At 41.4% G+C, this 72,089-nt stretch overlaps 1 protein-coding gene across 1 annotated transcript; it reads right to left on the bottom strand.

The window, feature by feature from the left end:
* Window positions 1-30,639: 30,639 nt before the first annotated feature.
* On the bottom strand, window positions 30,640-63,937 carry LOC309549470 (large ribosomal subunit protein uL5-like; the record flags this gene model as incomplete). Its single annotated transcript, XM_082249772.1, has 2 exons — window positions 30,640-31,035; window positions 63,755-63,937. 2 exons carry the CDS (start codon window positions 63,935-63,937, stop codon window positions 30,640-30,642), a joined length of 579 nt encoding a protein of 192 aa, XP_082105898.1.
* Between the last annotated feature and the right edge of the window lie 8,152 nt (window positions 63,938-72,089).

Raw genomic sequence — 72,089 nt, 5'->3', positions numbered from 1 at the left:
TTGATCTTGGTCTCATCTGTCCATAGGATGTTGTTCCAGAACTGTGAAGGCTTTTTTAGATGTTGCTTGGCAAACTCTAATCTGGCCTTCCTGTTTTTGAGGCTCACCAATGGTTTACATCTTGTGGTGAACCCACTGTATTCACTCTGGTGAAGTATTCTCTTGATTGTTGACTTTGACACACATATACCTACCTCCTGGAGAGTGTTCTTGATCTGGCCAACTGTTGTGAAGGGTGTTTTCTTCACCAGGGAAATAATTCTTCGGTCATCCACCACAGTGGTTTTACGAGGTCTTCCGGGTCTTTTGGTGTTGCTAAGCTCACCGTGCGTTCTTTCTTTTTAAGGATGTTCCAAACAGTTGATTTGGCCACACCTAATGTTTTTGCTATCTCTCTGATGGGTTTGTTTTGTTTTTTTCAGCCTAATGATGGCTTGCTTCACTGATAGTAACAGCTCTTTGGATCTCATATTGAGAGTTGACAGCTACAGATTCCAAATGCAAATAGCACACTTGAAATGAACTCTGGACCTTTTATCTGCTCCTTGTAAATGGGATAATGAGGGAATAACACACACCTGGCCATGGAACAGCCGAGCAGCCAATTGTCCCATTACCTTTGGTCCCTTAAAAAGTAGGAGGCACATATACAAACTGTTGTAATTCCTACACCTTTCACCTGATTTGGATGTAACCCTCAAATTTAAGCTGAAAGACTGCAGTTAAAGCACATCTTTGTTTGTTTCATTTCAAATGCACTGTGGTGGTGTATAGAGCCAAAAACATTAGAATTGTGTCGATGTCCCAATATTTATGGACCTGACTGTATGTGTGTATGTATATATATATATATATATATATAAATATATGAGTGTGTGTGTGTGTATATATACATATATATATATATATATATATATATATATATATATATATATACCCCTAACCCAGAATCTGCATAGTGGGGGTCACCCTGACATGGCAGAGTTCGGTCACCCTGACATGGCAGAGTCAGTTCACCCTAAACTACACTACGGTCACCCTGACATGGCAGAGTCAGGTCACCCTAAACTACACTACGGTCACCCTGACGCTTAAAGCTATCCCTACAAAAACTAGATTTTTGAATCTAACTATAGTGTTATATAGTACCCTAACTACACTATATCCCTTTCCTCACACTAATAATTGCAAAATGACACTGGAGCTTTACAAGCAGCAGGAGAAACACAAATTCTTCTACTCTCTTCCACAGCCTCTGTATTACAGTGCTAGAGGTTTGGCTGGGCTATGTTATATACTGGGGGGTGTATGGGGGGCGTATTCACTCCTGATTGGCCTGTGGATCCCATAGTCACTCCAATCACATTCCTAGCAGACTCCTGCACCCTCAATTGGCTTTTACTGATGTTTCTGGGCCAATCACGGGCTTTTAAAGCCCAATTCCTGTCCCATTGCATTTTGGGCGGTTCTGGTGGCCGAATTCCGAACTTTTACCGCAAAAAGTTTGGAATTCGGCCAAATTTCGAACACCCAATGTTCGGGTCAAAACGATGGTTGACCCGAACCGTTTGATCATCCCTAATCATTGCAGCTTAGTAGTTAGCGCTCTTGCCATACAGCACTAGAGTCCTTGGTTCAAATCCAACCAGGATACCCACATGTAGTTTGCACATTTTGCATGCATGGGTTTCTTCCCACACTCCAAAGACATGCTGGTAGGTTAATCAACTGCAACCTCAATGGGTTCTAGTATATGTATGTATGTGTGGTAGAAATCCGTATTATCTTATAGCACTGTGTACATTTTCTGGTATATTTTTGGTATATACAGTAAATACCTATTATAATAATTGCAGCTCCTTTACAAATCAATGCTTCTACATTTGTGCTCCCTACAGGCCACATCTGGTATTTATCTTAGAGGGAACCATTGCAAAAGATCAAAGATAAAAAGAGGAAAGGGGATGAACAGACCATTTAGTAAGATAATGTAAAATAAATAGGACAAGCCATTTAACTACTAGCACTTGGCCTAAAGGATATGTTTTATTTGCTGGTAGTGGTATGAGTAGTTACGAGTAGACACCTAGGTAAGAAAAATACAGAATATCGTCTGGAGGGCTCAGAGGGCCACTCAATAAATATTCCAGGGCTCTACAAGCACCAGCTATTTTCAAATCTCCAATATAAGATTGCAGTATTATGTTTCAGTTTTTGTAGTCCTGTATACTCAATTTTAAGGAAGGGAAGCATTTTAATAAACTAAATAAGGTTTTGTGTTTTTTCCTTTAAAAAAAAAAAAAAAATATATATATATATATACTGGAAAAAACTTCACTGTGATTACTGTTTACTGGCAGCTTTTATTATTTAAAGATAAAAAATGTTGAATCGTGTTTTGGAACCAAGTTTGACCAACTCAGAACCATGTGGGCCTTGGCTTTGTCATGAGAAACCTCACTTGCTGACATGATAGAAACAGCATGACATTTGTCTAAGACAGAATAAAAACAATGCTGTAAAGGTCATCTAATCTTGGCAACAATTGCTGGTCCTTGATATTCTCATATTTCCGTATGCTAAACATGACAGGCAGATTTCTTTAGTCACTCTTCTGATATATGATAGCTGGCAATGAGTTTACCATGATGTAGACAACTGCTTCTTGTCATTAAGGGTTTCCATTTCTAGGATACTTTTATGGAACACGTTTTCTCAGTGTGATATTATTAAAGCTTTGGCTGAGGTTTCACGAGTATGTGGCCTAACATAGCTGATAACTGCAGTAATTGGATGAGGTTATGTTGCTAAGCCCCAGAAATGAGCTTAAAACCATGTATCTAAGAGACCTTTCTAAAATATTCTGTCCTGTCCTAAAATATTAATAACTTCTGCTTGCTGAGTAATATAAGAGCACGGGTTTTGGATCTTTCAGGTGGAAATTTTCAGACTTAAAGTAAACCTACTGTATTTTCTGGCGTATAAGACTACTTTTGAACCTCAAACAAATCCCCCAATAATGGGGGGTCGTCTTATACGCCGAGTATAATATCTCCAAGGTAACCTAAGTATAAGTATTACCGGTAGATGTAATGTCTCAAGACGCTGGCTGTGTGGGAATCCTGTACCAGTATACCGTATGTACCGTAGCTTCGGCTACATACAGTGTACCACTCTGAGCCAAACACAGTGAGCGATGTATTCTATTATTGAATGCAAAGCCTGCTCGGATTAGCGGAATAACATTAGTCCGCGTCTCTTACTCTGCCAATCCGAGCAGGCTTTGCATTCAATAATAGAATACATCGCTTACTGTGATTGGCTCAGCGCGGTACACTGTATGTAGCCGAAGCTACGGTACATACGGTATACCGGTACAGGATTCCAACACAGCCAGCGTCTTGAGAGATTACATCTACTGGTAATACTTAGGTTACCTTGGAGATATTATGAGAGATTACATGTATTACAGTACTTGGGGTACCTTGGAGATCTATGAGAAATTTGATGTTTTTCAATGGGGTGCCTTGCTTCGGGAGGGGGGTAGTCTTATATGGCGAGTATAGTCCAAAACTTATGTTTTAACTTGAAGATTAGGGGGCCATCTTATACACAGGAAAATAAGGGGGTCGTCTTATACGCAGGAAAATACGGTACTACAAACTTGGACAATCCAAACTGAGCATATAATAAAATGATGCATAAACAAAGTTACTTTTAGTAAAAAAACGAATGTATCTAATATGTAAAGGCATCTAAAATCTCATTATATCTCAACTTTATTTAAAGAAATCAAAATGACACTCCTCTGCCATTCCAGTAGCCCACTTTTCCTGTCTCTTATTCATTCCAGCACTGCAGCCCCCACCAGTCTCTTTGGCATTCAACAAGTGTTGTATGCCTGTGCCCCCTCTGAGTACCGGGGTTCCATCCTCCAGTCCCATGTCACGTATGAAACCTATAGTGAATTTATAATTTGTGTTTATTTATTAAAAGACCCGTCAGGCTCTCTTGAATGGTTGAACATAGGTCTGCCTCCTACTGCTTCAGTCTTTTTTGGCCTCCAGAATATCAATCTCATTAATCAATATGTTGGCTTAAGATACAAAAACAGTAATAAGTCAAATCTTTTTTTTTTTTTTTGGTGGCGTAGGGAAAGGTTAGATCTTCTTTGAAATATTTATTTATGTCTGTATTCTTGTTGAGTAGATTTTTTCCTAATTCCTGTCTGTCAGTGAGACTGGAAGTAAGAAGAACTCTCCACAGTGGACAATATTTTTGACAGAGGTTTAAATTTTCCCCCACCCTTCCAATACTAACAAAAGTTTTGGATAGAGTTACCAGGAGTCTTCAAACTACGGCCCTCCAGTTGTTCAGGAACTACAATTCCCATCATGCCTAGTTATGTCTGTGAATGTCAAAGTTTTACAATGCCTCAAAGGACGTGTAGTTTCGCAACAGCTGGAGGGCCGTAGTTTGAGGATCCCTGAGTTAAGCCCCGTACACACGCGTCGAAAATTGGCAGGGAATTTTCGTCCAACGACCGATCTGCCGATTTTCGGCTTGTAAGTATGATGCTTCCGACAACCGACTTTTCGGCCGAAAAAAATCTGGTGTGCAGACTATATCATTTTTGTGTGCCGTCAAAATACGGCCGATTTTTGTGCAGTCAGTACAGATTTCGACAGGGAAAATCTAATGAGCAAGTCTGGGCATGCTCAGTGAAGAAAGAACACAAAGAAAGCAAACCAACACATGACATCACTTCTGAAGTAGATTTTTGTTGGGCGAGAAAATTCGTGTGCAGTCTAGGCACATTCCAACCAACAAAACACCACTCTGGACAAAAGTCGGACGATCGGTCGGCCGATAATCGTTGCGTGTGTACGGGCCTTTAGACTTTACCACTATAATGTGGACAAACTAATGAAAGTTGACTCACGATTGGTTGCATATATATTAGACTGTACACTCTTTCTCATTTCATTATAAAGGCATGGGGGAGCTCAGCTATGAGGAAAGATTAGAGGAACTGAATTTATTCTCTCTTGAGAAGAGGAAACTTATGATCAACATGTATAAACACATAAGTGGTCCATAAAGTGAACTTAGTAGTGAGTTATTCACTTTGAGTCATTACAGAGGACAAGGGGGCGCTCTTTAAATCTGGAGGAAAAGAGATTTAATCTCCAAATACGGAAAGGTTTCTTAACAGTAAGAGCTGTGAAAATGTGAAATAGACTCCTTCAAGAGCTGGTTCTGGCCAGCTCAGTAGATTGCTTTAAATAAGGTCTTGATTCTTTCCTAAATGTACATAATATAAGTGGGTACTTATATTTAGAGGTGAAGTTGATCCAGGGAATATCCAATTGCTTCTCAGGGGATCAGGAAGGAATTTATTCTCCTGCTGGAGCAAATTGGATAATGCCTTTCTGGGGTTTTTTGCCTTCCTCTCGATCAACTGCGGGCACAGGGTTGTGTATACGGGATTGTATGATTTTCTTTCCCTTTTATTGGTTGAACTGGATAGATTTGTGTTTTTTTTCAACCTGACTAACTATGTAACTATGTTACACCATATAATTCAATATGTTGTTTAGTGCAAATAGAGGGTGTATGTTGTATTCTCCTTCTACTAAAAGTGCCAAAATCCAAGTTCAAATTACCTTCCAGCATTTGAGAAGGGAAGCCAAGGACACATAAAATAAGTGTGAACATTCAGTCCTTTCGGGGATATTATTTCCAGTCTGCAGTCTCCGGAAAGCTGCACCTACAGCTATGGGACAAGAGCTCTACAGCAGACCCAGTGACCCCAGAATTCTATTTCAGATCTAACTTGGCAGGCTTCATCCTTGGATCATACACGGTAATGCTTGGTATCTCATCTGTTCTATTAGGAGATAAATACCACCAACATGGTCTAACACAAGTAACATTTGCAATTAAAGCATCAAATATTTCACTGCTATAAAATTTCTCAGATGACAGGACAAGCCATACACATATACTTCAGCTGCAGGAACGGGTATATAGTAATAATATTTACCTAAATATCGATGCACACATCCGTTATTGAAGTGGTATTAAACCCCAAACTAAAAATGTTACATATTGCATTTTACCAATCATTAGATGTGGTGGCTGCATCTGCTTTCTGGTTTTAGACTTTTTCCTTTTGTTTTCAACTAATAATCTGGCCAGTAACACATCTCCTGTATTAGAGTGCTGCCACTCCGGATGAAGGAGCATCAGAGACACCTTTGGACTCAAGCTTTGTCAGTCTGGGGGAGGGGTGTGATAGATGCTCTAGCAGATTTAGAAACACTAAGAAACTGAAGCAAAACTCCTGCTGACACTTTAACCACTTTACCACTAGAGCATTTTGCTGTCTTACGTCTGGGCCACTTTTTGCGATTCGGCGCTGTGCGACTTTAACTGACAATTGCGTGGTTGTGCAACGCCGTACCCAAACGAAATTGACGTCCTTTTTTTCCCCACAAACAGAGCTTTCTTTTGGTGGTATTTGATCACCTGTGCGATTTTTACTTTTTGCGCTATAAACAAAAAAATAGCGTTTATTTTGAAAAAATAACAATATTTTTCACATTTTTTTATATGAAATTCCCCCCAAAAAAGATTTTTGGCCAATTTGTTTTATGCTACCTATGTTTGGTAAAAAAAATCGCAATAAGCGTATTTTGATTGGTTTGCACAAAAGTTATTGCGTTTACTAACAAAGGGAAAGATTTCTGTCATTTTTGGTGTTTTTTTTTTTTAACGAGTAATGGCGGCGATCTGCGATTTTTTTTGCGGGACTGCGACATTGCGGCGGACAGATCGGACGCTTGACTGACATTTTTGACACTTTTGGGGGTACCAGTGACATTACTGCAGTAATCAGTGCTATATATATGCACTGTTACTGTAAAAATGACACTGGGAGGGAAGGGGTTAACTTTATTGGAGAGGGAGGGGTTAATGTATGCCTGGTGCTTACTGACGTGTGTGGGGGGAGGTGACTGTGTGAGACAGGGACAGATCCAGGGTTCAGCTATGCTGAACACTCCAATCTGTCACTCCCTGTCACTGAGGAGATCTGCCCGCTTGTGTTTACACAGGCGGGCGGATCTCCACACTAGATCCCCGACGATCGGGGCAGAGCAGCATGTGAATGAAAACAGCGGGAGCGCGCCTCCGGCGGCGCGCGAGCGCCGCCTACAGGGGAGGAGTCTGGCGACGTAGGTCTACATCGTCAGACGGGAACGAGCCACTTTGCCGCAGTACTATTCCAGTACTCAGCGGTAAAGTGGTTAAAAACAGTTATAGCAACAGTTTTTTCCTTTAGGAATAAAGGTTTTAAGATAAATAAATAAAAGCTGATCATTGTAAGCACCCCTGTCAGTGGCAAATGGATTGTCACAGTCCTCTAACTGCTACATCTGCAGGACAGCTTGTTCTGTTGAAAAAAAAACATAATTATTGGCTGGATGACCAGATGAAAATAAAGGAAAGAAAGCCTAAAAAATAAAACAAATGCAGCCATCACATTTAAAGCGTTTGTTACCCTAACACTTTATATTCCTGATATGTGCCTGCTGTACCGTGTACTTGTATGAGAAAGTTTCCTGTTCTCTTTGTATTTCTTCCTTTGTGTGAAATCCCCGGTGTTCCGGTTACTCCTTTTGCGTTCCTATTAAAAACTGACCACACTAAGCAGGAGAACACAGCATGGTCAGTTCTCTAGCTATGCTGAGAACTCAGTGTACTCTCCTTCAAAGATAAGACTTGTCCTGACACGCCCCCGCTTCCCAGCCATTCACTGGAAAGATCAGTGTGCTGCTGCTTCTCCTCCCCCAACTCTTATGCTGCTGAGAACAGTGGGAATGGGATCACTTATAAAAAAGGGAGAAATATATATTTATGTTTTTGTTATATCTATCCAAAAATGTGTTGCCTTTATTTTCTATTTTAAACTGAATGGGTTGTTTTCCAAGGTGATTGTTGCAATCACTTTAAGTATGGGCAAGCTGCAACATAATACATGTTTGCTTTTGGGTTAAATACTGCTTTAAGTTCACAGAAGGAATATTTTGGTTATGTATAGATACTGGTGAGTTTAGTCAACCACTAGCATTCAAGATCATTCAGAGACTCCAGGTGTCTTTTTACCCTTATGAGAGAGCAAGCTTCTCTTGTAATTGTAAAGGCATGTGGGTGGAGCCAGAAAGGTAGGTGCAGATGGTTCTTTACCAGCATCTGTGCATTCAGGGTTCTATCTATGGATATTTTTTATTAGTTTACTATTTTTTTATATTGGTTGGATTTGATGGACAATGTCTGTTCACCCAGGCTAACTATGTAGCAACTTGTTTCTGGCTATTTCAACCCAATTCCAAAACATTGAAAAAATGTCCAGTCATTCAAGGAATCTATAACCAACCATCTGTCTGCATATGCAAAGCAAAGATTTACTTTAGCTGCAAGTGTACAGATACTGTATATACCCTATATACTATAGGGCAAAAAGACTAAATGAATAAAGTGCATACACACACATATCCTAAGTTTGCCTGGAATGGGAACAAGTTGTAACGGTATTAGTTATAGAGCCAGACCGCAAATATTCATAAACAGCTGATATAAGCCCTGGAGAACTAGGAAGGTAATTGGTCCTTTAGTTCACAGGTGTCAAACACAAGGCCCAGGGGCCGAATGCAACCCCCCCAGGCCATTTCATGTGGCCCTCACACCTCTTCTGCAGCTAAAACACCCCCCTTGTCTCTGTCCCCACCTTGTCTCTGCAGTTGGCAGTAGAGAAGACAGAACTCCTTTGCCAGATCCTGCACTCCACTGTGCAGCTGCAGAAAGGCTTGTCTTTGCCCACCTCCCCCCCTTCTCAGTAGTCGGCAGCAGAGAGGAGGGCAGAACTCCTCCTACAGATCCTGCACCTCTCTGTGCAGCCGCAACACCACCTTGCCTCCCCCTCCCCTGGTCTCAGCATTCAGCAGACTCTGGAAGCTGACTGCAGCCCTCCTCTGGTTCTCCTCTAGATCCCGCACTTCTTCCCAGATCCACCCGCATCTTCTTCCTGGCAGCAGCACAAGATAAGTGGGTGCATTGTGATGTAAGGATGGGTGGGTGACTCTTGACTTCTGATGGTGGGGGGGCTCTTGACATCTTATGTAAGGGTGTAAGGGGGCATGGGGTGCTCTGGACATCTAATCCTACAGATATAACCGGCCCTTTGAGGGCAACCATAATGCTGATGCGGCCCGCAATGAAATGGAGTTTGACACCCCTGCTTTAGTTAAAACGGAAGGTATACATATGTGACCAAATACCAAAATGTCGGTACCACTCAGGTAGGAGGTAGAGTCCAAGCTAAACTGCTGTGAATGCTAGCTGGAAAAGAACTGGTCCAGGCTCCAAGCTGCAGCAATATCAATAAGGAAGATCCATTAGGCCGCACGTCAGATGGCAGACCCGTGTGGAGGGGTGAATGGAAGCCTCAGCCTGGGCTCTGACAGGCCACGCTCCCAATGCACTTTGTTTCCCCCCTCAGAGCTTAATTATGAGGAACCCCTATGATCCCCATGATTAATCCCCGATGGGCAGAGCGAAACACGTTGAGTGGGTGGCCTTGTCAGAGTCTAGGCTAAGGCTGCCATTCACCTCTTCGCATAGGTCTGCCATCTAATGTAAGGCTTAATGGATCTTCCTTCTTCATATTGCTAAGGGTATACATATGTTTACATGTTTTAAATACTGATTTATTATGGTCAGACTAAAAAAATGTTTTACAAATCGTTTTACAGTAGGTCGAGATTTATGTACCTTTACACCATTACTTGATTTTCCTATATCTCCTTAGGCTGTTGCATACACAGCTCAGTAGCTCAAGATGAAATGTATGCACACATGAATGAGTCACAGCAGCGGCTTGTTCCTTACTGGGAATTAGCAATTGTAGTTTTAGTCAGACAATTGAAACCAAAAAGCAGGCAGCTGATACCTGTCCTCTTAGTATAAAAATCAATGCCTGCAAGAAATAAATTAAAATTGTAATAATACATCATTTGACTGATATTTGCTGCTGTGGAAAAACAACATTTATAAACAATATTTGGTTATCTACACAAAGAAAATGAAAAAGGTAACTTCTTAATTATGTAACTCAAATTTAAAATATGACAAACTATAGATATATTCTTTTTATGTTTGCCCTAATCTTAACAAATTAAAAAGTATGTAATTAACTATATTCTGAAAAAAATATTTACAAATCAATAGAAGCAAACTAGTTATAATTTAACCGCTTGCCGACCGCCGCACGACTATTTACTGCGGCGGTCAGCCCCTCACAGGCTCTAGGGAGCGAGCGCGCGCCGCAGGAGGCCCCCCTGCGCTGTCCGCTGGGCACTCGCGATCGTCCGTTACACCGGAAGAAAGGCAGGCGGCTAATGTAAACAAAGCCGCCTGTCATTCTTCCCTGTGTAAGAAAGGAGATCGCACGGTTCTACTATGTTCTTACACTAGTAGCCACAGCCGATCACAGTTAGAATCACGCCCCTAGGGACACACTTAACCCCTCCCTCTCCAATAAAGTTAACTCCTTCACTGCCAGTGTCATTTTACAGTAACAGTGCATATGTATAGCACTGATTACTGTAGAAATGTCACTGGTAACCCCAAAAGTGTCAAAAATGTCAGTCAAGGGTCCGATCTGTCCGCCCCAATGTCGCAGTCCCGCAAAAAAAATCGTAGATCGCCGTCATTACTCTTTAAAAAAAAAAAACAACAAAAATTACAAAAATCTTTCCCTTTGTTACTAAACGCAATAACTTTTGCGCAAACCAATCAAAATGCGCTTTTTGCAATTTTTTTTCCCAAACATTGGTAGCATAAAACAAATTGGCCTAAAATGTTAAAAAATTTTGATTTTTAAATTTTTTTTGGGGAATTTCATATAAAAAAATTTGAAAAATATTGTTATTTTTGCAAAATTGACACTCTTTTTTTATTTATAGTGCATGATCAAAAAATCGCACAGGTGATCAAATACCACCAAAAGAAAGCTCTGTTTGTGGGAAAAAAAGGACGTCAAATTTGTTTAGGTACAGCATTGCACGACCGCGCAATTGTCCGTTAAAGTCACGCAGTGCCGAATCGCAAAATAGGCCCTGGTCAGGAAGGGGGTAAAATCTTAAGTGGTTAACACTGGTAGCACAACAAAAAAAAAAAACACACCCACTTGCTCCTAAAGACAGTAACACTGGTAGTGCAGCTCACAGGAAGAGACAAGGACACTGCATTTTTTGCAAGATCAATTAATATTTTCTGGCCTCTTCTGTACTTGATTAAACTGTTTTTAGCCTGAAAAAACAAAACTAATGTAGCTACCACATCCAATGGCTGGTTAGCTACAATAAATGACATTTTTGTTTTTAGGTTTAGTTACCCTTTATTATTTTTCCCAATTTCATTGCATAACCAACAGCATTGTCACCCTGGTAAACATATTTGAAAAATAATAGATCTACACCAGATCAACAGTCTTAACAACTATGTTACAATGGGAAGAAAAAAACTGCTGTATAAATAATTTTTGTAGCAGAATGCATCATATTTACCATATTTTCCACCTTTAGCTCTAGCTAAGAGAAAAGATGACGTGGAAGCTGCAAAAAAAGAGGACCTTTTTGGTACAACCTGTGTCAATAAAAAAATGTGATAAGGCAGTCAACAAGTGATAAGGAAGTCAATCATGTAATTTTTCACAATTGTGAAAATGAAAAAAAAAAAAAAAATGTTTCACCTTTCTGGGAATAAGACTTGAAGCCTGGCTCACGCTATTGCACCCACTGGTCACACCAGGCTGTCAATAGCCCGCTGCTGAAAGAACACTAACCCCCCTTCATTTTGCAGAGGGATTCAAGAAGAATTTTTAATCCTTTTAAAAAATAATTTTATAAAAATCATAAAATGAAATACAGATGTAGCCCCATCACATACAAAAAAATCACAAATTTCACATTAAAATACAATCCCATATAAAAACAATCACACACCAAAACAGAACACTCCATACAATCTAATTTAAGCTTAGAAACAAAAAAGCTGTTTTGCACTTGTGGTGTGGGAGGAAATGTTCCTAAACTGCCTACCAGAAGATAGTATTACAAACAATGCATTTTCTGAGTGAAAATCATCCTACTCTCCCCAAATTATTTAATACTGGGTAAACTCCTAACTCCTAAAACAGGCCCTCCACAGCTTCTGATGAGCCCAGGGATATGTGCCCTGTCCACAACAAATCCTCCATACGTGTTGTCCCCAAGAAACAAAACTCTTTCAACCTCCATCCCACCAATCACAACTGGCTCATAACTGGTTCCCCAACTTCTCCTAAGATCTATAATTAGTTCCATCGTCTTGTCTACCATTAACTCTAAATTATTCTTACTGAACCATCCCACTAGGCTCTCTGTTTCCTGCCAATATACAACCATGTCACAGTACCTTATTATCCCAACAATCATAGTGTTATATGCACATTTTAACAGAGTCTACCGAAAAATAAGAGACACAATCATAAGTACACTGGTAAAAAAAAAAAAATTAAAGGAACACTTTGAAAACACATAAGATCTCAATGGGGAAAAATATCATGCTGGATATCGATCCTGAAATGGACTGGGTAATGTGTTAGGAATAAAAGGATGCCACATTGTTTGATGGAAATTAAAATGATCAACCTACAGAGGGCTGAAAATATCTAAATTAAAAAATAATGCAGCAGGCTAGTCCATTTTGCTGAATTTTAATTTCAGTAACTTAAAATGGTACTCAGTACTTTGTATGCCCCCCACGTGCTTGTATGCATGCCTGACAATGTTGGGGCATACTCCTAATGAGACGACGGATGTGTCCTGGGGTATTTCCTACCAGATCTGGACCAGGGCATCATTGAGCTCCTGGACAGACTGTGGTGCAACCTGGCTGCGCCGGATGGACCAAAATATAATGTCCCAGAAGTGTTCTATTGGATTTAGGTCAGGCGAGAATGGGGGCCATTAAATGGTATCAATTTCTGCTTCCTCCAGGAACTGGCTGCATACTCTCGCTACATGAGACCAGGCATTATAGTGCACCAGGAGAAACCCAGGAGCCACTGCACCATCATATGGTCTGACAATGGGTCCAAGGATTTTCTCCCGATACCTAATGGCAGTCAGGGTGCCATTGTCTAGCATGTAGAGGTCTGTGCCTCCCTCCATGGATATGCTTCCCCAGACCATCACTGACTCACCACCAAACTGGTCATGCTGAACAATGTTACAGGCAGCATAACATTTTCCACGGCTTCTCCAGACTCTTTCATGTCTGTCACATGTGCTCTGGGTGAACCTGCGTTCATCTGTGAAAAGCAGAGGGTGCCAGTAGCAGACCTGCCAATTTTAGAGTTCAATGGCAAATACATGGTGCCAAGCAGTAAGCACAGATCCCACTAGAGTACATCAGGCCCTCAGGCCACCCTCATGAAGTCTGTTTCTGATTGTTTGGTCAGAGATATTTACGCCAGTGGCCTGCTGGAGGTAATTTTGTAGGGCTCTGGTAATGCACATCCCGTTCCTCCTTGCATAAAGGAGCAGATACTGGTCCTGCTGATGGGCTAAGGACCTTCTATGGCCCTTTCCAGCTCTCCTAGAGTAACTTCTAGTCTTCTGGCATCTCCTCCATGCTCTTGAGACTGGGCTGGGAGACACAGCAAACCTTCTGCCTGTGCAACCTCTATAGGGTCCAGGTATCCCCTCATGCTACCAGTAGTGACACTGACCCTAGCCAAATACTAAACTAGTGAAAAACAGAAAAGATGAGTAGGGAAAAAAATGCCAGAGGCCTCCATCTGTAAAAGCATTCCTGTTTTGGAGGTTGTCTCATTGTTGCCCATCTAGTGCTCCTTTTGTTATTTTATTAAACACCAAAGCAGCTGAAACTAATTAACAACCCCATATGCTACATAACTGACTAAATCAATATCCCAGGAATTGAATAGACTTGATTCTATACTCTGCTTAAAAAGGGCTTTTCTTAAAATTTTTTGAGCAGTGTATATGAAGTAAACAGGAAAGAGCTTAGTACACGTCCTGGCTGCACCGTTGTATTAAGGGACAGTGTCAACGAGTAGTAATTACTATTTTTTTTACCCTCTGCTGACTTTGAGTAAGGAAATCAAGCACCCAATTACAATGGGTTGGGCTTAGTCCCAGTGAATTTAATTTAGCAATAAGTTTCATGGGTAGAATTGGACTAAAATCAATAAAAGGCATTCGGCCGTAACTGTTTTTGTCCTCTAAATGGGTCAACCCAGAATGTAAGCATAATACAATAGCATCCTCCGTAGATCTATTTGCCCTGAAGGCAAGTTGGTAACTATCCAGCCCTAGCGGAATACACATTTTAATCTAAGTATTAGCTCCTCAAAGCATTTCATTATACTGGAGGTAAGAGCCACGGGAAAATAGTTCTTTAGACTAGATTTCTTTGGAATTGGGACAATTGGGACAATTACATATTAATGATTTCAGACAAGAACCTTGTTCTACCTCCTGTTATAAGGAAACATTAAGAATATCCAAGTCATTTGATATTTTTTGAATTCTACGCATTTTACTATACTGTATCTTTGTTAAAACTCAGTAAACGAATATTCAGCCTAAAAAAAATCCATGAAGAAATAGGTAATATGTATACTTCTATAAAATAGTATCAGGCCCTGCAAATTTTCTCTCATTAACCCCTAACAGACCTAATCTCATATCCTGAGCAGAGACCCTGAAAGGCATATCCCCAGGAGGTATGGGCAGCTTAGTGATTACACCATTATGTAAATGCTCAAAACAGGCATTGAACCTATTCAATTCTTTAGGAAAAAGGCCTCACATTCCCCCATACCAGCCTGGCCCTCCTCTCTCCTCCTATTGGCATGCTCCTTGTACTGCAGTGCAAGTGATTGGCTCATGTATTGCTTCTACCCTTCCTCAGTCTGAGCACAGCTGTACAGTGAGCCGCAAAAGACTGATACCAAGTCAAACTCAGATACTTGCATTAACCACTTGCCGACCGCCCCATGCAGATTTAATGCGGCATGGCGGCTCAGCTGCGCATGATCATGTAGATCTAAGTTAATATGTGCATGCAGTGTGATTAGGCACAGCGGGAGGCAGACCGAGGGAGGAGTGGGCACGATCGCCTCCGGCCTCCCGCAATCGTTGGCAAAACTGACAGGAAAGCGTCTGGTATGTAAACAATGTAAGCCGGCTCTCCTGTCAGAGAGGCAGGGAAAGATTGTGTGATTCAGCCAAGCTGAATCACCGATCTCTCTCTGCCTCTGTTCAATCCATCCCCCACACAGTTATTAAGCACATCTAGGGAACACATTTAACCCGTTGATCACCCCCCAGTGTTAACCCCTTCCTTGCCAGTGTCATTTATACAGGAACAGTGCATATTATTTAGCACTGGTCACTGTATTAATGTCACTGGTCCCCCAAAAAGTGTCACTTAGGGGTTTATTTATTAAAGCTGGAGAGTGCAAAATCAGGCTCACTTCTCCATAGAAACCAATCATCTTCTACCCTCAGCTTGTTCAGTTAAGCTTTGGCAATAAAACGTGGAAGCTGATTGGTTTCTATGCAGAAGTGAACCTGATTTTGCACTCTCCAGCTTTGGTAAATAAACCCCTTAGTGTCAGATTTGTCCCTCGCAATGTCGCAGTCCTAATAAAAATTGCTGATCACCACCATTACTAATACAAAAAAATAAAAAGTCCATAAATCTATCCCGTACTTTGTAAACGCTATAACTTTTGGGCAAACCAATTATTATACGAAAAGGAGTAATGACCTAGAAATCAGTTTGTGTTTATTTTTTCTTTTCCTCTCCAACAATTTGGTGATGGAAAAGTGGTAGCCAGCAACAGGATCACTTACTGTATGTGACATGGACCTTGGGTTAACTCATAGAATAATGATCAACCCAAGGCTGATCCCCCTTGCTTGACAGTAACTGAAATACTCAGGCTGGATCTTTGAATTGGCACATGGATGCCATATGTATCTGAGTAAGAATACAATTGCGGGGAGATAAAGGCACCTATTTTATCTTTTATAAGCAGTTGATCTGAAACCAGCTTTTTATTGTAAAGTACAGTTATCCTATAAATGAATGTTCCAGAAAATACGGACTAGACATTAAATATTATTCCAAAAGACCGAACATCCATAGTACAGCAGGTATATACAGTATCAAATAAAGGTCTTTCCAGACAGGGAAAAAGGTAATGATCTTTACAGTGTATGTAAAGGCAAAAAGTCAGCTATAAACAGTACTGTTTATTATATACTATGGATTTCAATATACAGTACCTTAAGGGTAAAAGCAGAGAACCTTCATTTTGCCAAGATTTTATTGATTCTAGCTGACTTGATACTATGTGATTTGTAATATTCCTGGAGATAAATAATATCTATGCATCTAGCAATATTAGACAGGGATCTGTGGGTTTTCTCAGTGATTTATCTCTCCTACTAAAAAATAACATGACATTTTTATCGACATACAGGCAATTGTCACATTATTAAGTGCTTGTTTAAGAAACAGATCTATTAAGTGTGGCTTTACACTGCTGCCATTATGTTTCAATGTTTAATGTGGTGAATCATCACTAATGTTTTATACAGGTAGTAGTTATACCAAGTTAAAGAGAAAGAAATGTAATTTTGAATCTCTTCTAATTCGAGAATTGTCATAGTGACTACCCAACTGCAAATAGCATAACAACTGATTTATGTACATTTTAAACAAGAATGCCATGAAAATACAGCAAGATCCAGTTAATCTATAAGATATCCAATAATTAAATTAAACCTTAAGATGCATCCAGTGAACATAGCCTACAGTATCTAATCTGAGCCTCTGTTTTTCAGCCAGGGATTGCTTCATGGTATCAGTCCGAATGTAATCTAGTGATCCTAGAGCGGGCCTGCTTTTGATGCTGGAGCACATATTGCAAACCCATAGCTGCCTTTTTGACGGTGTTAAAAAACAATATTAATCTTAATAATGTAGCACTGCCCCCGTAAGGACTGCTGGATACTGTCTCTGCGGGCTCCCCTGGTTACCAACACACGGTTATGGTTAAATAAAGCTCCTGAATCCCTCCTGGATCCTCCTGTTGGCTCTTGACAAATAGAAAGTCTAGGGGTGTTGTTTGTTTTGTTGTTTATTGGTATTTGGGATAGGAGAAGGGAATAGTGGGATACTCCAATTGAACTATTCACAACATTTGAGGACTTCTATCTTCAAATTTCTGCTGATAGATATGGAACAGCCAGGCTGTTAAATCACCCTGCCACTGGGATGAATGGGGTTCAGTCTCTTGTTTCCTTTACTCTAACTAACAAGGAGACTTGATGGACGATCATCTATCTTCAGGACACTCTCCATAGCACCCTCTTTCTTCTGACACTCGTCCACTGACTATCCTATGAGCAGGGGTGGCCCCCCTCAGGTCAGGCCTTTTTACATGAGTTCCTGTTCTCACGATACTGCAGAAACAGGACCTGTAGTGTCTCCCCTCTTCCCCTCTCAGTCAGCTTCCCTGGACCTCTGGGTTCAGCTCCTATCGACCACCCCTCTGGGCCCTCGAGAACAATCTCCTGAGACCGCATGGTCTCAGGACCATTCTGATCATTGGAGGAGCACAGCTAGAGAACTGACCACAGTGTGTTCCTCTTCTTAGTGTGGTCAGTTTTTAATAGGAAAGCAGAGGGACCGGCAGGAACACCAGGGATTTCACACAAATTAAGCAATACAAAGAGAACAGGATACTTTTTTATATTTACTTTTACTTTTATACTTTTACAGCAGGCACATATCAGGAATATGAAATGTTGGATTTACATATTCATTAATGCAGCAGAGATAACTCAATGATTGGAAGAAAGGTGGTCATGTGACTTTGACAGGTCATGTAACCGAGCTCTACTCCCGCCTTTTTTTTTCTTGTTACTCTTATAATTATTGCAATCCACTGACTTTAATGTGCCAAAAGTTTGAACATTTGTAAAGCACATCACTGTGCTTTATAAGTGTGTGGTAGATTTTTTTCTTAATCAGGGGTATGACATGATACGGCTATACCGCTGCTTTTATATGACACCTAAGTAAACTTTTTGACTTTAGCACAACCAAAGTCTTTTATTGTTTTTATGTATTGCCTGGAATTTCTTTCATCTCTACAATGTGTAATCACCATAACTTAAAATATATCTATACCCAAGAACAAAAATATAATATGCTGCAGCTTACTAGTCCTTAGATGCAATGGCTGCATTCGTTTTCTTTGCTAGGAAGATGTTTTGAAAATTCCTGTTGATCCTGCTGGAAATCCAAACAGTAAAGCCTCGTACACACGCACCGATTGTTGGCCGACTGATCAGCCGTCTTTTGTCCAGTGTTGTTGTGTTGGTTGAAATGTGCTCTAGACTGCACACGAATTTTGTCGGCCAACAACAACCAACTGCAGAAGTGATGTCATGTTCTGGTCTACTTTTCGTGTGTTTTTTCTTCTCTCGGCATGCCCAGTCTTGATCATCACATTTTTGTCTGCCGAAATCTGTACTGACTGAGGAACAATCGGCCGTTCTGCTGACGGCCAACAAAAATTTTATAGCATGCACACCAGATTTTGTTCGGCCGAAAAGTCGCAGTCGGTTGTCATAGGCAAGGAGCATATCACAGCAGAAATCTCCGCAGTGATAGGCCCATTCAATCCCCTCAATACCTCTTCCGTGACAGTAGGTAAGTGTAAAGGACACAGAAACTCAGAGATAGAATGGGCAGTGGGTTGGGTAGTATCAGGGTCTGAGCTTAAGTTGTACAGTCCTTGGTAGTATTTACTAAATGCGTTAGCAATATCTTTAGGGTGGCACATGGAAACATTTGATGAGGGGTCTTCAATAATGGCTAGTCTCGAGCTAGTTTGTAAAGGTAATTCGGAAGAAACTTTCCCGCTTTATTCCCTTGTGAGTAATAAGTAGCTTTGTTCTTTGTAAGGTGGTATATGTGTTCAGAAGTCAAATGTAACCTAAGGTCCTGTCTGCATTTCATGAGTGCAGACGTGTTAGCAGGGGTAGGACTCAATTTGTGTTGCTGTTCTAGGTCTTTGAGTTTGGTCAATAATGCGGTCAGGGTTTGGAGTTTACGCCTCTTTTCCCTAGCAGCCATCTGAAGCAATATCCCCCTACAATAAGCTTTGTGAGCATTCCACAAGGAGAAAATATCTGTGTCAGGTAAATTATTAATAGAAAAGTATTCCTCTAGTTGACGATGCAGACAGTCTTTCAACTCAGATTTATAGAATAGAGATGTGTTATTACGCCATAGATGTACTGGTACAGTATTAACACGCTAATCTAATTGTAGAGAGACTGGTGCATGATCCGACCATGTTATTGAATGTATTGTAACAGAAAGCACTTGCAAAACAAGATGAACATCAGACAAAAAGAGGTCTATCCTAGAGTATGACCTGTGGGGTGTAGAGTAATATGTGTAAAAAAAAACATAAAACTACTTCACACAAAAGCAGAACTAAACCCTCCTTATTCTTTTCAGCCAAGGAAGCTGCCATCTTAGCTTCTTTTCAATCTGCAATTGCCATGGCGCTGTGCATGTGATCGGATATGACACCAGCTATTTGATGGCTTGACTGCCTGGTTGAGAGTGCAGGCAATTGTGACAGTTTGCATTCTTAGCATGCTGGGAATGTATCTGTTTTTTTGAAACCGTTAAATCAATGGGTTTAGTTCCGCTTTAAATTTCAAGTCAGGCAGGCAGTTGAAGTGTCTGCACTGACTACTCTGTAATAAATTCAGTTTAAACTGTGCAAGGGTCTGCTTGAAGGCAGTAATATGATAAGGTTAGTTAGTAACCTTAAAATACCTTCACTGCTTCTGAGAGCTCTATCTGTATGGAGTCTGGAGGTTTGTGTCTTTTTTTGCCTGGGTTTCCTTCACATGTGTTCGTTTCTATTTACAATCCAGAAACTTTCTGTTAGATTACCAAATTTCTGGTTAACATTTGCTTTGAATCCTTCGCCAATACCTGGTGATAATTTGACTTAGATGCTAGAATGTTACCTCACTTGTGTGCAGGGAGTACTACAACTGTGTCTATGCACTTGGTGCTATATACACTATATTAACAAAAGTATTGGGATGCCTGCCTTTACACGCACATGAATTTTAATGGCATCCCAGTCTTAGTCCGTAGGGTTTAATATTGAGTTAACCCACCCTTTGCAGCTATAACAGCTTCAACTCCTCTGGGAAGACTGTCTACACGGTTTAGGAGTTTGTCTATGTGAATGTTTGAACATTCTTCCAGAAGAGCATTTGTGAGGTCAGGCACCGATGTGGATAAGAAGGCCTGGCTCACAGTCACCGCTCTAATTCATATCATAGATGTTCTATCTGGTTGAGGTCAGGACTCTGTGCAGGCCAGTCAAGTTCCTTCACCCAAACTCGCTCATCCATGTCTTTATGGACCTTGATTTGTGCACTGGTGAGCAGTCATCTTGGAACAGGAAGGGACCATTCCCAAACTGTTCCCACAAAGTTGGGAGCATGAAATTGTCCAAAATGTCTTGGTATGGTTATGCCTTAAAGAGGAAGTAAACTCTGCCCCTGGTGTGCTCCTTCTCAATGCAGCTAGTATAATAAAGCTTTCCATTCAAATTTGCCCAATTATTGACCCCTTTGCATGTTTCTAACTGAGTTTCTGTGTGTTTCTTATTTACTTGCTTGTTAGTTAAAGTCTGCGCCATGTTGGGTACTGTCTTCTGATATCGGCTTCCCCCCTTTCTATGTCTTCCTGCCGTAACCTCACACATGCCCAGTGATTTTTATTTTTTATTTTTTACCCAATCCTCTTTTTCAATCTGGGTTACTATGGCACCCCTGTCTGGCAACCTTTCCCATGCTATGCATAACGTTTACACCCCCTGTGACGTTGCAAAAGTGAATGGGCCCATAGTCTTGCGGGACTGCAGAGCAATGCCACAGCAAGGACATGACAGAGCCACAGCGTAATACTGATACCATGCCGTATGCGCATGCCCCGGCGGTGTCATAGAAGTGGACAGAGACGGATTGCAAGTAAACTAACCAGGTTAGAAGAGATCTAAAGAATGCCATTTGTAGAGCATGTTTAAATTATTTAAATGGAGGAAATTTCTCAGGAAACTAAGGGGCCATGACTAACCCCTGAAAAACAACCCCACACCATAATCCCCCCCTCCACCAAATGATTTGGACCAATGCACAATGCTAGGTCTGTATAGACATCGATGAATGAGTTTTGGGTGGAGGAACTTGACTGGCCTGCACAAAGTCCTGACCCCAACCCGATGAGACTGTGACCCAGGCCTTCTCGTCCAACATCAATGCCTGACCTCACAAATGCGCTTTTGGAAGAATGGACAAACATTCCCTTAGACACACTCTGTCAGCAACAGGTGTGACCAGAAATGTGTGGACTGACACAGAGAAAATCAGGCATAATTAAGGTGTAAAGAATATAATTTATTTAAAAATAAGTGAATAACACAAATGTAAACGCACCTCCAGAAAACTACAACTGTGTAAATCCAACCAGATAACCAAACAATAGTGACACACAGCAAACAACTGCTCAAACCAAATATATACAAAAACAGGATAAATGAATAGTAATTGTAACAGAGCCGGGGTCATACACGGGAGATCAAGCAGAGGGAGCTGGAAACAAACACAGAACAGAGAGAGGGTTACAGGAGACGGAGTAAGCAAGCAGGAAGGAAGGAATCAGGCTGCAGGGTCAGGAACAGAGTCCAGGATCAGGCTGCAGGGTCAGGATCAGAGTCCAGGATCAGGCTGCAGGGTCAGGATCAGAGTTCAGGATCAGGATCAGGATCAGGATGCAGGGACACAGGAATGCAGATCAGGAGCACATGGAGAAAACACCAAGGCAGTGAGGAGGAGCATACACAGGGTTTAAATATACTTCCTGCAACCAGCATCAGGTGATGACTGATTGCATGAGATGTTAGCTTCTGACTACTGAGAGACACCCGCTGGTGGACACTGGAACTGCAGCCTGTGGATCTGGGCGCTACAGTGCCACCAGCAGGTGAGCTCTTTCCTGACACACTCCTAAATCTTGTGGACAGTCTTTCCTAGAATAATTTAAGCGGTTATAGCTGCAAAGGGTGGGGCAACTCAATGGTAAACCCTATGGACTAAGACTGGGATTCCATTAAAGTTCATGTGCCTGTAAAGGTAGGTGTCCAGAATCTTTTGGTAATATAGTGTATGTTAGTGTTTAAAGACCAGCCTAAAGTTTAAAGTCTGAGGGTAAAACATCCACCTTCCCCTGTGCGCTGGATAATATAATGGGTCTTAGCTTACAATAGTAAAAGCTTAGAAGTATGACAAGATGATTAGCTAACTACAGTAAAAAGCGTGTGGGCAGCATTGTGTCTGTCACAGCACTGAAAGTTTTCTCGCCCACTTGGAGGCAAGTATTTCACTAGAAATGAAGTGATCAAGTGACATAGAACCCAAGGTTACTTACATCACAGCAAGCTTATAAATAACCCAGAAGGTGTTCTTATTTTAGTTACTGGTAGATAAACAAGGCTTGCATCATGTGAACATAGACTGTAGTGTGATTCGACACTACAGCCAGTAATTCCATGACCTCTTGGAACGTGACATTTTACTGCCGGCACACAGAGTTCATTCTCAGTGGACAAGCTCATGATCCAATGTCTTGCCGTTTTTCCATCGCCTTGACTCAGCTGTTGCAGGGGACGCATGTGGTTGTATTGAATTTCAAATTATGCAAAGACAGTTCCCATCTGCATAAAAAGTTTCCTTGGGCATAGGCAGAGGCTCTTTATTTATATCTATACTTTAACCATGACCTTATTCTTTTGACACTATTAATAACTGGCAGGTGACATATGGAGGCAGATAATGGACAAATCTACAGCACCCCCCAATGGCTTTTTAAAATAAACAGCCCTGACAAATAATTTATTTAATTTTTATGTATTTAATGTAATTTTCCTCTTTTAGTAATGTTATACAGCATATACTATTTATTCCTAATCTTTCTCTTTAATTTTTGCTTGATATGAAAGTTTAATCCGATTTTTAAAAAAAGACCACATAGCAAAAACATTATATGATAATAAATCAAAATTATTCATAAACTTTTCACTATATCCCTGGATCAACAAAACAAAATATTTAAAACAGTATCAAAAGTACCAGCTTAATAAATAAATACTTGCAAAATGTGTTTTAAATCTTAAAATCTAGTGTAAAATGTTGGTTGTTTGTAGCTGTTCATAAATTAGGTTTTCATTCCCTGTGTTCAAAAAAATGTCAAATTGTAGTCATAAAAATAAATAAAACTACAGTAGCTAACATTATTGGCACTTTGTTACAGACATGGAAGTAGCAAAAGCATTAGAGCAGCAAAACATTTGTAGTAGTAAAAGTCTTCTGAAAATGAGTTAAGAAATACATTCACTGAAGTAGTACATTGGTGTTTCTTTGTCCCATTTATCATTTCTGAAGTTGTGATATTAATGTCACAATGTTCATAGTGACATAAGAAGATAAATTAACAGTTTATAAACACGAATATATTAAAGTCCAACTCTCATAGGATCAGCAGAACATTAACTGGTGACAGTGAAGTCACAGGGTTACATCACCAGTGCCTTACTCAACCTCGAAATGGACAAACGGTAATTTTAGGTAAAAGCAAAAAATGTAGTTTAACCCCTTCAGCCCAGAATGTTTTATCACCTTCATGACCAGGCCATTTTTTACGATACTGCACTCTGTTGCTTTAAGTGACAATTGCGCAGTCGTGCGACACCGTACCCAAATAAAATTGATGTCCTTTTTTTTCCTTTTGGTGGTATTTGATCACCTCTGCAGTTTTTATTTTTTGCACTATAAACAAAAAAACAATATTTTTTACTTTCTGATTTAAAATACATCCAATAAAAAATGTAAAACATCTAATTTCTTCATCAATTTAGGCGAATATGTGTTCTGCTACATTTTTTTGGGTAAAAAAAAAAAAAACCCAATATACGTATATTGATTGGTTTGCGCAAAAGTTATGGCATCTACAAACTATGCGATAGATTTATGGAATTTTAATTTTTTGATCTTTTTTACAAGTGATAGCAGTGATCAACGATTTTTAGTGGGACGTTGCGGCGGACAAATCTGACACTAAAGAAACTTTTTGGTGACCAGTGACACCAATACAATGATCAGTGCTAAAAAAAATGCAGTGTCACTGTATAAATTACACTGCCAGGGAAAGGGTTAACATCAGGGGTGATCAATGCTTCTCCTCTAATCGATCGGTTAGTCCCGGTAACCATCCCGGCCAACGGACACGCTGATTGGCACATGCTGTGTTCAATCACATCGGTAGTGGCACGCGCCCCAGACCTCCTGCACGAAATCATGTACATGTATGTGATTTCATGAAGTTGGGCCACCCTGTCGCAGTATATATGCGGTAGGCGGTCCAGAAGCAGTTAACTAATGATTATAAGATGATTTCATATCAGCATGCAGAGCTGCATGCTGGTGTGAGCTTTAGTTAAAGTATGAGGAAAGGCAAAACTTTTTTTTAGGTTTGGACAGAGTGGAGATGAACCTAAATAACTGTCAAGTTTTTTTTTTTTTTACTTTATGTTCCCGCATTATGGAGATTTGCCCTCTCTGTTTGCCATCATCTTAATTTGGAATTGGGGTAGGAGAAAGGATGAGTGGGATACTCCAACTAGAACTATGCACAATCCTGAGGACAACTAGCTGTAGTGTGTGTGCGGCAAGGCCACTGCTTCACTTTGCCACTGAGTGAAGATGAAGAATCTGAACTCCTGTTTAGGTTACTCTTCAGGGTCTAACTTGGCACCCCCTTTCTCTCTTGCTGTGTGTGCTAGACTCCTGTACACTGATATTCTACTGGAGTGGTCCCCTTCCTGGGCAGACCCCTGGCAAGCTCCCTGGTACTCATGGACACTGTTTTTCCCTGGGTTGCTACAGCCTTCAACTCCATTGTCAGCATCCACTGGACCTCCCGGATCATCACCACACCTCTAGTTCACCAGGCTGACTGCCTGTGACCATCTTCCATACTGACAGGAGGAGAGACAGCCGTCACCCTCCTCCTGGGACCTGGCTTCCCACCCAAATAACCCTGTCACATGTGCCCTTGGCTTTTATAACGTATCCCAGAATGCACCACTGCTTGTGCCAACCCACTGAGATAGTTACAAAAGCCTGTGTGTCAATGGCTGGGTTTCCTCCACTGTCCAACAGGCCCCCCTATTGGATACAGTGGGGACACTCCCTCATATCAGGTGAATTACACATGGGCACATGCAACAGGCCTTACTATCGATCAGGCTCTCCTGATAAGCACGCAGAGTAAAACTGTACTTTCCCTAGCACCTGTCCAGGAGGGTGCTACACACAGTTATTCTGAGATGCATCAAATGTATATGTTACAAAAACATAGTGTCTGGCTTATACTTACCTAAATGAAAAATATCAAAACTTTTATGAACTTCTTTTTTAACTTTCCCAGATATTACAGGCAGCCACATTCACCTGGAATTTATTTAACTGTCCCAGCTCCCTATAATCTAAGACCCAGTCTGTATAGCCTAATCCTTTCCTGCCAGGGTTCAACTGGTGTCAGAGAACAGCAGTGGAGCCAGCAAAGTCATATATCATGTCAATAAAAGCAGTGATTTCATTTTAATAAAGCATTTGGGGTGTAGCAATATTAGCACATGTGAAAAATACCAAATGTATTTTTAAAATGTCTTTGGGTGTCCCTCATGCTAATACCCTGCCCTCTGCTGATTCCAAGAATTGTTTGTGTCCCCTCTGACTGCTTGGATTAGCACATGTGTTCCATGTCTGAAGAGCTGCCAAGCAGGGAAAATGGCTTGGAGTTCTGCCATTCATGCCTATTGCTCATATTAGACCCCTGAGTACAAGGTGTAAAGATCTGAGCTATCATGGGAAATACATTTCTAGAACAGTATGAACCTAATAACTATATACTAACCAGGAAGAAACTAAACCGTACACTAAGTGGGCTTTTTTTTTACTAGATAGCATTAGCAACACAATGGCCGAATCTATAAAATTTGGGCAATTTATATGGTGGGTGTGCTTCCAATAGCAGTTATATGGACAATGCAATGTCATCTACAGTATGTATACAGTATCTCACAAAAGTGAGTACACCCCTCACATTTTTGTAAATATTTTATTATATCTTTTCATGTGACAACACTGAAGAAGTGACACTTTGCTACAATGTAAAGTAGTGAGTGTACAGCTTGTATAACAGTGTAAATTTGCTGTCCCCTCAAAATAACTCAACACACAGCCAATAATGTCTAAACCGCTGGCAACAAAAGTGAGTACACCCCGAAGTGACAATGTCCAAATTTGGCCCAATTAGCTATTTTCCTTCCCCGGTGTCATTTGACTCATTAGAGTTACAAGGTCTCAGGTTTGAATGGGGAGCAGGTGTGTTAAATTTGGTGTTATTGCTCTCAATTTCTCATACTGGTCACTGGAAGTTGAACATGGCACCTCATGGCAAAGAACTCTCTGAGGATCTGAAAAAAAGGAATTGCTGCTCTACCTAAAGATGGCCTAGGCTTTAAGAAGATTTCCAAGACCCTGAAACTGAGCTGCAGCATGGTGGCAAAGACCATACCGTGGTTTAACAGGATAGGTTCCACTATGAACAAGCCTCGTCATGGTCGACCAAAGCAGTTGAGTGGACATGCTAAGCGTCATATCCAGAGGTTTTCTTTGGGAAAAGTTCTGCCAGCATTGCTGCAGAGATTGAAGGGATGGGGGGTCAGCCTGTCAGTGCTTGGACCTTACGCCACACACTGCATCAAATTGGTCTGCATGGCTGTCACCCCAGAAGGAAGCCTCTTCTAAAGATGATGCACAAGAAAGCCCACAAACAGTTTGCTGAAGACAAGTAGACTAAGGACATGGATTACTTGAACCATACCCTGTGGTCTGACAAGACCAAGATAAACTAATTTGGTTTAGATGGTGTCAAGCGTGTATGACAGCAACCAGGTGAGGAGTACAAAGACAAGTGTTTCTTGCCTACAGTCAAGCATGGTGGTGGGAGTGTCATGGTCTAAGGCTGCATGAGTGTTGCCGGCACTGGGGAGCTACAGTTCATTGAGGGAACCATGAATGCCAACATGTACTGTGACATACTGAAGCAGAGCATGATCACCCCCATTTGAGGACTGGACCCCAGGGCAGTATTCCAACATGATAACGACCCCAAACACACCTCCAAGACAACCACTGCCTTGCTAAAGAAGCAGAGGGTAAAGGTGCTGGAAAATAATGGTGTCCACAAAAAATATTGACACTTTGGGCCCAATTTGGACATTTTGACTTAGGGCTGTACTCACTTTTGTTGCCAGTGGTTTAGACATTAATGACTGCGTGTTGAGGTTTTTTGAGGGGACAGCAAATTTACACTGTTATACAAGCTGTGCACTCACTACTTTACATTGTATCAAGTGTCATCAGTGTTGTCACATGAAAAGTTATAATAAAATATTTACAAAAATGTGAGGGGTGTACTCACTTTTGTGAGATACTGTATATACAATGCCGTTTCACTAAATAATTGTTTATGGTACGCTGTATTTTAATTACATGTTATTTCTGTAATTCCTCCCTTTTGTAAGATGTATTTTCCTCTTTCCCTAATTGGTCTGCTTCTGTGTTGTTCCTACAAGATGTACATTGAAACTAGGAAAATAAATATAAATTGTGACCACTTTAAACACTTCATTGTCAACATCATATTGTTTGCCTTAACCTTCTGCATGCAATAAAGATTCTCGTAAATGGCAAGTGTTTGGTGAGTTCAGCTTTCTGATGGTAGTTGTCTGCAGTGAGTGTCTCTGCTATAATCAGGCCAGACATAGGGGTCCCAAAAACAGATAAGTAGCTATTACAATAATCATAGACTATAATTAAAGCGTTTGTAACCATTAAAATTAAAAAAAACATATATGCTTTCAATTATACCTACGTCTTTGTGAGTGTTTCCTGTAATTTTTTTTAATGAGCAGGTTGCTGCAAAATACCTGGTCATTCTGCCAGTTTCCTGTTTCAAACTGACCACACTAACCATGGAGGCAGATCCGCCATAGCATGTTTCGTTTGCGTCCTTTGCATACCTGCTAGGAGATAGTGGGACTGTACCTATGCATGGCATCCTCTATTTACTGTAATCAGTTTAGTGGCATGCCCCTTCCCAGCCCTGCTCTGCTCACATACAATGGAGTCTCACAGCCATCACTACAGTGCACACAGATGGGGAGTGTTCTTCCCCGTTGTGTCTGACCTGTCAGCTAGTAATCACATATCCCTCCAGATGGATTAGGACCAGTAAAGTATCAGTTAAACTAAACTGTAGAAGGTTTGATTATAATGTGTGTAAGAATGGCTGCAAGAAGAGATTGAAGCTGTTGTTTCGGGAGGTTAGGGAGGACTGCAGACTGGCCAGACTCTCAGCTAGGGTGAGTGTATTCAGGGCACTGTGTGAGGTGGAGATCAGCTGCAGGACTTGAAGAAAGCTGGATTGCAGGTAATTGGAGATGGGGGAGGGCTTCAGACTACTATTAGAATCCAGTAAATGTTGGGGCACAGTGTGAGGTGGAGATTGGCTGCAGAACAGCAGAGAGGAGCTGGCCAGCACCTGATTGCAGATAGGGAAGAGCTGCAGGTGGTGTCAATCAGGAATATAGATTCAGGATTACTTTGCAGACAGATAGGGAATGTACAAGGTGGTATCAAAAAGTTGGAGACTAGTTTTGTATAGTGATGGGCCGAACACCCCCCTCTTCGGTTTGCACCAGAACATCTCAAAAAGGGAAAAAGTTCTAGCGAACATGCAAACTCTATTAACCACTTGCCAACTGCCCAACGACTATTTACGTAGACAGTCAGCCCCTCACAGGCAAAGCGATGTAGTACTACATCTCTAGCCTGTGAGGCTCTAGGGAGCAAGCGCACGCCGCCAGAGGCGCGCTCGCTCACGGACCCCCTCGTGCGTGTGCCCGACAGACACGATGTCCGCCGGGCACTCGCGATTGTCCGTTACAGTGGGAGAAAGGCAGGCGGCTTTGTTTACATTAGCCGCCTGCCTTTCTCCCACTGTAACGGACAATCGCGAGTGCCCGGCATTCTCCTCTGTGTAAGAATGGAGATCATACGGTTCTGCTATGTAGGACCGTTGATCTCTGTTCTTACAACTCAAGCCACATCCAATCACAGTTAGAAGCACGCCCTTAGGGACATACTTAACCCCTCCCTCTCAAAAAAGTTAACCCCTTCACTGCCAAAGTAATGTTTACAGTAACAGTGCATATGTATAGCACTGATTACTGTAGTAATGTCACTGGTAACCCCAAAAGTGTCAAAAATGTCAGTCAAGGGTCCGATCTGTCCGCCGCAATGTCGCAGTCCCGCAAAATAATCGCAGATCGCCGCCATTACTCGTTAAAAAAAAAAACAACAAAAATGACTAAAAATCTTTCCCTTAGTTAGTAAACGCAATAACTTTTGCGCAAATCAATCAAAATACACTTTTTGCAATTTTTTTTTACCACACATGTGTAGCATAAAACAAATTGGCCAAAAATGTTAAAAAATTTTGATTTTTAAATTTTTTGGGGGAATTTCATATAAAAAAAATGTGAAAAATATTGTTATTTTTGCAAAATTGACGCTTTTTTTTGTTTATAGCGCATGATCAAAAAATTGCACAGGTGAACAAATACCACAAAAAAAAAAAGCTCTGTTTGTTTCAAAAAAAGGACATCAAATTTGTTTAGGTACAGTGTTGTGTGACTGCGCAATTGTCCGTTAAAATCACGCAGTGCCGAATCGCAAAATAGGCCTTGGTCAGGAAGGGGGTAAAATCTTCCGGGGCTTAAGTGGTTAAAGTATTTGGGACACAAACATGAAAAATCAAAAGTCCTCTTTTTAAAGGCTTATATGCAAGTTATAGCCATAAAAAGTGTACGGGGAGCTGGGTACTGCCCTGGGGGACATGTATCAATGCAAAATAAAAAATGTTTTAAAACAATCATTTTTACAGGAGCAGGGATTTTAATGATGCTTACAGTGAAACAATAAAAATAAAAAATTCCTTTAAATACCTGGGGGGGTCCCCTTAGTCTGCCTGTAAAGTGGCGCATCTGTACAAGGTATGGAGCCTGCTGCAGCAATTCTAAAGAAAAAAATGTAATTTAAACTTGCTCACGGCTATAATGTATTGCCGGCTCCTGGCAATACAGATAAAAAAAATGAAAAAAATTGCATAGGGTCCCCCCAGTAAATACCAGGCCCTTGGGGTCTGGTATGGATTTTTTTTTTTTGTCAGAAATTTTATTGATTTTTTAGACAATGAAGCAGCTCACTTTCCAGGGAGAATGATGCCATCATACTTCTGCTGGAACCAACGTATGGCCTCCTCTTTGCCAATCCGATGCTTGGCACCAATGACACCAGTCTTGCACTTTTTGTCAGTGATGCTGAAGCCTGGATGGCCAAGGGCCACATAGAAATCCAGCCCATAGATTCCAATGATTGGGTGATATTTAATACCCAGATCAATGTGCTCCTGGATACCAAACCCAAAGTTTCCTGTTTCTGAAAAGTTATTCTTCCTCAGCTCATATTCTCTGACCATAAGCCCTTTCTCTAAGATCTCTTCTGCTTTGGCTCCTCTGACAGTACAGTGAACTGCAATTTTCTCATTTCTCAGAATTCCAAAAGATCTCACGGTGTAACGAGCTTTTGGAGTACTAATCTAAGAATTCATACTCCTAGAGAAAGATTGTCACATTGAGTTACCAGTATCTGCATTCTTAGTTGGAAAATCACTGTTGGGCTTCATTCAGATGAGTGCTGACAACTGCCCAGTGTACAGTCTCTCCTTGTTTTTGCACTTGCATCCGTTCCAGGCTGTATGTGGGCAGCCTACTTTACAGTATATAGTTGGATGAAGATGTAGCAACTGCATGGGCACAGCTGCAGACAGTGTGCATTTGGATTCATGCACCCACTCCCGCCCGCTCAACAAATTTTGTGGCTGCGTCCGTACAGCCGCTGCATCTGCATTCACCTCTATAGGCTGCCCACATGCAGTCTCTGGTGCATGCAGGAGAAATGTAAAAGGGAGCCTGCTTGCTGGACAGGTGTCAGCACCCAATCAAACAAACACTAAATCTGTTTGAGATTGCATAGTGTGGCTGTACTCTCAAGTTCTCTGTAATTGCAAGTTGTCTGCTGATCAGTGGGATGTTCAATCTGATTACGTAGATTAGTGGGTGTGTGAAAGCTGCCATATCTGCCAGGAAGGAATCTGTGTGTTTGGTTGCCTAGTGGACCAGTCAGCTGGTAAACTGCATGTTGTGATAACTATCACAGCTGGTTTTACCTTTTGAAAGTAAACTCTCTTCTCATTGCTCCTCCACCAAACATGTTCCTTACCCTGTTTGGTGAGTTGCCATGGGTGTGCATCCTTGACATCAGAGTTGAGTAAAAACACACCCTCTTCTGTCAGGTTGCAGGAAAGAGAAGGCAGGCATGGGAAATTCAAGGCAGCAAAGAAATGTCTGTCAATAGGTTATCATGAACTAAAAATTGCACAAACATTTTGGAATAAACTGTCATAGGGATGACAGAGTGGGCTGGAAAGCAGGAGAAGGATTAAGAAATGAGCGAGGTAAGGTCTGAGGATATGATGTATGGAGTAGGGAGAAGGTGGTTATAACTTAAAGTCACCTTGAGATACAGCAAAAAGAGCAATATGGACCACCCGCTCACCCTCTTGATAAAAGTGTGAATATGGCTATGATTAGACATGCTAAGGTTTGTGGAATTGTGGAATGGGAAAGACTTAGGGGCATAGGTGTGCGCAGCCTATTGCATTAGGGTGTGCACACCAAAGCTTCTTACTCAGCACAGAGGAACAAACATGGATTTATTCAGAATACCAAAAGGTAGAAATCTTCAACAAAGTTTGTTATAATTCTTGCAATGCACATAAATCACCCAGGGGGGAATATTTTTTCTCAATAAAAGTGTAGTTACGCTTTAAGGCCAGTGGAAGAAGACACATTGGAGCTGTGATAGGGAAACGTTCTTCCTTTTTAATAAAGGACTCATAAAAAAAATCCATCTCTTGTTTTTATTTTCACTACACTGCTTTTTTTTTGGGGGGGGTACCCCATACTCATTCACATAGGGGGAGGGGCAGGATCTTGGGGCCCCCTTGTTAAAGGGGGCTTCCAGATTCTTATAAGCCCCCTGGCCGCAAACCCCCAAAACCACCACCCAAGGTTGTAGGGAAGAGGCCCTTGTCCCTATCCCCATGTTGAGGGTATGTGGCCTGGTATGGTTCAGGAGGGTGAGCACTCGCTCACCCCCTCTTTCCTGACCTGCTGGGCTACATACTCGGGTAAGGATCTGGTATATATTTTTGAGAGGACCAGGCTGTTTTTGGGGTTTTTTTTGTGTGTCCCTTTAAAATCAATACTAGACTCAAAGGGCCTGTAATAGATCTGGGGGGAGGACCCCACGCCATTTTTTTTTTTCATTTTGGTGTGGGATTTCCCTTCAGGATCCTCAGAGCACAAGTCGCTTGCCATAAGTCGGTTCATGATGATCTGACTTGGTTGCAACTTCCATTCAAGGTGCCGCCCCCCTTAAAAAAAGGGAAAGAAAAAAAAAAGATTACAAAAAGAACAATAAAGTTAAATAAAAAATCCGTTCGCCGGCCTATGTGGTGGCTATGGGGGGGGGGGTGGGGTTTACGACCCAGCAGAGGTGCCTATTGGCTGCCTTCTGGGGAGTAACCTGGGCGCAGGTCATAGCGCTAGGACACCCCCACTTTCGTGATATCCTGGCTGTGATTGGTCCAGTCTCCAGCCTGGACCAATCATCATCCAGGACATCCGATTGCTGACCCTGCTGACGTCGCAATGGGGGCGGTGCCGGTGCGTGCGTCAGTCACACACCATCACCGCCCGATCTCCTTCCCGCCGGACTGATCGGAAGACCCAGAGAGCCCGCAGCCATCAAAGAAGACTGAAGAGGACGAGACGAGCAGCGCCGTGGACGGTTCCCGGAATCCCGCCACCGTCAGAAGAAGAGGACTCAAGGAGAGGAGCAGCGCCGTGGACGTCTCCAGGCAGCCCAGGAGGAGAGCAATACCTATTACATTTTTCTTTTTGCGCCCCCCCCCCCAAATTTTGAGCACTAGCCACCACGGGATCTGAGTTCTTCAGCCCACATTGCTGTGACCATAACACAATGAAAATAATTTGTGTCATAGTGTATTATTTAAGTTTAATATTTTTTTTTTTTTATGTTCAGTATTGCTCCACCCTCTCAGCCTCACCTTGGTCACACCTTGGATGTCACATTATTTCAAGCTTCACCACATAACTAAAAATGGCCAGTCTGAAGTAAGCAGTTAAAATTAAACTTGCGTAAAACCAGACTCCCTGTTACCCACTCTAATTTTCTCAATTAGGTTTTTAGATACAATGGTTCTAATTTTAACTCAGAAAAAATGCTAAGACTGTACATTAGGCTTGAACATTATCCACAAAGACAAATTTGCTAATGCTGGTGGAATTTCATCTGACTTCAGATAAATTATCCCATCTCTGCTGATTTAATGCATGATTACTGAACCCATATATTTACAGATGTAAGCTGTGCTATTCAGTGCAAGGATACCACAACATGCTATAGTTCTGTCGAGCCATCTGCCTTGTCCAGAGAGGATATTGGAGTGTCCCTTTTCATTGTTCTACTCAAAATGTCATAAAAATTAGATTTACCTTCATGATCATGTTGTGTCATAGTATGACATGTTATTCTGCACTGTGCCCTCAGATCAAAGCCTTCATAAATGTAAATGTAGACAGCAAGCAGATGACTGTTCATATTCTGTAAAAATGTTCCCATAATTACTAGTATTATAGTTTCTTTTATGTATATGATGCAGACACATATATGTTCACCATTCCGATTTGTCCTTGCCCTTGATGAGACAGACACAGCAATAAATCCTCACAAAGGTAATTGTTTTTAGTTGTCATCTCAGTCCCCATTGGTGAGTTCCTGTCCCCTGAAATGAGGACAGCAAGTAAGTGGAATTCTCCTAAAAAATAAACAGTTCCAGGTTATTGTGTGTAAAAATGTCAAAGAAATATAATGCTAGAAGGCCTGAGATCCTATGGAGTTAATTTACTAAAGACCAATAGGCTGTTAACTTTCCAAGGGAATTTTTTATTGGCTAAGTTAACATGGTAAAAATTCACAAAAAAATACCAATCACTTAAAAAGAAACAAAACAAAAACATTATTTTTGGTTGCACAGATCAGATGATGGAAGTTAGCAGAGCTTCACCTTACTAAACCAAGGTAAAACTCTCTTGTGAAGTGAACATTGCATTGGTAAATCAACCTATATATCTCTTGTGTGGGATTTTTAAATACAAGTAGATAAAATCTAAAGTTATCGTATATGTAGTATATCTAAAGCAAAATCATTTTTTTTCTTTTTGCTAGAGTAGGGAAAGTTTAAAGTAGAAAAAAACCTCTGACCGGCAAGATTTTTATGACAGCATGGACCCTATTGGTTTTCTCTGCTGTGATAATGTAATTCTTGCATGTAAGCATAGGAGTGACATCATCACAGCCTGAAGAGTTGTAATCCAAAAAGAATTCAGGGAGAATATGGAAGTGCCCGTGACCAATAGGAGCACTGACACTGCACTGCTGGATGGGATTGATTTTTTCACATTTTTTGGAAAGATTAATCCTGCTTTAAAACAACTGTCCATTTAGTGTTCCATTCTGTGTTTCATTAGGAAGATTTTCCTTTACTTCCTGTCCTGTAGATTCATCAGAAGTGAGAGGATATTTTCCCAGTGTGAGAGAAATTGCTTCTTAGACAGTCGTAGCACTTTACCGTAAATTGTAGTACTGGGAGGTCTAGTAAATAACTTGTAAATAAAATAAGTTGAGTACTATCATTGATATAGTACAATATTTATTTTAACTACAGTATTTCTGAAAGCGGTGGTCAACATAATGGGACAGACTGGGGGTTATAGAATTTTTGTCTGATAACGAGGAAAAATATTCTCATAAGAAATCTCTCTTTACTGCTTAAATAGTGAATTGTTAACACCCGAAAATAATTCCTCTAATAGGGAACTTGGGGTTCTTGTTTAACCCGCAATCTGCTCTCTGAGCTAGGCTTGTTTCATGTAGCCTCTTTCTTTTTAAGGTTGTGTCAGCTATACCTTGATATGCATCTTTAAGCTAGCCATACAGTACATGGATACAAATTTAGTGGGTTGTCTGAATTTCTATCCATGTGTAGTGAACAAAGGGGATGTAGCGCTCGACAGAAATATATAAATAAATACAAACATGTGAACCATATAAACCATATAGAATGATTCGTGCAATAAAGTCTCTGGTGTCCAAAGCAATTAGATAATTGACAGCCAATGTGGAAGACACAGACTTGATAGGGTGGTTTCCTTAGCAAAGCCTTCACCTTCACACGATCACCCAGTGGAATAACTATATGAGCCGCTTACCAGATTTAATGGACCCCTTGATTATAGGGGGTCAAATGCGCTGTGTACTCCAGTAAGGAACTCTAATGCATCTTGCTCCCATAAGTAGAGGTCATCACAGCCAGAGTCAGTGCCATAATCAGAAAGCCAAGCCATATGCAGGGATGAAAAAATAGTCTCATGGTGCAGTATCTCTTAGCAATCAAGCATTTATTTAAGATAAATTGCACTTACTAGACAAAAAGCAGATAAAAGCCTTCAATAAAATCGTTTGCTGGGGATGGGAGACGCCGCTCCACGCTGCGCTCCTCAGACCTCAGACCCGGATGTGTATGGTCTCACGTTCCCGACGTTTCGTCAGTCAAGGCTGACATCATCAGGGGATCATGATCCCCTGATGATGTCAGCCTTGACTGACGAAACGTCATCTCCAGCAAACGATTTTATTGAAGGCTTTTATCTGCTTTTTGTCTAGTAAGTGCAATTTATCTTAAATAAATGCTTGATTGCTAAGAGATACTGCACCATGAGACTATTTTTTCATCCCTGCATATGGCTTGGCTTTCTGATTATGGCACTGACTCTGGCTGTGATGACCTCTACTTATGGGAGCAAGATGCATTAGAGTTCCTTACTGGAGTACACAGCGCATTTGACCCCCTATAATCAAGGGGTCCATTAAATCTGGTAAGCGGCTCATATAGTTATTCCTCTGGGTGATCGTGTGAAGGTGAAGGCTTTGCTAAGGAAACCACCCTATCAAGTCTGTGTCTTCCACATTGGCTGTCAATTATCTAATTGCTTTGGACACCAGAGACTTTATTGTACGAATCATTCTATATGGTTTATATGGTTCACATGTTTGTATTTATTTATATATTTCTGTCGAGCGCTACATCCCCTTTGTTCACTATTTATCACGATTCCACATTTGTGTAGCAGCTGACAGCGTGGGAGAAATCCCACTTCACCACTATATATTCAAAATGTATTTATATGAATTAATCTTTCACACCATTTGCGCAGTTTTTTACCTCTTTTCTCACTTTCTATCCATGTGTGGCCACTACAATTGAACAGAAGTTGATCTACTAATCGATTTCAGTCAAACCCCCCTATCGGATTTTAGCAACTTGATCAGCACGTGCAGCCAATAGCTGTCAGAACACGATGCCACACCGAGGAAGACCCCCCATTCACCTCAAATGTGTGTAAAGGGAAATGCATTCAGTTGAACCATGTAGGGTCCATGCATGGACAGCCTTACTTGGGATGACTATAGAATGCAGCATAGACATTATGTTACCAGATGCCAAATTCAAATTCTGTTCAGCATACAGAGCCAGCATCTGAATAATTAGGTTTCTCTTACAGTACTCATATTACAATTTACTGGCTCTCCATAGGGCTGTGTTCATTACTGAGTCTGCTCTTTATACCTACAATGGTACTCCAATTCACCTAATACCATTATAATTCACCAAATACCATTATAACATTTGTGAAATATACGATTTGTCACAAATTAGCCTGTAGTTTTGTTTGTATACTCTTACCTTCAATCTTGCTTCTTTTCACATGTGGTTTCTCTGTTCACCTATGGGCATCACCTGCTCCACTGTGGGTTATATCCTTTTCCTGTCTATTACTTCCTGGGTCACCTCCCTGTTTGCTTCCCTATATATAAACGTGCTCAGTGCACTGCTCCTTGCTTGAGCAACTTCATTGTTCTCTAGCTCCCATTCGTATACCCCTAGGCTACTATATCTGATTTACTGTGTACCGACCCCGGCTTCGTTTTTCCTGTCTGTGTTAGTTTGCTGCCTGTCCTGACCTCGGCTTGTCTCTTGGATATCCTTTAGTCTGCTACTTATTCTGCACAGGCCAGCGGACTCCACATCTTCAATAAAGAAAGATGCGATGCTTAGCACCTGGCTCCTGCGCTCAGAATCTGGTTCTCAGACTGCCTCTTTCCCGGGACTCTCACTTGGCATCCACAATGGCTAAACCTTGCTGCCCTCTACGACTGGGGTGGTCGACAAAACACTGTAGGCATAAACACAAGAAAAAAGGGCGCACCAGCCTAGCGCATTATCTTCAGTAGGCTTTTATTAATAAATCATTCAAATGTCTACTCACAAACAAGCGATGTAAACCAGCATGTCAACTCCGACGAACAATGTCCATAATGTTGGAGTCCACATCTTCAGCCGGGCCTACCTGGGGGCCGCAACCTGGTTCAAGCTTGCTGCAAATCCATCCCCACCTTTAGGGGCCCTGGTGAAGAAGCAGGCTGGGGCTTAGACTCTGCCCCCTGGGGAATCCTGATCTGGGGATCTACAAGGGCTCACTACCACAGACCCATTGACACTATTATTAGAAAAACAGGAATAACGAAAAAAAGTCCCATTGTTAACCCCCAAAAAGTGAATACTTGATCAGTTATAATACAAAAACAAATTTTATTAATTTACAAAAATTCCTTAAAGACATCTATATTCGTAAAAATATTTGAGTTCAGTTACATATTTTATGTAGGAGGCAACCTGAGAAAGGTGCTCATTCTGCTAAACCATACTGTAACCCATAAATATACATATAGAAAATAATATACAATGTACATTTGATATAATGCCCGTATTTAGACCAGATTGCTGACAGCAATTTGCCACCAGGTTTCTACGTGTTTCACTATTAACTGGCTTTTTCAGGAGACCCTATTATATTAGGGAATAAATTACAATTGTTTACAGAATATACAGACATACATGAATGTTTAAAATATAAAACATAACCATGAATATAATCATAGCCAAGTTCTAATATGACCAAGATCTGGTGATGCGTTCTAAATATAGTCATTATATCAAATGTACATGGTATAATATTTTCTATATGTATATTTATGGGCTATGGCTTAGCAGAATGAGCACCTTTCTTAGGTAGCCTCTTACTAGGGATGAGCTTTGAGTTTGAGTCCAACATTGACTGTTCGCTCGTTTGTCGAATGACGAACAAATGGGCTTCTTCGTGGGAACTTCGAGCTCCCGCATTATCATGGACTCTCTGACTTCCGATAAATAAATCACTGGCTGGCAGGGGAAATGAACTTACAGCTCTTATCATTGCAAGCCTGGTACTCTACCACCTACGCCACCAAGCCTGGTTAAGCTGAACCTAACTTTTTAACCACTCTTCCTAACTTTTATCTCATCCACTGTATGTAGGGTGAGATAGGAGTTAGTTAGCTGGACAGGGAAGGTGGATTCAACCTAGCTGTACTTGATGGTGGTGTAGCTGGTAGAATACAAGCCCTGCAATTATGATGGGTGTGACATCGAATCCCTTGGCCAGCGGGTAATTTATAAGTGGGATTTTATAATTAATAATACATTACTAGCAGGGAGAGATATTTTTGCTTTTTAGTTTGTTGAGATGCAGTGTATCCCATAAAGTTAATATATATATAGGCACTTCAGTTTATATCAGTTTATGTCAGTATTGCTGAAAAAAACAGCGTGGGGTCCCCCCCCCCAGTCCATACCTGGCACCTCAGGTCTGGTATGGATTTTAAGGGGAACCCCGCGCCAAAATTAAAAAAACGGCGTGGGGTTCCCCCTAAAATCCATACCAGAAACTTAATTGAGCACACGGCCTGACTGGCCGGGATGGGGGTGGGCGCGATCGAAAGCCCCCCCTCCTGAACCATACTAGGCCACATGCCCTCAACATGGTAGGGTTGGGTGCTTTGGGGCAGGGGGGGCTCTGCCCCCCCACTCCAAAGCACCTTGCCCCCATGTTGATGGGAACAGGGGTCTCTTCCCCACAACCCTGGGTGGTGGTTGTGGGGGTCTGTGGGGGGAGGCTTATCGGAATCAAGGTGACTCCCATGTCCTGCCCCCCCCCCATGTGAATGGATATCGGGTACATGTTACGCCTATCCATTCACCAAACATGTGTACAAAAAAAATAATGACAAAAGCCAGTTTAGAAAAGTCTTTTATTAAAAAAATAAATAAATACTGTCACCCCATGCCCATCCGCCCGAAAAATAGAAAAAAAAAAGAAGAAGCTCCTGCTTCTCCTGATGTTTCCCGTGGAATGAGCTGTTTTGATTTTGACAGCTTTTATATAGTGACCTGATGTCACAAGCCGTCCCACAATGCACTGCTCAGGTACAGTGAATAAATTACTGATGTCAGTAATTTATTCACTGCACCTAAGCAATGGATTATGGGGTGACGTCAGAGACCTATAAAAGAGCTGCCAAACTCAGATAGAAGTTAGTTAGCCAGAGAGAGTCACTACCTCTTACATGCAATATGTAACTGCACTTTTATGGATATCATTAAGGAATTTTTGTAAATGAATAAAATAGTTTTTGTATTTTAACTAACAAAGTATTCACTTTTTGGGGGTTAACAGTGGCACCTTTGAAATCCTTTTTTCTTTAGTCATGTTTTTCTCATATGTCTATGGATCTGGTGCCATGTCAGTCAATTGTGCCTCATATTTGTATATGAATACTATTATTTCCATATGATATTATTACATTTTTAGTGCTGTTTTGCCATTATTGTCTGTTGTATTGATGTGTTTTAGTTTTTTTTGTGTATTGTCTTTTAAGGGATCATTTAGGAGTAGAACTCCACCTTATTTTTCATTGCTTAGTTCTATTGTGTTCTGTTCTATTGTAGTTAGTTCTAAACTGAAATTACACCATTTTGGGTCTGAACTGGATTGTCTTCTGGATTCTATTTCCAATATTCCATCTATTACTGTTAGATGTCTCAGTTTGTTTCCCACCAGCCTCTAATGCAGGTAGGAACCTGCAGGAAGGTAGGTAGACCTGAACCAGTAAGAAAAGGAGGACTGAAAAGTAGAATTGTAACAGAGTTACACCTGTTGGCAGAGGTCTTGGCAAAAAAAAAAAGCCAACTCTCTGAAGAGACCAAGCCTACCACTATTGACAAAAGAGGTCAATGCACTATTCTGACACCTTCTTACACTTTAAAATCTGAGTGCGCTGGTCCAAACTAATGCCAACTTCTACTAAATACTGTTTTCAATAATGTACCCCTATACTTTACTGTGAAGCCTGGTTGCAATATGTTGCAAAGATTTTTTTTTCCCCATATATTGTTGTCCCAGTCTGCTAAGAAAAGCTCAGATCTAAATGAGTAGGCCCCTGGAAATCCAATGAGACTTCTTGTTTGAGAATCGTTCCAGTGCTCTTAATTATAGATGTCTATTTCCAGAAATTGGAGAAAGACAGAAGAATTATGTAAGATTGTGTGGTTTACAGCACACATAGACAAACTGTTGGTGGACACTTTAGAACGTGTTGCCAGAATCCCCTTTGACAACGAGCTTGTTTTGCAGTCAAATCTAGACAATTGGAAAGTCCAACTATATGTAAATGTAGAATTATAAGAAATACAAGCTAATCAGTCATCACTGGTAGATTTATTTCCGAAAATATTTTCAAAGGTTGGTTTACATTTCAATATTCATTAGGCACTCACTCAATACAATATGGACAACATGTGTCGATGTCTGATGCTTACACCTTAATAACACTTCAGTATAATTAAACAAGACACTGAAGATTAGATGTGAAGACCGGCTCTGCTGTAAAATGTGTTTGTGTTGTTTTCCTGTGGTATTTTCAGAGCAATTATTTTTATACACTATTTCCAACTGCTGAAAGGTCACAGTTATTCCTGACTTACAGAAAACAGCTGAGGAAAAAAAATGACATTTAAAAAAATACCGCATTGATAGATAAACCTAAGTTTGCCTTGACCCATAAGTAGGAGTTTAACACAGTAGACTATGAATGTGTTCTTTCGTCATTCTTCTTTTTCTTTTTTTTGCCATCTTGCACTGGCTTTTTTTTTTTTTTGTGTAGCACATTCAAGTAATTCTGTGTGTATGCATGAATATAGAATTGCATGCATCTGAGATGCCATATGTGTTAATGATCAGAGGCCCATGGCCTTTCTTGTTGTCAGGGAACATTTCAGGCGGATGCCTTTTTTTTGGGTAAAGTGAACCTGTGCCCAGATCATGCACACAAATAAAGTGTTTACATATTCTGAAAAAGAAGTAAAAGCACTTCAACCTCTTTGCGTCTAAGGGTAAAAGAAATCTTAATGCCAAAGCAATTCTGCAACTATGACATGTGTTAGTAAAACTGTACATGTCATCACAACTACTTTGTGCATACAGGTAGGTTATACCGAGTTTTCTTTCAGGACAAACTGGGCTTTCATTTGGTGGTAAATGGTAATGGATATCTCCTCATTTATTTTTATTACCAAAGGAAATTTGTCCCATAATTGTAAAAAAAAAAAAAAAAACATTTATTTTCTAAATTTAGGTGAATTTTTCCTGCTACTATATAACCTTCCACAAAAGAACAACCCAAAATAAATTCTCCTGCACCTGTATGGTACAGCCCAGAAACAATAGTGCACATTTTGTTTTGTTTTTTTTTTTATCCTACCTAAAACACACAGACACTAACACTAATTTTAAAAAAAAATCCTGTCCAAAAAAATACTGACCCTGACTTTGCCCCAAACACTAACCCTGGCACTGACCTAGATCAAAACATGGGGGCAGGCTTTAAAGTGACTGATCAGCCAATCAGAGGTTATCACAGAGATCAGGTGACTGGGAATCGTTAGTACAGGGCCCGGGGCTCTCAGTGTGGCGCGCTCCAAGCACAAAAGGAAATACACAAATATGCAGCCTAAGAGTCGGTTCACACTAAGGCGACATGACTCCTTACTACTTCGGGGGCGACTTGTGCATTACCATGCACCACGACTTCGGAGCGACTTGTGCATTACCATGCACCACGACTTTGGAGCGACTTGCAGGGACTTCACATAATGGAAGTCTATGAAAGTCGCTCCGAGGTTGCCCCAAAGTAGTACAGGACCCTTTTTCTAAGTCGGAGCGACTTGTGTCGCTACTATTAGAACGGGTCCTGTAGCGGTCAATGGACCGTGAGGGAGCGCGACTTGTCAGGTTGACAAGTCGCTTGACAAAAAGCGCTAGTGTGAACCGGCTCCTACTGAAATAAGCCCAGTCTAGTGGGGCTGCATATTTGCATAGGGTTCTGCGCCAAAGGGTTAAAACAAGTTCGCAATCACCTTTGTTTCTCTGGCACTGTGGAAAAGCTAAAATGTATCAATACCCCTGTATTTTTTTTGCTTTTGGTAGAGTGGAGAAAAATATAGTAAACAAGGTTTTCCCCAGGACAGGAAGTGAGGGGAAATCTCTCTAACAGCAACACAGACAGAATTAAAATTATATATGTTAGGTATGTGAATTCTAGAACCCATACCAATGTTTCTAAGCTTTAATTACAACTAAAGCTTTTTAATTAGTTTTGGATTGAGTGGAGATGAATTAGAACACCTGTCAGTTTTTATTGCTCTCCATGCCCCCGAGGGAGATTAACCCTCAATATTTATCCTTTTTATCATTATTATTGAAAGTGAAAGAAAATCCCAAATTTTGGGTTTTCCCCAGAATATAATACAGCAACACTTCTGGTAACTTGGGGGTCCCCAAGGGATTCCTAAAATCTGCAGGGATTTGGTTTCACTTCCTGTTTTGGCTATGGGAAAGTAAGTGAAAGTAAATCTCCCCTATGGGACACATATGGCAAAAAATAAACTGATAGTGGCTATGGCACTCCCTTATTCTATCCAAAATTAAAAAAAAGTTTTGTCTATAGTTCTACTTTAAGAAACCAACTGAAACTTGACTTTGTAGTGATCTTAAAGGATATTTAAGAATATTTAGCGTTACGTTAAGGGCAGTTAGAGAAGTGAGTGAGGGCTTGTTTAAAGCTTTATAATTGTGTGTTAAGAATATGCAATCAGTTTATTGTCCATAGTCTGGGCATTTACTGTATATGCTTTAAGTGACATGTAGAAGTACATTTTCTGTGCTGTTTGACAGGGGCAGATAGTATAGGGGGTAATCAAAACCAAGGGTTTTCAATTTCAGGAAAATAAGGAAAATGTTTTCTCCATGGTCTTAAATCAAATAGTGGAGTTTTTCAGACTGAGGCATCTGTCAACTGAGTGTAAAAAAGTAAGTCCAAGGCTACAACCACATAGTCTAAAAGGTCAACACTTGCCTGTCACATGTTTGTCAAAGCAAGAAAAAACAAGTGCTCCAAACAACTTAGAAAATGTTGATTGTCAGGGATTCGGGTGGGCTTCTAATCAGTGCTAGATCATTGTTTTCTTGTATCTTAACAATGGCAAGCCAATAGACCAGCAAATAATGCTGCTAGGAGAGCTTACCATGATGTAAAGTATATCTAATATTGCTGGTCCTTAAAGCAGTACTTCGCCTTAAAAGGGAAGTTCCACTTTAGGCCTTCCTCCCCCCCTTTTATTTTTGGCACTTCTCTGGGTTGGCAGGTACCTGCTTTGACAGATATCTGCTCCAACTTCTGGTTGGATTTCTCTGGCAATCCACCAGACGTTCTTCTACCAGTCCCCCCACCTGCAACCTTCTAGGACATGTCACAGGTCCTAGAAGGCTGCTGGATCATTCACAAAGTGCAGCGACCAATTTTCTTTCCTTCAACCCATGGGTAATAGAAAGAAAATGTTATAATGTATGGACAGCCTAAGTTAACTAATAGGGGTTCCAAAGGATGCACAATTGCTGGCTGTAGTAGATTGGAGATTTGCTCATCACTGCTTTTGGCTAATGGGGAAGAAAAAGTGATTGGTCCCTAATCTTTTGGCTTAAAGGGGGCTTGAGAAGTGCACATTATTGAGAAGACATGTTTTGTAAAAGCTGCTGTGTAGTGTGAAACTAGATGGAGGGGTTAGCAGAAGCCACTTTGCCCAAACTGAACCAGCTGACAGTCAAAAGCCATAATTTTTCTGTAAATGTGTGAAAACAATCTATTGACAGGATATTTATTACTATCTAAATAATGGACTTATGGCAGAATTTATATTTGCCCAAAAATTTAGCAATAATGGCTTTTTCACACCAAGAATTTTGAGCTGCGTTAATTAATGCAGACTCATCGAAAGGGCACATAGAAAACATGTTTTTTATATCCCCGGTTCACACCAAAAATGTGTGACAGTGTGCATTGCATACAAAACGCAGCATGTCTGCCACCCTGAGGAAGTCACGTGTCTGTGACGCAACGCGTAGGAGGAGCTAGTGTTCTACAGCTTGTGGCTCACTCGCTGTGTTCTCAACAGCTGAGTGTCTGGCGTGGTGCCAGGGTTTAGATGTGGAGAGAGCTGCTTATATGAGAGGATCTATCTTCAGTTGTTTACTGTGATGTAAGTGCAGATTGTTTTTATTTCAATAAAGTGTTTTATGCTTATTACATTGCAGCTGTTCCCTCTGCCTTCATTACATCATTATGAAGATAAATAGTTTCCTGCCATTCCCACCCAGTACTTAGGCATAGCCTGTTCAGGCTGCAGATCCCGGGAGCAATCTGTGTGAGGAGGGACATCGCTCTGCCAATACTTTCCCTATTTTAGCACAGTTTATATGTGTTGCAGGTGAGCGCATATGAGAGCCTGAATAATCAGTGGAAGATTGGTGTTATATTTTTGTGGTCACTACACATGAATTGGAGCACTATCACTGTGAATGCACACCTTTTTTCACGGGTGGTTTTTGGTTTCACTTTTTTTTTTCACATTACTGAGTGTTTTATTATGGCAATATTGATTTAGTTTTTTTCCTTTATATTCTCTATATATTTGGAATCATGGATATGAGATGTATCAACTACTAGTGGATGAAGACTTATCTTAGCACCATTTAGACTTTAGGTGAGTGGAATAGTGGAAGATTGGGGACTCTTTTCAAGGATTATACTTTTTTCAAGGACTATTATTTATTTTTATTTTATTTTATTTATTTATTTTTTATTTATATCTTATATACATTTTTTATCCACTTATTGGATATGGATTTTTTTTTATTTTTATCTCCACTAATTAATTGATTTGTAGATGGATTAATTTTTATCACTCTTATCACCTTCAATCACTGTTTGCTTAGATTTATTTGCGATTTGTGCAGTATTTATGTATTTGGAATTATCCATTTATTTATTTGTTTATTTATTTATGGAACTTTGAACACATTTACCTCTGTTTAGCGCACCACTTGCTATCTATCTGTAGCAGTAGAGAGGTTCACAAGTAATCAACTGGTAATATGCAAGCATATCCCCTTAGTGGATGACGCAGGCTCACCTGACACATGGGGTCTAAGTGCTAGCCGGTCTTTACTAGAGCTTATGATAGTAGAGATGGGTTTCACTGCATGCTAGTACCAAGTTGTGGTACTACAAGCCAAAAGTCAGGAATAAGGGATAATGAAGATAAGGATATGAGCAGAATTGTAAGGAGAAAATTATTGGCTAAAGAAGACCACAATAATCTGGCAAACAGGATATGCAAAGGCATAGCTTCAATAGGAAGTTCATGGAAGGAGCAAGGAGTTTAAGGTTCACCAGAAACAAGATAGAAAGTAAGTTTGTCTAAGGAATCATGCAGGGAGCTGTCCAGCATCTCAGGTGACTGACAAGATGTGCTACTGCCAGATGCAGCATACAGTAGGTCCTGGGTTCAGATCTACGTATGTCCTGACACATTGTTTTCTAGCCAGCTGGAGTTTTCAGGGCTCTCTATTCACACACAGTGCCCTTTAGCTAACGCCAAACATTTTTTTTAACACCAAACTGGAGAGCACACATTAAAACCTTTATTTGGTAGCATAAAATCTACTAGTAAACATTCTGAATGCAGTTTTTTTTTTTTAAATAACTAGGGTTGGGAAGGGTATGACAATGGGCAGTATGTGCAGGAGAGGAGTGCTTAAGGATATGACAGGAGCTACCATGAGCATAAAAGTTATGTAGGAAGTATGACAGGGGCCAGTATGAGCAGTAGATAAATACAAAATGTTTGTCAGTAGGCAGTATGTGCAAAAGACTAGTGTAGATGACATGACAGCAGGCAGTATGTGGAGGAGAGAGTGAGAGTGCAGGTAAAAGCCGAAAGCAAAAACCGAAAACGCTGCCATAGTGTTCATGTGCCTATGAGTGCAGTTTTTTTTAGATTTATATAGGATCTGGTAATCTGGAAAATCAGGTTTGAAGCTACTTTGCATCCCAATCTGTTTCAAAATCTTCTAAGTGTAGTAACGGAGGCCTACGTGATACAATCAGTGTGTAAACTACAGCTCTCACCATGCACTGGGCCAGTGCCATCTTAAGGGATGGGGTAAAAATTTGGGCAAAATGTGTGATGATAAAAATGACTACTAGGAGCTATATAAGTAGATGTAGAGGTGTATCCTGCACCTATGATAGTCACCCCTGACCAGATGAGTTAGTGACCTAATTATCATCGTTTTTAAATAGAGTATTTAGTGTTTAATGTTCACTGAGCCTACTCTTCTTTCTCTGATTGAGCCATTTGCCTAAACCTGAAGAATGCAAAGGTCTGCTAATGGGCACCATGGGGAAGGGGTAGTTGAAAGAGTCAGGACACTGTGTCAGAGCTAAGCATTAGGTCAGCCAATATTTGAAGCAAGAAACTGCTGGAGACTGCAGGGCCCTACTGGCATGGGTGGAGCATCGACCCTTGTGCAGTGCCTGCAACTACCAGTGATAAAGAGGCCTCTCAATACAAAGTGTTCACCTGACAGTATTCCACTTTGGATCTGTAAACTGAGAAACAATGGGTTTTGGCTGACCTACCCTTCCTATGTCTGGAACTTTTTATATGTTTACAATTTTGAATTACCAAGCAAATGAGTAGCAGACATTTTTTGGTAAATAGGCTGGAGTCAGATACAATAAATTTATTAAAATTATTTTAACATGATTGGTGATAAATGTGCTTTAGTAACTGGTTGAAAAACGACACAGGTTAAAATCAAGGATTTTAACAGCTTCTGTTATTATTGTATCCAAAAAATACTTGCCATTATCTTGTTTCTTTTGTTGATTATAACACATTGTATATACTGTTTATTACTTTTTACATATACATGACCTAATTAAAAATGCATGGCAATATAACTAAGTTTTGCAAAGTAAAACTTAGGTTAGATACAAAGAGAATACAATAGCTTAGAATATAAAATAAGCAATACAGATATTCCACATTAGAGGATTTTAGAGCATTGTGTGTTATATGATTTGTGTTTTAATTATAAAGAACGTGTTAGCAGGTCAGAGGTGCATGATAATAGCTCTGCAATGTATTACAAGAACACAGATTTTTGTTTAAGTTATAGTCTTCTGAAAATCAATTATTTCAACTAATATATTTCAGACTCAGAGGAGAATTGCCCACTACAGATCAGAAACCAGAACTGGATTTTTTTTACTTTTTTATTTTTTGTAAATTGTATATATTTAAAGGGTTTGTAACCATAAACCATTGCCTTGCTGCCAGCCTCTCTCTTTTAATCTCCTATCCTGCATTGTATAACTGCTTGTAAGAAACTATGCCTCTAAATACCTTTTTGAGAAGTATCTTTAGGTCTGTCATGTGACTCCCGGTCGCTCTGATAACACAATCCAGGGCTACAGCAGGAGGAGCCGAGCTCTCCCTCTGACGTCAGATGGGAGTCACATGACCGCCAAGCTGGCCGCTCGGCTACTCATGCTGTAGCCCTGGATTGTGTTATCAGAGTGGCCAGGAGTCACGTGACAGACCTAAATACACTTCTCTAAAAGGTATTTAGAGGCATCTTTTTTAACAAGCAGTTATTCAGTGCAGGATAGGAGCTTAACAGAGAGGGGCTGGCAGTGACATTTGACTGGTTTATTATCAGCAGCGGGGGGAGTGGGGGGCAGAGACACAGACACACAGAGCTGACAGGAGGGGAGGAGGGGAGAGCAGAGAGGAAAGCGACAGAGGCAGAGGCATGCAGGCTGACCACGGAGGTCAGGGCTCATTAGCCATGATTATCATGGTCAGCACAGAGAGAAGGACACAGGAACTGGCAGGATCAGCCAGGTTTTTCACAGTTTCCAGCGGGGAAGGTTAGACATTAAACGCACTGTGCTGTTTAACCTGCTATAAGAAAGCAGTATCTCTTTTTCTTTCTTTTTTTTTTTTTTTTTTGTTTAGGGTAACAAATACTTTAAGCATTTCTACCCTTTTGCTTTTCCTTTTTTAAAATTCTCTTTCACAACAATTTAGGTATATTATCAGTTGTATGGATGGACTGACTATTAAAAGATTATAAAGACCCTCCAAAGTGACGCCATAGGGTACCATATAAAATATTGTGCTCCAGAACTCCTCTCTACTGTTCTGATTAAAATCAGATGACATTAAACAAGCACTTCAAAAGAACTAATCCGCTAAGCCCAGGGGGCTGTAATCAAGATGGTAAAGGAAGTTCAGGAGTAGAGTGTTTTGTATCTGAGGTGTACCTGGAGTGGGTCAAATTGGAAGGCCTGGGCATGTCAAAGGGAAAGCTAATTATTATGCATTACTATATTAGAAAACTGTCAAATGAGCTTTACAGGAAAGAAACCATTTAGCCAACAGCACAATAACATGTTCTTAGCTATAAGGGTTTATGGCCTTTTGAATCTTCTGTCAAAAGAAGGCAGTGATGACCAGAATTATCAGTGAATTTAAATGTAGTTTGCATAACTTTATGTCTAGAAATCATATAGCCAGCTAAAATTCATCAGTGTAGTGATTAGTCCAGATATATAAATTGCCTGCTATTGACAGGGTCCATAAAGAATTTGTTCTTCACCTTAAAGAAAAATTGGTTGAAGCCTCACTGGCGTCTTGGTTTTGCTTTCATCTCAACAACATATAATACACAAACCTGACAGATTTTACTATTTTTTAACCTCACTACTGCATTGCTAGTTACCTAGGATGGTTAAATGGTTAAATGCCATATGAGATTTCAACTTGCAACAATTCAGGACTCTGAAAACTTTTTATTGTCTGCCCCCCCCTCTAAAGACTTACCTAAGCCCGATCTCGATCCAGCGCTGTGCTCCTGAGCAGCAGTACTGTTCTCTCTCTCTCTCTCTCTCTTCTTACTGGACTCACTGAAAGCAGTGGAAGCCATTGGCTCCTGCTACTGCTAATTAAATGCAGGGATGGAGGGGCAGGGTGGAGCCATATTGTGTGTGTCAACAATAGACACACACAGCATGGCTTGGTATCTAATATTATTAACAATAAACTTTTATTTTACATAAAAGTCGCCACAAGGAGAAAGCTGTCAAACGCTGTCAAACATCCTGTCTACCTTTAAAGATAGCTTCTCAAAATGCTTTACAAAGATAACACAAGAAATAAGCAGGATAAACTTGTCTAAAGAAAACGTTTGCAGATTTCATTTGAATATATACAGAGAAGATGACTCTCTGATGTTCACACACAGACACACAGAAGACCAGAATTTTAAGAGCAAAGGTTACGAGGGGGGAATAAGAGGCTGGCCCGCCCATGTGCCACCATAGGAGACAGCTTCCTATGATGGCACACAGAGTGGAGGAGGAGCCCAGAGTGCTAGCAGGGTACCCCGAAAGAAGAAACTAAAGAACAATTAACAAACAACCAACGCTACACTTGCTTGTATCAGGGAATGATTGTATGCAACCAGATTGGAGCATGTATGTAAAATAGATTAAACTAAAATCATTGACCTTTACATGTTAAAAGACCGGAGGTCACACAACCTGCCTAAAAACAGTTATACCAATATGCAAAAGTATATATTGGAATATATTCCTGACGGTTAAAACTCTAAACTTGATCAGTCACTGGATAACATCCTAGGTTGGAGCGAGGCTGCCCTATTTAGCACAGCAACAGAAGGGGGAAGGAAAAGAGAGGCACCAAGCTGCCAATGGTGTAGCACAGTTTATTAAAAAATCACAATTATACAATAAAAATACACTCACAAATACATGGCAACAGGCAGGTAGTAACAAAGGTGGGATCACCAAGGAAAAGTCCAGTCGATGCTGGTGCTGCTTGACTTCGAAGCTGCAGGAAGTGGTGCAGGAGTCCATACAAATCCACAGGTAGTCGCCACACAGAGAAAGCTGTCAAGCACTGTCAAACATCCTGTCAAGCATCCTGTCAAACCCTGGTACCCTGTAGCCAATGGGGATGTGTTTTGGAGGCAAACCACATCTCTTTTCTTAGCCTCTAGAGATTTTGGTACAAATCCAAAAAAGAGGTACTAATCTTTAACAATATATCCAGTTATACAGCATATCCTCCCTGCACTGTATAAACAACATACAAATCTTAATGGTGCAAATTATAGTTACCAGGGGAAAAGCCTTAGTGCATTTGGCATCCAACAAATAGTTCAGTGACTCTGTCAGTCTCCAATAGAGACAAGCCCCCCACTTTCCCAAAGGGATATGTGCCCTCTGTCTTATAGCTTACATGATGACACAGATAATCCTACGCCTAATGGAAAAAGGTTAACTTCCTTCCTCCCATGAGGCTTGCTGCACACTCCTCTTTGGGCTGTACCCACCTCTCTATTTATACTACTCAGAGTGGCAGGAAGGGCTGCCTAGATCCCTCCTAGGCGTGACTCTCCCAAAAAAGGAACAATGCCCAAACAATTTAAAAAAATATGGGGACATCTGGTGGCACTTATAAAAATTACACCCTCAGCTACACCATTAAATTACAAAAGGTCCTATGTAAGTGAAACATAGACAAAACCAGGGTGTGTACTTAGATCTAATGGCACCTTAGAAATAGCAATAGACATTCTACCCGATAAGACACTAAAACTGGGCTACAAGGCTGCATTTTGTACCACTGTGTAGTCCGTCGGAAGGTCAAGGACCTGGCAGTGCTGTTTGTCAGGAGTGCCTGAATAAACAGAATTACAAATCCTTTGGTAGGTAACCAGTGTCCATATACAGTATGTATTTAAATATATGTATCTGTGTGCCTGGAGTTCAGCTATAACATTCCTATTAAGTTACAATCCACCCATCTGTTAATGCAATTTTAGCATGATAAAGACACTCAAGGTATCAAAGCCAGAGATAACCAGGCAACTGGCATGTTCAGAAGCAGAGGTCAACTGGTATAATGCCCATGGTTTTCCTATAAAATATTTCCTTCTTATGATTTAACAATAATTAAAGTTTACAGCTCTGTTTTGTCACTTTTAGAATCTATAATTACTTCTAGGAACTTTAAATGCTTTGGCACCATGGACTATTTTTAAACTTTAGTAACTATCCCAAATTCCCCCTGTGCATCTTTTCTAAGCTAGGATTACTAGACTGTGTCACTGTAAGACACAGAACTGTGTATGCAGTCAAACTGGAGATGGAACTGCATTTGCTAACAGTGTCTAAACTCGGTCAAAGTAACAACATCTATAAGAGTCTAGGTACTTTATAGGCAAAGAGCACGGGTTTGGCCCCCTTTTAAAAGCTCTAAACTGGTGTACGTATTAAAAAAGTTCTAGGATTACATCTCTTTACTTTGATCTTGACTTAAATTTTTTGTCAATATGCACTTGGTATTCATATAGACAAATATACTGTACATGTCTATAAATATGCATGCATTATATTGCCAATATTAGGGAAAAAAATATATTTTGATAGCTGTAATGCATGCTATAATATCATGATGGTAATATGGATTGCTTTTTTCATTGCATACTTTTTTTTATATTTTACTCCACGTATACATACAGACTAAGCAGATTATTAAAACGAAAACACTGCCAGGGGTGCTTACAATGGTCACTTTTCATTCTTCATAGTTTACAGTTTCCTTTTAAAATGTGAAATAAAACAATATACTGAATACTATTGTCACAGCTAAACACATGCAGTTAACAGAATACAATATTGCTTTTGTGGTCACTTATCCACCTTCTGACACTTGCCTTAACCGCTTGCCGACCTCCCGCCTCAGTTGTACAGCAGCAGTCTGGCGCTCCCAGGCAAAGTGCCGTACATGTACGGCCCTAGCCTGGGAGGAGCTAGGGGGAACCCGCGCGCCACTGGAGGCACGCTCACGCTCCCACTGGTCGGCTGGGGAGTCAGTGCGTGTGCCCGGCGGCTCTGATGGCCACCAGCCACTCGCGATCTCCCGCTGCAGTGAGAGAAGGACAGATGCCTGATTTAAACACAGCCGTCTGTCATTCTCACTAAAGTAATCACAGAGGCTATGTGATCCTGCTATGTAGGATCGCATGTCTCTGTGATTACATCACAAGCCACCCCCCCTCCATAGTTAGAATCACGCCCCTAGGGACACACATAACCCCCTTGATCACCAGTAAAGTTATCCCCTTCCCTGCCAGTGTCATTTTTACAGTAATAGTGCATATTTATAGCACTTATTACTGTAGTAATGTCACTGGTACTCCCAAACGTGTCAAATATGTCAGTCAGGGGTCCGATCTGTACGCCGCAATGTCGCAGTCCCGCAAAAAAAATCACAGATCGCCGAATCACAAAATAGGGCCTGGTCTTTGAGCAGCCAAATCTTCCGGGGCTAAAGTGGTTAAATAAAGTAGTCATATGTAACAGCCTACTATTCTTTTACCTTTACTTTGACTCATTTGTGCTCTGAGGAAAGGAGTGTGTCTCCCGAAACGTGTCAGTTTCCAATGGCAAACATGTGTCATCCTTGTCACTGGAGTTCTAATAGAAAATAGTCATAGTAAGACTTCACCATATAAGGTAATCTGGGTACCACAACAATACCGTCACTTATCAACAGAAACTTGCACTGTGACACTATAGACACTTAAAACTTGGGACTTAATACACAAACAGAAAAATGGTAAAATAATTCTCCATTAATCCCACTTACCAGAACAGATTTTTTTTTTACCCGGAAATAATGCACTGATAGGGGGTGGATTAAAGATAAAAATGCACAAATAAAAGATATAATGAGTGGGGGGAGGGTATGCACATTACAAGAGCTGAGATATAAAAAATACATTTTCTCAATCAATCACCAAGGCACATAGGTACCAATCAGACAAATCACCACTCTGTTGGAGAGGATGTGGCTTGGTGGGATCAATTTTAGGCTCCTTTCACACGGTCGGCATTCCATTGCGGACCGCTCTCTGCTCAGCGGGGATCGATCTGCTGATGACAGCTCCCTCTCTGCTCTGTGGGCGGAGAGGGAGGTGTCAGAGCCCCGCTGCTCTCTATGGGGAATCAGATGAGAACGGACTGCCTGTCCGCTCTCATCCGATCCCATCCGATCCCCTGGACGGATGGAAAATAGGGTTTCCATCAGTCCGGATTTCATGGACAGGATCGGATGTGGATGCTAGCGGGTGTCAGCGGACATGTCTCCGCTGACATCCGCTGCCCCATAGGGATGCATGGAGGATCCGATCAGATCCACCCAAAAAAACTGAAAGGCGGATCTGATCGGATTGTTCGTGTGAAAGGACCCTTACACATATGGTTGTATTGCCCCAAAATTCAGGTATATTGGGAAGAGATTAATTGGCAGATTCAGGGAATTACAGGAGAGGAGATACTTTACACCCCAGAAACCTTCCTATTGCACAAAACTAACTTGTCTATTAAACAATATAAAAAGACGGTTATACCACGTTTGATAAATGCTGCTAAATATTTGATACCTAGGTGGAAGGAAAACTGTAATGTGATTTTTTATGATGGTTTTGTGAATTCATTTTTTTGTATACCAGATAATTTATAAAATTTAAATTGGAAAAAAAAAATATAGTCACTTTTCATTCTTCATAGTTTACAATTTCCTTTTAAAATGTGAAGTAAAACAATATACTGAATACTATTGTCACAGCAACACACAGTCAGTTAACAGAATACAATATTGCTTTCGTGGTCACTTATCCACCTTCTGACACTTGCCTTAAATAAACAAGTCGCAGGTAACAGCCTACTATTCTTTTACCTTTACTTTGACTCATTTGTGCTCTGAGGAAGGGAGTGTGTCGTCCGGAAATGCGTCAGCTTCCAATAGCAGAGATCTGTCATCCTTGTCACTGGAGTTGTATATAACAAGTCCTTTATTCCTTTATGTTTATGAGTATGCTTTTGGCTATTTTAATAACATTCCAAGGTGTCTTAGGTAATGTACTAGGCATTTGAGCCCTTCTTTCTTTCTGTTTTTAGTGCTTTTGGAGTTTCCCCGCTAAAGGAGTGCAGCATCGCCTAAATACCATTTTCTATAGAGTAAGCGCTGAGGTTTGACAGTCTATTGACTCATTTGCAGCCTGTGCATACAGGACATTGAACAGCTGGACGTGTCTCTTTAAGTGTTTGTCCATCATCCCTAATATTTATAATCAAAGTGCCTGGGAAGCTTGGAATGTCAGACAAGATATTGCATTGGCAGGCCAAACGTGCACGGCTGCTTAAGTGATTTACAAGCAGACTTTTGAAACTGGAAGAAACCAATATAAAATAAATGGGATACTAGTAAGTTACATAAAACAGTACATCAGTGAATATCTGTTAAAAAGGGATTCTAGACAGCAAAAGGAAATTACAGTGTGCTTAATTGATCAGTATTAATATAAAACAAATGTACAAAAACCTTTCATTTTTGATAGTTATTCATTCTTTGTGTTTGAAAACTGAAATAAACCAATAAATCGCCATACAGTAAGATGCTGTAAGATCGCTGACTTTAGCTTGAGTATTGGTTCAACCCATGCAACTGTGGAGTTATTGGGGGCTCCTCTGGCCGGCAATGTGACCAATTATGCCTAGATACTCCATGGGTGCTCTTCCTATTTATATGAGTGGTGGAAGCATGTGTCCCATTCCCGTGATGATGTCATATGTGTCGAAACGTGTAGGCAAGACCTGGGATACACATCTACCATGCATGCTCGACGAGCTGTGGCCATCTTAGAATCTGGCATATGGATAGTTTCCTATGTAATAGAAGTACTGTATACTCTGCAAGTCTGTAAGTGCATTGGCATATTAAATGTTTACTTTTTTGTGGATCTTTGATATGATTTAAATATGTGCATATTTAAAGATACACTCTTTGATATATTTTGCAAAGATTTATTATATGAGATTTGTATATGGTAAATTGTAAAATATATTTGATGGTGAAGTACATGTAACATGTACAGTACATTTGTTTATTATAAGCTCATTTTAATTGCTTGAACTGCATCTGCATCCTTGAAAAAGTGGACTTTGTTCCCAGAAATGTGTTGGATGAAAACCAGCATATGCAAGATAATACAGTATGCGATGTATTCTTTACAAAAAATAAAGCTTTTTTTATCATGGTAACACAAATCTGTTTATGTCAAGAAACTATTTTTCAATGCAGAAAAAAAAAAAAGCTTTTATATAGAGGTATATTAAAATTGAGTTGTTTGCATACCACATACCAGCTGAGTAGTTTTCCTACATACTGGGTTTTTGGAGTTTTTTGTGTGTGTGTGTGTGTTTGTGGTCGGGGGGGGGGGGATTATATATACATGTATCTATGTTACAGTAGGCCTTTATATCTTTATTAACTTTGAAAATGACCACTAGTTCATTGTTACCAGCTCTCTATTTGCATTTGATAGCAATAGTAATAGTATATTTATATTTATATTTATTTATATTAATATTTAATAGTAATAGTATAATTAGTAGTCAGTTCATTTACATTTCCTGGAGCGATTGTGCTTTTGTATGGTACGAAGATAAAGTGCCCTGTGACATAAAAATGTATTTAAAATCCACTTGCTCTATACAGCTATACTGGGTTCATACACATGTAATTCATACAGGAATCCCACTGCAGTCCTGTTCAAATCGCATACGATTCTTTGCAGGGCGATTTGCACCTATTCATTTTGTATTGATGCAAATCACACTTAAAAGCATTGGTTTTGGCATTGGGATCATTTTCATGGCACCAATACTAGTATCGGTATTGATGCATCCCTAATAGAAACAACATTTTTGAGAGGAAGAGTTAAAACTTCTATCAATGTTTTTATTGCTATCTGTGTTCTCCTTTCCTGATTGACAACTGCACCTACCATCTTTTATATGGGTGTCAGACAGACAGGAAGTAAGGAAAAATACCCCAAATGGGGCTATAGACAGAAGTAGACAGTTAATTTGACACTTCCCGTTGTATGCAAAATGTAAAAATAAAATTAAAAAAATGAACAAAAGTTAGGCTTTAATAAATATGAAATGAAAACCTCAACTTATAGTAAAAGATGGGAAGAACTAAGTAAAACATAAATGAGAATTGAATACACAATTGTCTGTTATTGAAATCCCAGGGCATTTACATGAACAACACTTTGCAAGGGCAAAATAGTCAAAACCTAGACTGTCCTTGGAAATCAAGGACAATAAACAATTATGCGTCATGTAGAAGGCATTGTTGTCTCTGGCCTCAAAGTACAAATCCTGTTGGTTTGCAGGAACACATGCTGGCCAAAGTTATGATATATTGTGCTCTACTTTCTTCTTGGGCACCTCGTGTCCTGCATGACTGCACCACAACCTGTCAACAGCAGATTAATAATGAAGATCCACAACACAAGTGTGCAACTCATCCGTTTATGATATGTAACATATTGTCATGGTGAAGGTCAAATACTAAGACTTTGTTTATTCTAGAATTACAAACTGTGTTGAAATGTGAAGACAAACCGAAAACACTATGTCATAATCACTTATCTACCAATATGAAGAACATATTTCACCCTTCACATTTAGATCAGTGGCACTTTTAAATAGTAAATGTCAAACAGCATGCAGAACGTATAGGCTATGCAAAAAAAGTTGCATCAAAAAGTTAAGGAACTTATTCTATATATTTTGTAGTTAGAAAACTGGTATACTTTAGTATAATGTAAAAAATATTTCCTTCCCATATACAGTAAATTAAACTGAGAGTGCCTATACCAGCAACTGAAATGAGGACTTCAGTATCTCCTATATGCTATAGGATATCAACCCCAGCTTTACTAAAAAAGAACTTTGAGATACTAAATCAGAATACGGAGTAATATCCCACAGTTTTACAATGAAGCAGAATTCTGAGAAACTATTTTAGACTAATGAGTTACTAAAGTTTATATAAAGCCTGTTTTTTGGTAGTCTTGCTACCCATGCCACCATTCACTTCTGCAGTGCAGCACAATAAAAAATCTTAAGAAACCAACACTACAGAAGTTTGGATACATGTACATGGTCCTCACTTTTCTCAGTGGTCCTTCCCACAGCCTCCAGGTCCCTACTTTGTCATGTAGCGATGAGAAGGGGTCAGTTGAAGGAATCACTGAGCACAACAGTGATCAATCAACAATCTATCAATGCGGGTTTCTGAAGACTCTTCAGCGGGCAATTTTTCTTTACTACACAACTAGCCTGCATTAAAAAAATTCTTAGATTCTAGCTAGGTAGGGTTTATAATCTGGATTTTCTAAAAGCATTCAATACAGTTCCTCATAAAAGTTTAATCTACAAACTGAGGTCTGTAGGCATGGGTCATAGAGTTTGTACATCGATAGAAAACTGGCTATAGGGGTGTGTCCGAAGAGTGGTGATAAATAATGTGTACTCAGACTGGTATGGAGTGGTAAATGGAGTACCCCAAGGCTCTGTTTTGGGAAGAATTCTGTTTATGAATTATGAATTCTCATGAATAAATATGACTTTGTTCATGAGTTATATAGAGGTCAGTATAAATAGCTTGATCTCAGTTTTTGCTGACAACACAAAAATAATGGGGTGGGCAACTACATGTCAAATGAGGTTTAATGTAAAGTGATTCACATGGGGGCTAAAAATATAAATGCAAACTACTCACTAGGGGGAGAAGCTCTGGGGGAATCAAAGACAAAGAAAGACCTGGGGGTCCTGGTAGAAGACAGACTGAAAAATAGCATGCAATTTCAAGCGGCAGCAAGTAAAGCCATCACACTATTAGCATGCATAAAAAGGGCATTTACTACAGAGATAAAAAGATAATTTTGCCACTTTATGAAATTCTGGTTCGGCCACATGCTGTGTAGATTTCGTTTGGTAGGCCTGTTCGCTTACCTCCTTTTGTCATTTTTGTTGTTTTTCTTTTTTAACGAGCAATGGCGGCGATCTGCGATTTTTATGCGGGACTGCGACATTGCGGCGGACAGATCGGACCCTTGACTGACATTTCTGACACTTTTGGGGTTACCAGTGACATTACTGCAGAAATCAGTGCTATACATATGCACTGTTACTGTAAAAATGACACTGCAGTGAAGGAGTTAACTGTATTGGAGAGGGAGGGGTTAAGTGTGTCCTAGGGGCGTGTTACTAACTGTGATTGGCTGTGGCTACTAGTGTAAGAACAGAGATCAACAGTCCTACATAGTAGAACCGTCTGATCTCCATTCTTACACAGGGAAGAATGACAGGCGGCTTTTTTTACATTAGCTGCCTGCCTTTCTTCCGGTGTAACGGAAGATCGCGAGTGCCCGGCGGACATCGGGTCCACCGGGCACACGCGCGGGGGGGTCTGTGACCGCACGGGAGTGGGAGCGCGCCTCTGGCGGCGCACACTCGCTCCCTAGAGCCTCACAGGCTAGCGACGTAGCCCTACGTTGCTTTGCCTGTGAGGGGCTGACCGCCGCAGTAAATAGTCGTGCGGCGGTCGGCAAGCGGTTAAAAGAGCTGCTCCCTATTTTTTTTTTTCTTTTTTTTTTTACATTCGTATATGTCACTCAGGGCAGTGCCCAGCTCCCCATGCCCTTTGATTGACAATGCCTTGCCTGTTGGCCTTGAAAATGGACAGAATTGATTTTAAAGATTAAATGACCTTTGACTTACAGTAAATTGGGCTGTGATTAACAATCAAATTTAGGGGTAGTTCAGCAAACATCCTTTAAACCAAAGCCAGTACATTCGGCTCACCACTACTAATGAAAACAGCTCCATTGGCACAAATACCATATAGTATCTCAGCGTACTTTCATATAACAGATGTAGTGTGATGATAATAAATATAGTTTTGCAGTAGTTGTGTTTACTTATGATCAAGATGACAAAGGAGGGTGGCAGTTGATTCATCTCGGCCTAGGGGCTGGTGTAAAACTGCTGAATATGTAAAGAATAAAAATAAAACCTGCTGATGGTTAAAACTACAATTTACTGTATTTACAGGGAGGTATATAGTCTAGTCTTGTAGTAGCAACAGAGATATTCTTGGAAAAAGATTAGGTTATCTTTTTTTATTATTTCAGTGGGGAGATTGTAAATCAGTTTCAAGATTTGAGACCAGTAATATATAAAATTATTTGTAATTAAAGCCAAATCATTCTAGTTCTCTAAATGCCTGTATCTGACAAACAGTTTTTAACATTTTTAGTTCTTGACTTTCTTTCCCTTTTCCCAGCATTCAGGCATCAGACACATCCCCCATCCACATCTTATACCTCTGTACCTGCTTGAGTACCTTTCTGAGCAATTACATTGCAACTAAAAGCTCTTCTTATTAACAGCTGTTCACTTTTCTTCTGTGCCTCACTATGTGCTAACCACATATGTACCTGACTCTGATGTCAGAACCCCTGAGAGGCCCAGGATGTGTTCCTTGAATGGTACCAACATGACCGAGGCTTGGTCCATCTAAGCTAAGCACCAGAAGACCCAGCTGTAAAGGAGTTTAGTTGTCCCTACTCCATAAGTGATGCTCCAGACATTCCAGAGGTCTTTCCTGCAGCATCACAAGAAATTCCAAATACAGTTTACTCCTTGTTATCCCAAAGACACTGCAAATAAAAACAAATAAAAGGGCGCACCAGCCTAGCGCATTATCCTCAGTGGGCTTTTTAATTAAACAAGTTTAAAATCAGCTACTCACAAACATGCGAAAAATTCCAGCATATCAGTTCCATAGAGCAAAATCCTTGTTAAAGGTCCAATGTCTCGTGAAGACGAAGGGCTGATGCGTTTCGAGGCCGTGCCTATTCCTCAGAGCCTGAGGGCCATGGCTGAGTCCTTGGTTTAAATATGGTGGAAAAGATCTCCACGTGACCCTCAAGATTGTAGGAGGAGATGGACGGCGTGCGTTCCACCACTTGTATGTATTCTATGGAATTGATATGCTGGAATTTCGCATGTTTGTGAGTAGCTGATTTTAAACTTGTTTCATTAAAAAGCCCACTGAGGATAATGCGCTAGGCTGGTGCGCCCTTTTCTTTGTTTTTATTTGTCGTGTTTTGTTGACCACCCCGGTCGTAGAGGGCAGCAAGGCTTAGCCATAATGGATGTCAAGTGAGAGTTTCGAGATAGAGGCAGCCTGAGGACCTGGTTCTGAGCGCAGGAGCAGGGTGCTTAGCATCACAAGTTTCTTTTGGTTTATCCCAAAGACATCCTGTAGAAGCTTCAAGTTGCTCTAGTCTGTGGCCTCTCTCAGCCTCTTAGTGTTGGGTTGATCACCAAAGCATCCATATAGTAACAGAAGAAGGGGAGTGATTAACATGATCATACATAACTGGAAGTACTGGATAATTTTTTTTTCACTACAGACAGCTAATTGGAGGAAAGGAGAGGTGAGTATGTGCTGCGGGGGAGGTGTGTGTGTGTAGAAGGGGGAGGGGGGGCATCCTTTGCCTTTATTGTGGCCCATAAAGTCATTCTTCATCCATGCATCCAGGGGCAAGTTTATTTGGCTGAATCAATAGCATACTTTATTTAAGGTTTTACAGTTTAAAGTTTTAACAAGCATATCCTTTTAAGAGACACAAACATAGAATACATCGGCACACAGCGAGCTGGGTGTTTACGGTTCATGTTCCCTGGATCACACTCTATTCTCAAGGAAGAGCTTGCATTTCTTACTCAATAGCCAACTAAAAGAATTAGGTACTCTTCCAGATGAAGTGCTGTGCCTTCTTTTTTTCCCTTCTTAAAGTGTGTTAACTCCAAAGAGATTTGAAAGCAATTAACATTCACCAGTTAGAGAGCAATCAGTGCAGGGATACAAAATGACACTGGCCAGAATCCAAACATACATATTAAGATAATTGAGAGCCACTGACATAGGTTATTTGAAGTTAATTCTGGAATATGAGCAAAGAAGTGTTTTTCCAATAGAGCAACTCATGGATTCATCTCTATTGCATTAACATGATTATTTTTGCTCTCACTCTCACTTAACTCCATTATGTGATACAGAGATTGGAAAAAAAAAGTAAATGTGCATATATTGTTCTGTCTGCCAGTCACTGCTACTGTCAGTAAGCATCTATTAACCTGAACAAATGTGTAATAGTGAGATGTTAAATATGATGATCATCATCAAAGAAGCACCTGTTTACAAGAATTTAAACTACAGTAAAGGAAACCTATTGTGTGAGAAATCTTGAGGCTTTTAAAATGCCTGGCAACCATGCTGCCCTTCTGACACTGATTTGGAATAGGCATGCAGCAAGTGAAATCAGAGACTCAAATAATTATAGCCAATAAATCAACATGAAAGGTTTTTAAAGGCTCACTCCAACCAAAACGATTAATCCATCTCTTTTAGGTGCTTAGCAACTAGATGTTTAAGCGGTGCTAGTGGGCCTGTATGTGTAGAAACATGGGAATATATAGCACCATAGCAATCAGTAGTGCCATGGGAAGGTTTCAGGAGATGGCCCAGAAAAATTGGAGGCACCCTGTTCCCCCAGGTTAGGGATTAGGTGGGCATAGCCTTAACACACCGGGGTTGAGTTAGCATGATTGATAGTTAAGTATGCAAGTAAGAAGGTAGCCCAGGGTGAGAACTGTGTTTAGAATTATGAGGAACATTGTTTTCCATCTTCCTAAAGTTTTCCATCTTCCTCAGTGTGCCAGGGAGAAACTGGTGGTAGCATGAAAGAGAAATGCTCAGATGTGCAGATAGAGTTGGCAGATAGAGTATACCAGGAGGAAGCTGGTGGGAGCATGGAAGAGGCACACAGTTCGGCAGCTTATTGGTGGTACAGCTGCAGGTGGAGCATACCAGTAGTAGTAGCTCCAGTAATCAGCTAAACATTAGAGTGTAGCAGGATCTGTGACTGTGAGGACCAGGCAATGGCAGCCACGGACAGAGTGGACCAGGCACCAGTGGCAAGGCATCTGAAAGGCTCAGGGCCTAGAGAGACACCAGAGCAGACAGATAACACTAATGAGGGCTCTACAGCTACGTGAAACTGTATCACAAGCACCTGTCACAGAATACACTGTCCTTTTAAAGATGTGGCCAAGTGTCCAAAAACACCTGATTGGTCATGGCTGTAACAGTGGAAGTAAAACCCAGAAGTGTGCACAGCCATGTGCCCTAGGAAATGCACCACTGGACTGAGGAAAGTAAGTACCCAAGACACATGTACAACTTTACCTTAGCTTGCACAGACCAACTCCCCTACTGCTGACTCTGTATCTCCGGATACATCCCCTACCCCCCCCCCCCCCCAACTCTGCTCACTCTTCAGAGTTAGATCCTACACCCAGACAGAGAAGTAGGGAGATAAGCCGGAGCCTCCCTGTTCAAGATCATGGATGTCATGAAAGTTTTCCTTGCATCACAAAACAACACCATCCATTGATTTTTCCTTACCAAAGCTGTATGTCCAGTATCTCAGGAAGAGAATAAATTATGCAAAAGAATGCAGAAAGCCACATTAGCTTCCTAGAAGAATGGAGTGTCACCGCTTCTTTGTGAATAAAGAGCCCCTAAAAGAGATCCTGCAGCCTTAAATAGTAAATTGGTGGATCCTGAAATGTGCTCCAATATGAGCAATCTCTGCTTTGTTGGATTTCCTGAAAAACTCCTGGGGAACTGCCAAGGAAACATTTCTTTAAATCTGACTTCACGAGAAACTTCCTAGTATACTTACCACACACACCACTAAGACAGCTGCAAGCTGGAGGCTAATCTTAAGCCCATCATTGCCAAGATACACAAATTCATGGATAAAGTTGCCATCCTTCAAGTTACACATATTTCTGGTGACCTTCACTTCAGTGGCAACTGTATTATGATATTCCCTGACCTTTCCTTTTAAAAACAGAGACAACATGCTACGTTCCTTGTCAAGTTACAAAACTCAGGAATTAATGAATATCATACTCCATGCTTTATCCTGCTAAGGCACAGGTGGTGGCAGATCATCCTTTTTCACCACACCTAACAAAGTTACTAAATGGCTGATTGAGAAAGTCACCAACTCAATGCACAAACAACACCGTGTGAAGACCAGTTAAGTATTAACATTTTTATTTTACTCTTATTGCTTGGGACCGGTTTTCCATGGCTAGCAGTGAATTGCAATATCCTATGGGTAAATGTTGCTGTCCACCTTACTCTTTTCCTAAATTCTGCTCATTTTCTTACTGTGACTCATTTCCCTGTTAACTACTCAGCCTTCATTTGGTGTTTGACTCTGAGTTTTATTGGACACTATGCACACAATGTCTTTATGAATATACTGATGCCTCATTATTTAATATTCTTTAACATAATGTCATAAACTTTTCTTGTGTGGATTTCCAAAACTTTAGCTGAGTGTAATGCACCTCAGTGTTTTCTATTCACCCAATGAGGGAGAATTATTTAAACTGGTGCACTCAGATTGTGCAAATTTACTTCTGACCATAATTTGTCAATTAAGCTTTGACAATAAAACCTGGAAGCTGAATTGCTTTCTATGCAGAGCTGCACCAGATTTTGCACGCTCCAGTTTTAGTAAATCACCTCCTAGTATCTCTACAGCTCTTCCCCCTCTTCAGAGCAGTAACCCTTTTTAAGACTCTCACACATTCCCCAACAGTTTTTTTGTTTCTGTGACCCCCTGGTGTGAGTTGTAGAACTGTGGCTGAAAGGGATCTAACTTATTCAACCACAAGGGAAGGCTTTTTTCCACATTTTTATTATAGGACTGTTGTATCTATAAGTACTGTATTCCCTGTTTATGTTAAAATCCACTGCTGTATAATATCTCATCTTTTCAAGAGCTTCATAAAACTATTGTATTAATACTAAGGCCAAATTGCACGCCTTTGGAAAACCCTTTTAATAGACTCTAAAGTCTTAGCTGCTGTTTTAAACATACAATAGAACATTTAAAAGGAGTATATTGTATATTGAACTGCTTCACAATTCATTGTGCATGTTTAGGGCATCCCCAAAACAAAGTTTTTTTTCTTTATAATCTACTGGCCCTTCAAGAAAAAGACATGGCAAGAGGTGCCCCTTAAGATTCATAAAAATGCGGAAGGGAACCAAGACGGACGTGTGGAACAGGAGCTCCGCCGGTTCCACATTCTAATCAACAGCAATCCTCCGTCTTGGCTGCATCTGGGGGGCTGTCATCCCCCACAGAGCTTCCCCAACCCTGTTGGACACTATCTGGCCGAAAATTTATGAATTTAAACCAGCGGGGGCGGATCGGCGGTTGCGGCCTAGTCGCGACCTGAAGCCGGGGCCTCGATTAGCGCGGCATCCGGCCGCGGACGTCCGAGAAGCGGCTGGCCCGGTAGCTTCCCTCAAGGAATCGCCAGCCACCAAGCACCCCTAGGCCCTAAGGGTCCTGCCTGGCCTAAAATCCTCCCAAACGGACTCCCAGGAGCGGATCGGCGGTTGCGGCCTGGTCGGGCCCAGAAGCCGGGGTCTCGATTAGAGCGGCATCTGGCCGCGGACCTCCACAGAACAGCAGCCAGCCGAGGTAGGGGAATTGGTGAGGCCTCCTCTTTCATATACCCTAGGCTACCCCAAGACACCACCAAAGGCCAGCCAGCCGATGCAACCTCCGCCCCACCCATGACACTGAACATTACCCAGGGGATGGAGCTCTCCAAGATGGCCGACTAGGCCCGGAGCTGCGTGGCACCCCGACATTGTCTCCCGTCCCAAGCCGGTGACCAACCACTCCCAGCGCCGAGAAACGCAGGATCGGCAGCCCCTAGACTTAAGGCCCCAGTACGTGTCCCATAACCGGGCCAAGAGGGACCTCAGACCACAGTACCAGGCAGCGATAACGGAGACCGCTCCTCTCAAGATGGCGGATCCGGCGCCTCAGATGACAGACATGGAGGAGGGAGATCCGACTCCGGCCGTCCCGACCACAGAAGGCTTTCAGCACCTCACTCCACGGGGCACAGTGAGTACACACTTGCTCCTCACCCCATCCCCAGCATATACAGAATCCCTGTTGGGACGGATGGCGGAAAAATACTCACTGTCCCCGGCCTGTGCCTCACCCACTGCGCGCCAGGACCGCCCCGGCCTGTGTGACGCTGCCGGGCCTGCATCCCCACTGCCAGATGATATCCTCTCCAGGATGGCGGCCCTTCTGGATTCAGGATTAGCTCAGGTAGCTTTCAAAATCACTTCTGACCTTAGGGTAGACCTCCAGAACCTGGGGTCGCGCATGGAGCTGATTGAAAACAAATTAGACATGACTGTAGCTAAGACCAACCAGCATACCGGTCTGATCCAAACACTCCAAGAACAATTGGACTCTGCCTTATTCAAAGTTGAGGACTTGGAAAACAGATCGCGTAGGGAAAATTTTAGACTGAGGGGTCTTCCCGACACGGTCACTGACATTCCCGCAGCTATTCACAGCCTGATCAAGGACCTTATTCCGGGGATCCCGGACCACAAGCTAGAACTGGACAGAGCCCACAGGGCCCTAGGCCCCCCCAGAAAGGACGGCAGCCCTAAAGATGTGGTTGTTAAACCACACTTCTACTCGGTGAAGGAGGAGATCATCAAGAGGGCCAGGAATGCCCCTCAGCTCACCTGCATGGGTCATCCAGTCCAAATCTTTACGGATCTATCCCCATCCACTATTCAAAGACGAAGAGCACTGAAACCATTGCTAACCGTCCTCTCGCAAAAAGAAATAAAGTACTGGTGGGCCTTCCCATTTGCTCTTAAGTTCTCCCACAAGAACAAAACCCACTCCTTTTCCAGTCTTCATGAGGGTGAAAGGCTACTCCTTCACCTTAATCTTCTACCACAGCCGCCGGAACGACAGAGTCCATCCACCAGCTCAAGCTCATCTAAGCGCCCGATCCCGACGAGCCCTCTGACACCTGTGTGGACCCAGGCCAAGTTCAAACGCTCCAAAGACTGTAATCCTCCATGATCTCCCCAGCTACTCCTCAACATCTTCCATCCACGAGGACGTGGTTCTCTACAGTTACTTCTCTCTGAAGTTTGTTATCATTCAGGTCCCACCTGACTTCCCAATTAGTCAATTGACTTGCGATACCGGTTATCTTGCCCGCCCTTTTTTTTTTTTTTTTTTTTTTCCCCCTTCCTTTTGGAAACAGACTCCTGTTTTTGGACTTCTTTTTCCCTTGGTCACAAATTTTTATGAGGGGCCGGGAACGTCTAATGTTCCCGTCGAGTTTCTTACTACCTTTTAACATTTTCGCAGTAACCATATTTTTGGCTAAGCCGTTATTGTTTTCATTCCAGGCTTGTTATAAGTTTGTACTGCCTTCAAGTTCACTTTAATGTAATGTTGGTCACCTTGCATGCATACTTTGGTATTATTTTTCTTTTTCAGCATGTTTCAGATGGGCGGGAGCCCTGTCGGGGTGGTCTCGTGCCGCATCCACCTGTCGCCGGGAGATTCCCTTTATTGGTTGTCTCCTGCGTGACAGCTCCCCGTCACCCAGGACTGGGTGTCGGGCACTTTTCTATGCCTCGGAGCGGATTGATGCAGACCACAATCCGCTCACTCAGGTCCTTTTTGGACGATGGTCTGCCACCTCTACTTTCACTTTTCCACTTTTTTCTCATCTCCCTCTTCCCTTCTTCCATTGCAGCCGAGCTCCGGAGGGATGGGCCAACATCTTTCAACATCCCTAAAGCTACTCCGTTTCGGATTCCCAATGTCTCTCATGTTGTGGACACACTGGGGGTAAGTGGTTTACTGTTCCATGGGCTTCCTTCCTCCAAACAGGATGTCTTCTTCTAAGGTTCCCGCTCCACGTCTTCGCATAGCCACTCATAACGCTCAGGGTCTTAATTCCCCTGTGAAACGCAGGAAAGCTTTCCAGGAAATGCATCATAGGAAAATTGATGTTCTTATGCTTCAGGAAACGCACTTCCCGAAGACGTATAGACCCAAATTCCTCCATGCCAAGTTTCCCACATTCTTCTTAGCAAATGCAAACAACAAAACACGCGGCGTGGCTGTTTTATTCGCTAAATCTTGTAGATTCAACCTGATCTCGGAATTTGCAGATGCGGACGGTAGATTTCTGCTTGTTAAAGGCACGATCGACGGGCAACTATTCTCTTTTGTATCTCATTACGCCCCTAATCTCAATCAGGTTAAATTTTTTCAATCCATGTTCCAACGGCTCCTCCCACATCTAGAGGGCCACTTAATCTTTGGTGGTGACTCCAACACGGCCTTTGACTTTAGCTTGGACAAGTCCAGACCGCCAGGTTCCCAGTCACTAAGACCCCCAACACATAGTGTGAAACTGGCAAAATTGCTTAACCAAACGGGATTGATAGATTGCTGGAGGGAAATGAATCCCACGACCAAAGACTATACTCACTTCTCCCATCCACACCAGACGTATGCGCGTATTGATCACATCCTTGTATCCTCTTCTATTCTCCCGTATGTTCAGTCCACTTCCATTAAAGACACGGTCTGGTCGGACCACTCGATGGTGGCGGCCACGATAACTCGACCCCACACCACTAATACAGCCTTCCACTGGAAACTCAACGAATCTCTACTTAGCGAACCTTGCAGAGTCTCAGAGATTGAAAAGTCGCTCTCTGAATATTTTCTTCTTAACGACACAGGAGATGTTTCCCCAGAGGTTATTTGGGCGGCTCACAAATCCACTATTAGGGGTAAACTAATTCAAATGTCTTCCAAACTTAAACGAGATAGACGGGCTCATATCGCTAAATTGGAACAAGAGTACTCTACCCTTCTCTCCAATCACAAAGCTGATCCTACCTTGGTCTCCTTGCGCGTCTTAGACGAAGCTAGAGCTACTCTTAACCTGGCTCTCACCGGCTCGGCCGAAAAGTACCTGAGATGGCAGGGAGCCAAATTTTACCATCATAAGGATAAAATAGGTTCCATGCTAGCCTCTAAACTGCGTCCCCAATTTCGCTCGATCCACATTCCTAAATTTTCTATTGCGGGGGGCCAGAAATCACAGAATCCCAAACGCATACTGCCGGCCTTTGCGGATTTCTTCAAAAAACTATATACTTCTGACAGAACAGAGGCTGACCCTGATTTAGAAAGTTTCCTCTGTGATCTCCGTATCCCTGCCATTGCCACCGAACATAAAGATTTACTAGATGCACCCTTCACGGAGGCGGAGATTGCATTGGTGATTAAATCACTTAAGCTGGGCTCGGCTCCTGGTCCGGATGGGTTTTCTAATATCTACTATAAAACCTTCCGAGAATCTTTAACTCCTCACCTGGCCAGGTACTTCAACATGATTCATTCAGGCAACCCGCTGGATAAAGATAGTAACTCAGCCTTCATCTCAGTGCTCCCCAAGCCCGACACAGATCCTGGAGAGGTGAGCAATTACAGACCGATATCATTGATTAACAATGACTTGAAAATACTAACCAAAATTTTAGCTAATAGGATGGCTTCTTTTATCACAACGTACATTCACAAGGACCAGGTTGGCTTTATGCCAGGCAGGCAAGGCCCGGATCCAATTAGAAGGGCGATAGACATTGTCTCCCTACTTGGATCAGGCTGGGACGGCTTGGGGAGTCAGGAAGGACTCCTTCTTTCAGTGGACCTACAGAAGGCATTCGACTCAGTCGAGTGGCCTTACCTCTTTGCGATACTGTCCAAATGGGGCTTTGGTCCCAAATTCATAGGTATCATGCACTCCCTGTATTCTACACCCACAGCCAAGATTAGGTACCAGGGGTTCTACTCTGACCCCTTCCCTATTTCCAAAGGCACGAGACAGGGATGTCCCCTCTCACCATTACTTTTTGCAATAGCAATAGAAACTTTGGCGTTGGCTATCCGAGCGGATCCCAACATCAAAGGGGTTTCCTGCGGACCCTCAGAACATAAGTGTGCTCTTTTCGCAGATGACCTCTTGCTATTCGTTACGTCTCCCACTACTTCTCTTCCGAACATTTGTTCCTTATTAGACAAATTTGCAAAAATCTCAGGCCTACGGGTGAACTTCGCGAAATCTTCCATCCTTAATGTATCCATCAATCCCCAAGAAGCTCTTCGACTCCAGCCCTCATTTAAGTTTAAGTGGAGCAACTCTCACATTAAATATTTAGGCATAAATTTACCTTCCAGAATTGAACTCCTTCACAAATTGAACTACACAGCAATCTATCAATCCCTGGGGAGGGACTTGACGGACTGGTCTTCCTATAACCCATCCTGGCTTGGCAGAATTAACTCAATTAAGATGAATGTACTCCCCAGACTCCTGTACCTATTTAGAGCTTTACCTGTTCCCATAATCAGGGACCAGCTCAAAAAATTTCAAAACACAGTAATTAAATTTATCTGGGGCAAAACGGGGCATAGGCTGCACCGCAAAGTTTTGTTCCGGCCTAGGAAACAAGGGGGTTTGGGCGTACCAAATTTTTGGGCTTATTACCGGGCGGCGAGGCTAGCGCAACTTTCAATAGTATATTCCCGATACGAAAAACCGGACTGGGTTCAAATGGAGAGGCAGACGGTCCCGACATACACTCTGGACTTCCTCCTCTGGGCCTCCCCTAGACAAAGACCACCCATACTGTCCCCCACACTCTCAGCGTCTTTTGCACTCTGGGATTCTCTGCGAACCCTGCCGGCTCTGACATCCTCTCTCCAACCGCTCTCACATATATTCAACAATCCACAATTCCCTCCGGGCCTGAACATCAAAGCATTTCAATGGTGGCTCGACAAAGGCCTCTACCGCATAGGGCAGTTTTTCACCACTACTGGCCCATACACTCTGAAACATTGTCACGATAAACTGCAGATGCCCACCTCGGAAGCATATAGGTTTCTGCAAATTTCTAATTTTCTGCGCTCGATCTCTACAGGGATGACTCCCCCATTTACTTTCACGGCCTATGAGACGTGGTGCGGAAACTCAGCGGCACAAAGGGGTGGCATATCTCTGATATACTTAGCATTAATGTCGGAAGACTCCAAACTACCCTACATGGAAGCATGGGAAAGGGATCTGGCGGAGGCGTGGGGGGTGGAGGAGTGGGGAAACATGTTTTTCCGCTCTTTCAGGGGCATCAGAAACATATCCTTGATAGAAGCAAATATAAAAGTTTTAACTCGCTGGTACTTAGTACCCGCGCGAGTCCATAAATTGTTTCCCTCCTCCTCTCCACTATGTTTCCGAGGATGCCGGGTTCCTGGCGACATGCTCCACGTGTGGTGGGATTGCCCGAGGTTACGGAGCACATGGAATAGAGTACACCACATGATATTCAAAGTCACCGAACTTAGAATCCCCAGACGAGCGGCTTATGCCCTGCTGGGATCTAGAGTGCCCAAGATTTCTAAACACCTGCAACAACTAATATTTTTTATTTTTCTGGGCACAAAAATGACTATTGCCGCAGCCTGGAAGCAACGAAAGGTGCCCATGAGACAAATCAGAAACAAAATCACGTGGATTATGTCCCAAGAAAAGATGGTGGCATCCCTGACAGACACGGTAACTACGTTTGAAAAGATTTGGGAACCATGGGCTGCTTATGTGGGAATATCCCTTGTTCCGGGATTGACTTAGGCCATGAGGTTGGGGCGTGCCTCTCTGGAGTTCGGCTGCTTCCCCCTCCCCCCTTTTCTCTCTTCCTTTTTCTACTTCCCTCACCTTTCCTTTCTAGCTTCACTCTCTCTGTTCTTTTCTTCTTCCTTATGTTCAGCAGTCTGGGTCAGTTTTATCTTAGATAGGTCCAAATTTGTACTATATTTCTATGCAGTCCTTGACCCACCCGACGATGCTGTAGATTCCTCCCACCTACTCAGCTATGAGGGAGCTTGGACTCTTTAGCCATAACTTAGACTGTAATTACTCTATGCAGTCAGTCCTTCTCCTTATTGTTAACTTAATTGGTGCGTACTTGGTATCACAGCTCCCAGATACATCTCTGTTGTATTTCTCACTCTAGCCTCATCTACGCATTGTCATCAATGTTGGATCTGCTTTATTGTACAACAATCT

This window comes from Pelophylax lessonae (assembly GCF_965119305.1).
Source record: "Pelophylax lessonae genome assembly, chromosome: 1".
Classification (NCBI taxonomy): domain Eukaryota; kingdom Metazoa; phylum Chordata; class Amphibia; order Anura; family Ranidae; genus Pelophylax; species Pelophylax lessonae.
The sequence above is the reverse complement of the archived record's forward strand: the minus strand, read 5'-3'. Positions and strand labels throughout refer to the sequence as shown.